Source organism: Amblyomma mixtum, chromosome 3 (assembly GCF_055824585.1).
Source record: "Amblyomma mixtum isolate Tamu chromosome 3, ASM5582458v1, whole genome shotgun sequence".
NCBI classification, from domain to species: Eukaryota; Metazoa; Arthropoda; class Arachnida; order Ixodida; family Ixodidae; genus Amblyomma; species Amblyomma mixtum.
This window is the reverse complement of record NC_143014.1, coordinates 9,733,495-9,787,569: the sequence shown is the minus strand read 5'-3', so window position 1 is coordinate 9,787,569 and position 54,075 is coordinate 9,733,495. Positions and strand designations below refer to the sequence as shown.

Genomic DNA, 54,075 nt, shown 5'->3' with positions numbered 1-54,075 from the left:
GATTGTACAAAAACGCAAAGCACGAATTTACGCCATGCGCGTGTGGTAAATACAAAAACTTCCTAAAACTGTATTGCTCAGACCTTTGTGACGCAAAAAGTAAATATTTTTTAAAAGACCTTCCTGCGCTATTTAAGAATAATCCAAGCAAGCTCTGGAAAACAATACGTCAAAATAGCGTCAGTAATGAAATTTCAATACATGACGTGAACAACCCCCCGTACTCCGACGATGATTGTCCTAGAGCATTTAACTCGATTTTTGCATGTTTTCACCGTAGAAGATCATTCTAACACCGCGTTTGTATCAGAGTTTGATTATCCCTACATTGTACCAGTTGCCGTTACACTTGATGGCATAGCACATTTGATAAATAATCTTAAAGTATCCTCTTCCTCCGGTGTTAATGATATCAACTCTAAAATACTAAAAAAATACCGTTTCTGTCTCCAGCATCATTTTACTTCATATCTTTAAGCAGTCAATATCTACAGGTGAGCTCCCCACCGATTGGAAAATAGGAAAGGTTCTACAGGTTTTCAAAAGTGGGGACAAACACTCGCACGAAAATTACCGCCCCATCGCACTTACATGGATCTGTTGCCAGATGCTTGAACACATTTTCGCATCGCACATCTGCAGTCACCTGGAATCTAATTTTTTTTCTCTAAGCAGCATGGTTTCAGAAAAGGCTTTTCCTTTGAGACGCAGTTATTTTAGTTTACTACCGACCTACATTTTAACATGAACATTAACTTAACTGAGTGCATCTTTTTGGACTTTGCTAAATAATTTGATCGGGTAGCACAATGCCGACTAATATCTAAGCTTTCTGCGCTCAAACTAGATTCTTTACCTTTGTCATGGGTTCGAAATTTTCTTTCTAGTCGCCAGCAGTTCACCGTTGTGAATAATTATTCCTATCCTCTCTCTGACGTTATATCGGGCGTGCCGCAAGGAAGCGTCCTCGGTCCATTACTCTTCTTAATTTACATCAATGGCCTGCCAGTAAAGTTCTCATCTTGTATACGCATATTTGCTGACCACTGCATTATTTATCGACCAATAAAAAGCACTAATGATCACCTGTTACTTCAAAGTGACCTCGATCGCATTAACGACTGGTGTAAAACGTGGCTAATGACTTTAAACATTTTCAAGTGTAAGGTATTCTCCCTTACCACATTAATAACGATACAATGGCTCGAACTACGCAGTATAAGTATCTAGGCACCCATCTTTCACCAAACCTTTCTTGGGCTGAGCATATAAACGCCATTTTCGCTAATGTGTCCCGGTCACTAGGTGTCCTTCGCCGCAACCTGCAAAGCACTACCCCTCACGTGCGTAAACAAGCTCACTTAACTTTTGTCAGACAGCAGCTTGAGTACGCTTCATCTATTTGGTCACCCCATCAGAAATATCTAATAGAGAAGTTAGAAGCTGTCCAAAATAGGGCTCGTCGTTTCATTTCGCAAAATTACAGTTATCACTCCAGAGTAAATCAACTAAAGATCGAACTTTCGCTCCATCCGTTGAATATTCCTCGCGACATTCCCCTTTTACCTATCTTTCATAAATACATCCATGTCACTGATTCACCGCCAGCACATGCACAACGTCCCTCCTACTTATTACAAAGATTACATAATAACTACTGCTAGGCCCGCATTTATGGCAGCACTCATGCTTTCAACTTCTCGTCAATCCCGCGCGCCATCCGCCTCTGGAACAATATTTCTTCCGGATTGCATCGCCCTGCTGCAGCGTAATCATGATACCTTTCGCAAACATCTACTCACACTTAGCTGATAACGCTTAGCACGTCATTTATATAATCATGATTCATATAGCTTTGTTTTCAGCTGCTTGAGACTTTTGCCTCATTGGATCTGTTCATGCGCTGCTACCCTCATGTATACCCGAAATGTTTTCTTTTGCTTTTGTGTAACTCTGTCTATTTCACCCATTTTTTGTTCCATGACGCATAGTAGCCTTGTACCTTCACCAATTTTTGTGAACTGCGACATGTTATCTGATCTCATTTGTTTTTGTCTGTTTTGCTGCACTTTTACTAGGCTTCTTGTGTCTAACCTCATTTACACAAACTTCTGTATTTGGTCCCCCTTACACAATGCCTCTCCGGAGGTCTGTAAGGTATTTGTAAATAAATAAATAAATACAGACTCTGTATAGACTGAAGTCTATAACTGTCTTAATTTACTTTCGTCTATAGACGGTCTATAGACTCCCTATAGACAGAAGTCTATAAATGCCTCAATCTCCTTTTGTTCACAGATTCTCTATAGACCAAAGTCTATAACTGCCTCTATTTCCTTTCGTCTATAAGCCGCCGTGGTGGCTCAGTGGTTATGGTGCTGGACTGCTGACCCGAAAGACGCGGGTTCGATCCCGGCCGCGGCGGTTGAATTTCTTTGGAGGAGGAATTCTAGAGGCCCGTGTACTGTGCGATGTCAGTGCGCGATAAAGAACCCCAGGTGGTCCAAATTTCCGGAGCCCTCCACTACGGCGTCTCTCATAGCCTTAGTCACTTTGGGACGTTAAACCCTATAAACTAAACCAAATCTTTCGTCTATAGACGGTCTATAGACTCTCTATAGACTAAAGTCTATAACGCCTCAATTTCCTTTCCTCTATAGACGATCTAGAGAGTTTGTATAGATTATAGTCTATAGATAGCCTACTGTCTATAGACCAGTCTATAACAATCTTAATTTTGTCTAACAGTCTTCTATACATTCACTTGCGACTAAGTCCAGAACAATGTCAATTTCTTTTGCACTGCATGCTGAGGGGAACTGCATCGGTTGACCGCATATGACTGCAGTCCTCCACCTCCTTCGCTATTAAGGGAATAAGAAGGTATTGCGTGAGGACATTAGAACACCATCCTGTATATTCTTTTCAGAAGCCTTGATAAGGTACTTTTCGTTATAGCGAGATGCATATTGGGAATACAAATCAATATTATTGATTTGGCAGCAGCAGCAAAGACTTGGCAGCAGCAGTTACGGCGATCGCACTGTTTTTCTAAGCGCCTACGTATACTTTCACAGGTTGCTGTCCGCACATATCAACGCAGCACATATCAACGAGTGGTGTGATCTTGGCATCCGCTGGAAACGACGACCATCACATGTAGCAGCGTGCTTCGCCAGCATTCGTCGGCAGCGAGCACTGCGCCTGCGTGGATTCCTGGCTGAAGAACTTAAAAGCCCACGGAGACCCCATCGCTGCCTGACTTGGCTGCAGCAGTCACGGCTATCGCACTGTTTTTCTAAGCGCCTACGTATACTTTCACAGGTTAGTGAAATGTTTCACTACTAGTGGCATTGATTTCACTTTCGCTATGACTGCTGCTGCTACACACTGTGATCTGTCGATTGCGCTTGTTTTCACTGGGCTGTTCTTGCTGTAGCGTGATTTCAAACTGCATGTTTTTTTTTCTTCCTCATAAGTGGCAATGTCGAAAGAACTTATTAAACTATTTGATGAGCTGAAACGAGAACTTTAACAAGAGTTCCGTGAACTACGCGAAAGTCTCGAACGGGACTTAAGAAAGGACATACGCGAGATAAAAGCTAGCCTAGCATTTATAAATGACAACTACGAAGAAATGAAAACGTCTGTGAACCGCGTTGAGACAGAGAATGAGGAACTGACGGCATCCGTAAACGAACTACAGGAGGAACGCGACGCTTTACGAGCGGAGCTGAAAGCGCATGAAGTAAGACTTTTACAAAACGAGCAACACACGCGATGTCACAACGTTGAATTGAAGGGTGTACCAATGATGCCGAATGAAGACATCGCAGAGATTGCCGATAGGACAGCTAGAGCGGTTGAGTTTCCACTTGAAAGTGGAGACATTGAAGTTTGCCACCGCGTTCGAACTGCGGGAAATGCAGATGTTCCAAACATAGTGGTGCAATTTGCCCGCAGATCCGTTCGTGATGCATTCCTTGAGAAAGCTCGAAAGCAGAGAATAACGTCAGAGGACAATGAACTTGAACCGAAGAAACAAATCTTCGTCAATGAGCACTTGAGCCCTTCAATGAAAAAACTGTTTGGTGCAGCAAATGCTAAAAAGAAAGAACTGAAGTGGAAGTATGCATGGACTCGGAATGGCAAATTATATGTGCGCAAAACTGACACGTCAAATGTCATTGCGATCACCCACTAGGATGATCTGCGAAAAATTGCGTAGTTGTACCTGCTGGCATCCAACCTAAGTACTAGTTCCATGACATGGGTTATGAGCCACATGAGGTTACACATTTGGTGAAACCTCAAACGACAGCTTGGTCTTTTTTCCACTTAAACATTAGATTCTTAACAAACAAAGAAGATGAATTCACTATTCTACTGGCTACTCTCGAAGTTCCACTCACAGCAATAATGTTGACTGAAACGTGGCACACTTCGGCATCGAATGTGTATCACCGTCCTGGATATCAGTGCTTTTATCAAAACCGAAACGATAAAATAGGAGGCGGCGTCGCGCTTCTACTTAAAGATACAATATCTTGTGAAATGGTCGAGGAGTACAAGGCAACAACTGCTGGTTACGAAGTGCTCACTCTGCGAAGTTCAAATCAACTTTTTTGTGTCATGTACAGGCCACCATCTGGCGGCATAAGTCATTTCTTAGTATTTCTCGGAAATATCTTTAGCTATGCATCATACGAATCTATAGATATGGTTTTAGGTGGTGACATCAACATAAATATGCTTTCAACTTCACAATCCCAAAAAGAACTCCATTCTTTAATTGCAGTGAATGATTTGTTTAGCCTAATAACAAAGCTCACACGAGTGACTTTAGAAAGTACGTCTTTATTAGATGTCTTCATTACAAATATTGACACTAATTTAATAACCGCAGACGTTGTTTACACAGATATTAGTGATCACCTTGGAAACTTTATGAACAAGCCCGTGCATGTTAACAAAAGGAAAAGGCGAATAATTTATACACAGTCTATAACTAACAAAAACCTTGATTCTTTTTGTCATGCTATTAGCTAACAGACTTGGAATAATGTTTTTGAGGCGGATAGTAGCGATACTGCTTACTACAATTTTATCACATCATTTAAAACTGTATATGACGCGCACTTTCCACTAAAAAAAGTGGACGCGCCATCTAGGGCTAGGAAACCTTGGGTAACGTCTGAGTTGCTCCAAATGATAAAACATTAAAATAGGTTGTACGCACAGTTTGTAAAAACTAAAGATGCTAATTTGTTTAGCCAATTCAAGAAGTACAGAAATAATCCTACATCAAAACTGAAGATCGCTCGAGAAGATTATTTTACAAATATATTTTGGAGCTCGACTGAACAAAGATCGGATCTCGGATCTTATCTGGAGGAAATTAAGTTCGTTATTACAGCCATCTAACCCTGATCTTCCTGATAACTTTGAGCATTAGGGAAAGCGTATTTGTGACACTGGCTTAGCTGATACATTTAACAACTTTTTTATCCAGCAAGCTTCTCAGTATCAAATGGGCAGCAGTCAAGATTACACTGCATTCTTGAAAAGAAGCAACAGTTCATCATCACTTTTCTTTGCTCCGACAAACTGCGCAGACGTTTTCTCGTGTATGAGCACAATTAAAAATAGCAAGTCAGTGGACACAAATGGCCTCCAAATAGCGCCCATTAAACATGTTCTTCACCTTATATGCCCGGCCATTGTGCACATTTACAATTTAATATTATCTACCGCTGTATTTCCGAAAGAACTCCAAACTCCTCGAGTGATACCGGTTTTGAAAAGTGGCGACAAAATTTGATCCAAAATTACCGCCCTATATCTATATTACCGGTATTCTCTAAAGGTATAGAGAAGTTACTACATGGTAGAGTCCTGTCATTTTTTAACAAGCATGATCTTCTCCTTGACTTTCAGCACGGTTTTCGAAAGAATCGATCCACAGAAACAGCGCTATATACTTACACAAAAAAAATAATAATAGATAAATTTCAAAATAAGGAGCTAGTTGCAGGTATCTACATAGATTTCACAAAAGCGTTTGATTTATTAAGTCACAAAATTCTCTTACATAAAATGGAAACCTACGGTATCCGTGGAAAAGCACTAGACTTATGGAATCATACCTCTCCCACAGAACACAGTATGTAGACTTTAAAAGCTCTTTGTCCTCAGTACAGAATATCTGCACAGGAGTTCCCCAGGGAAGCATATTGAGTCGGCTTTTATTTTTAGGTTTGGTTTATGGGGTTTAACGTCCCAAAGCGACTAAGGCTATGAGAGACGCCGTAGTGGAGGGCTCCGGAAATTTCGACCACCTGGGGTTCTTTAACGTGCACTGACATCGCACAGTACACGGGCCTCTAGAATTTCTCCTCCAAAGAAATTCTAGCCGCCGCGGCCGGGATCGAACCCGCGTCTTTTGGGTCAGCAGCCGAGCACCATAACCGCTGAGCCACCGCGGCGGCGCTTTTATTTTTAATTTATCTAAATGATATTGTGCACTGTGAACATTTGTATCTTACGCCGATGATACTTAAGTGTTCATTTCCGGGAAATCAGAAGATGATATTGAAGAAAAAGCAAATACAACAATTGATGAATTAAATACATGGGCAAAAGCAAATTTTTTGAAGATTAATGCTAAAAAGACTATAATAGTGTTGTACTTGCCGAAAGGGAAGGTATTGTTTAGGCCACTCAATGTGTGTTTAAACCATGATCCTGTGGAGATAGTGGATTCTGTCAAAATCCTTGGTGTCATGTTTTCAAAACACTTGACTTGGAATGATCATGTGGATTATATCAGATCCAAAATATCTGCAGCTGTCGGAGTTATGTCGCGCCTGCGCACCATTCTTCCTATCAAAATTAGGCTGTTGGTGTATAACTCCTTAGTTCTATCTCTCTTACAATACTGCATTATCGTTTGGGGTACCACTGGTATCACGAACATGACCAAGTTACATCTCCAAAAAAGAGCTGTGAGATGCATTGCTGGTGTTCCGTATTGTTTCCCTACTATTGACCTCTTTTTAAAATATAAAATCCTGCCAGTCTTAGCTTTACACGAACACAGACTTTTAATGAGTTTTAAAAGTGCTTCGCGGAGCAAGGAAAATTATGTTGGTAATTTAGCAGAACTTGTAAAAAACACACATATTCCACAAACCAGAAATAAAGAAATGTGGCTAGTTCCTACACCTAGAGCATATTACTCCGAACAATCTATCTCGTATACGCTGCCAGTGCTATTAAATAACTTAAACAAAGAAATGTTTGACCCTTTCCAGCATTAAAATACTGTTATTAAGAAATTTTTTCTGAACAAGTTTGTGTCATGACGCTGCATGTACCCAAGCAGCACATGACATCGGTCCAATGTAGGATCTGAGTTGGCAAACGACAGCCCTGTGAAGGCCCCGCGTTGCCTCTGTTCTCCCAGCCTTGGCTCAGCCATTTTTAGAAGTTGGCAGTATTGGACCACTTTCTCAGACGTTCTCCCAGCCTTGGCTCAGCCATTTTTAGAAGTTGGCAGTATTGGACCAGTTTCTCAGACGTTTTCCCCGCCTTGGCTCAGCCATTTTTAGAAGTTGGTAGTATTGGACCAATTTCTCGGACGTTTCACCCGCCTTGGCTCAGCCATTTTTAGAAGTTGGCAGTATTGGACCAATTTCTCGAATGTTTCCCCTGCATTGACTTTGCCATATTTAGAAGCTGGCCAATTCCTGCAATAGGCAACGCAACTTTGAAGTGCCGACTGCTATGGAGCATCATGCAGTTGCTATTGTGACTTCTTAGTTTTCTCAATTGCGGCGTTAGGCGCGATATATATATATATATATATATATATATATATATATATATATATATATATATATATATAGCTCGCACATTGTTAATTATTTATAAGCATATATAGTTCGGGGCGCAGATAATGATATCTTCGTAAAAACCCGCATAACCTCCTGTGAGATTTTTTAAATCTCAGTTTTTTAAACTAAAATATGCAAAGTTGCATGCATGCATGCGATTATTTCTCCCTTCAAGGTGTGGTCTTCGTTCTGTGTAAATGTAAAAAGTCCAGTCGTGCAATGAAAGAATGCGAGTCGGAGAAACATATATATGCAGCACCGATTTATCAGGCCTGAATTTCAAAAACTATAAATAGCATTTTATAAAAATAACTTCTCGATTCTAACGTTAAATCCGCTGTACCTTGATGTGCTTGGGCGTCGCAGTTAATGTGGTATACCTGCAGAACAGCACCAAAACATATATGCATGGCGCAACGTGTCGAGCACTCCATTAAAGCAGGAATGGGTAAACAGTAACGTGCGTTTGCTCCATGATAGGACAGCGCTGACCATGCGCTTATGTAAGAGATACATATAGCTTAAGAAAAAAAAACGTTACATCGTCTGCGGGAACTCGAATTGGAAGAATGCGAAGGCACTGCGCCTCCACGGCACTCGTTCTCTCCCTTTGCCTCGTATGCAGCCCATATGAGTTATATGTGTCAGTATATGTGCCTCATATGAACACATATAGGCTTCATACGAGTTCATATGTGCCTCGTTTGACTCATATGGGCACCATATGAGCCATATGTGTCGACAAATGCGCCTCGTATCAGCACATATACTTCATACGAGTTCATGTGTGTCACAAATTAATGTGTCTCGTATGAACGCGTATAGGCTGCGTACGAGCTCATACGCGTCACAAATGTCACAGATGAACACATCTGCTGCATATATAGTAGTTCACGCGCTACGGAAAGGTGACTTGTATGGACTTATTACATATGTGGCATACCTTAACTGACAGGCGACACTCGTGCGTACACAAGAGCTCCGATATGCACCGTATCAGCTTACATCAATCTCGTGCGAAACACATAGCCGCTGATGAGTGCCTCTTATAGAGTGGGCCTTGCTGTTTGAAACACGCGGAAAAGAAGGGATGAACAAGTGATTAACAAGTGCCCAACCAACGCATAAAAAAAACTCTTGGCCTGTTTCAAATATTTTTCTCCTTGATTCTCTGCTTGTGCCCTCCTGTTGTAAACCGCGCCTATCCAAACAGTATGACGTTAGGCGTTTCCAATGTGCTTGGACAAACGTTCAGCCAGAAGGCAAATGTTGCCTTCTGGGCTTAGTTGAGCTAATAACGCCAGGTATTTTCATGCAAGAGCTCCGACTGTAGTTAACAATATGTGCGCAATGAGAGTACTACGATCAATGGTGCAGGCGCTGTGAAAATTAAAATACATACAAATATCAGATCTTTCAGTGCTTATCACAGAGCACATCAAGATCCACAATATCAGTGGAAGTGAAATCGGCTGTAGTTCAGCTCCTTATACCTTAAAAATAAACATTTGTCCTCGCACCTAACCGTCGAATTCTATAGTAGTGGGAAGCATAGCATAAGTCTTGTCATCGAAATGTAAAGCAGTTTTTGCCATGCCAGCAGTGGTGTAGTGGGTAGTGTAGTGAGCTGAAGATCTCTAGGTCAGTGGTTCGAATCCGGAACGACGCGTAGTTTTTTTTTCGCATCCGAATTTTTTTTTACTTTCTTTAGTTTACTAACTTCAATGGAAGCTATTTTATTGCTAATTGCCTTATAATTCCACCCCAGCCCTTCCCTTTCCTTTCTCAATAATTGTAAACGTGTCATATGACACATATGTCATATGACACATACGAGATATTCCATAATCTCGTATGAATCAGACACATATATACGAGATTTTTCGATAGGGACGTATTAATCGCTATCGGTTAATCGTCTTCATATTGATTACGGTTATAGATTTCAATCACGCGTCTTCAGCGCGCACTTCGCTTCTGCGTCGCGTGGTTGCTTCGGACGGCAGCAAGAGTTGGGGGGTGCGTACGTCGACTGATGTTTCAGAGTGCGATCGTTTCCTGCCGCCTTGATCCAAGCTTGAAGACGTAGATGCGACCGGCCGTTGTGAAATACCGAGATCTTGCAAGATCTCACGGTATTCTTTTTCAACGATACGGTACTTGCGTTGCTTTGCATTCATGGCGAAATGCAGAAGCTTTGCGGTGAAAGACGAGGACCGCAACAGCCGCACAAAGGGACAGCAGACAGGCAGTACGACCAACACCTCCACACCACAAAAGAAAAACAAGCGCGAGCACTCGCGGTACAGTGAATTCCAGCCACTGTACTCGCGGCATGACTCGCGGGCAGGGTTGCCGTTGGGAACATTTTAAAAGGAGCCAAAACTTGAGCTGAAAGTAGTCAAAAGTAGCCATGCCATTCCATCTTTGTTTTGCTCATTAATAAATTGAAGTGTAAAAAAATTGATAAAAATTATTCTTGGCGGTGTTGTCAACACAAGCTTCAAAGAAATTTTCCGAAACTAAACGTGTATTTATCCACCGCTTTACGCATAAACGTAGGCATCCGCTCTCGTTCCCACGTGCGTTCCAAGCCAATCCCAATCCATAGCTGGTGGTCATTTAGGGTGCGTTCCAATACTCCCAAGTAGACGTCTACTTAGACGTCTTGCCGGACAGCGGCCATTTTGAGACTCGTTCCAATTTTCACGAAGCCGTCCAAGAAGACTGCTTCGCCGAAGTCCACATCGATGCAGGCTAACTTCCTGTCTAAAGATGGCGGAGCAGTTCGTGCAGTCAGAGCTGAGTGAGCCGTGCTCTTGTCGGGCACGGAGACGCACCATCTTTCAAGTGTCAGTCATTCCGTTAAGTTGATTTTTATAGGAACTGGTGGCAAATAAAGCAGTCTTTGTGGACCTACGATTATATTTGTGAATCGAGCGAGAGGAAATCGTGCGGGTGAGATCATCTGCTATGCAGGTGAGATCGTCTGCTGAAGCGGTAGCGATGAACGCACCATTATTGCAGAAAAAAAAATAAAATAAGAACTAGCAAACTGCTAACAGCGCGTTTTTAACTTGTTTTATTAAGAATTTTTAAGAACATAGGAGTGCAACTATTCCCAAATGTTAGTTCAGTTTATATGCCGCAAGGTGGCGCGTGAAGTAGACACGTTCCAATATGTAGACATGTAGACGGCTTCCTAGACGTCACACTAGACGTCTTGTCGGACGTCTAGAGAATTGGAACGCACCCTTCGTTTGGACGTTTGGCAGTGGCAGCGCGCGCTTGTGAATTTTTATTTCTTCAAGCTTTTTCAAGTTTGGTGGCGGCACGCGTGAGTCACCGAGGGGAACCAGAAGGCACTGCTTGCGTAAGTATACATTCTGTCCTTTTTTCCCTTTCATGTTAGTTGTCAGCTAATATTTACTTGTGAACTTGTCAAGAGTGAGGACAATGAGCACGCCTCGTGTGTTGCCCCTTTAGCTAACTTGTCTGTAGGCCTCTGTCAGCAGTTGTCTTTTGATTAACTCAGCGGCGCATTGCAAGGTGTAACTGCGTGTAAGGGTTGGGGTAATATGAAGTAACACACACGTACACGAAGGGAAGCGCTTCTGAATGTCGCGTGTGTTTGTGTGTTCCTTCATCAGGGTGAACGCACTATCCCGGCAAATCTTGTTGGCGCATTGCTTCTGAGAGGGTTTGTTTCTCACGGCACATCGTACATTTATGTACGTGTATAGATATTATGATCATGATCGCAATGACAGTCGTCACGTGGTTACGGCGCTCGGCTGCTGACTCGAAATACGCGGGTTCGATCCCGGCTGCGGCGGTCGAATTTCGATGGAAACGAAATTCTGGAGGCCCGTGTACTGTGCGCGATATCGGTGCACTCTAAAGAACCCCAGGTGGTCGAAATTTCCGGAGCCGTTCTCTGCGGCGCCCCCCATGACCAACCAGTTGCCACGTGCGATGCAGTTGAGTGTTTTTCATCGCCAATTTTTGCTTTTGTGAGGCTAATCGCTTGGTTCAGGCATGCATGTCAGACGTCATAGAGTCGCAGCCTGCATGCCTTGTGCTTGATTGACAAATGCTTCCATGGCAGTGTTGACATTGTTGCGTTGCGAGTCTCCGTGCGATGAGAGAAATGTGACAAGAACAGGATGAATGAACACAATTCTTCTGTACTGCCAGAAGTAATGCTGCTCCTGCCAGTGATCGGTTACAGAAAAAAAATTGAGAGTACTTTTTATTTATGTGTGTCCCTTCCTGCTACTCAGAGCCTTGTATTACAAAGTCTAAGATCAGTGTGACTCTACATATAGCGAGTGCTAGTTTCGAGCTCGCTAATTGAACGCGCTTGTTTTCTCTCTTCCTCATTTGGTCAATCTTGCGTTTTACTGGCTTCTTTTTTCATCACTATGCTCCTGGTAGACTGCACTCAGTTTGATGGTCAATGCAGTGAAGTTGCACGCCACTATTGCTGGATGTTATTTGGTTCACATGACAGCAGGCACAGAAATATTGTTTAAATAAGTCCCAAATTGCAGGCGCTCGTGACACTTGTAACTCTCAACTCATGAAAGTTCAGAAGTGCGTTGCGAAGTAGAACGAGATGGTTGTAAGAGTACCTGTCAGTTGTCATGGTAGTGTGAAGTTTTCGGCACCCAAACAGGCAAGTGCCAGTAGAGTATGGCACAGACAGTGTCTGGTAAAAATCCTTGTTTCCCCATTAATCTTTTGTCGCGTTTCCTCTGTGCAGCATGTCAAAACCATTCGCTGTGGTGAAGTTTCCTCTTGAGGATGACTGCCTTGCAGTCATTCCTGTCGGATGGCTCACAGAGACAAAATTAAGAGTGCTACTGGCCTGTGGCCAGGAGCTCGGAGGTGACGCGGCTCGCAAAAGCTGAGGCCAAGCCAGCTCTCGGAGGGGAGTGGATGCGTTGCCCAGTGGTCGTCGTTACCACTTGCCGTAAGTAGTCTTATTGCAGACATAATGATGGTAGCTTCATCAGCGATTGTAAAGGCCTCTTTGCTAGATTCTCTGAGTCTGCACCTCTGCATGGCTAAATTACAACTAAGAAGTCATGTTGATAGCCACCGCTTAGCCAGCTGTCAAAAAGAGGAGCAGAATGAACTGTTAGCTATTGCACTTGTAAGCTGATGAACTACTTCTGAAACTCATTAGTGCTTTGTTTTTGAAGACCTGTAGTTCCCAGAATTAGTGCTGAACTCAGTATGCTTAATAATATTTAGTACAGAAAGGTTTAGTATGGTAATTTTTTTTTTTTGCATTATGAAACATTGTTTTGGCACACAAAAAGCACAGACGAGGAAAGAGCACACAATACAAGTGCCAGACATCAATTGATGCTTTGCGTTGTGTGCTCTTTCCTCATCCATGTTTGTTTTGCACTGAGACAGTGTTTCATAATGCAAATTCAGAACCAATTCATCCAGCTGTTTACATTTAGTTCAGTTTGAATTGTAAGCCTGCCGCAGTGGCTGAGTGGTCCATGCTGCTGAGCCAAGGGCCCAGGTTACATCCTGTCTGTGGTGAAATGGAGCAGTGCAGAATGCGCTTGTGCTCTGTAATATCAGTGCATGTTAAACAACCCCATGTGGTCTAAATTAATCTGGAGTCTTCCGCTACGTCATCCTTCATAGCTTAAAGCTGTTAAATCCTAGAAATCAGAATCACACTTTTAATTGTAAATAAAACAATGCCTCTGCCACATGAGTGTTTCACAGGCTTTCAAACTGATGGTCTGTTGGCCTGAGTGCTGCTATACAGGCAGCTGAACGGGCATCAAGTCAGCAAAGCAGCCCAGAACAGCGTTTACATGCAGTAGTGCTGTGCACTCTCAAATGGCAGTGTTGTGGTTAGGTGCTGAGGAATGAAGCCACAGCAGTATTATTAGTGAAATTGGAAAAAAAATCCCGGTGCACTTGAAGGGGCTATGACAGGGTCATTCGACATATTGGTAAATTGGTTTTTGAGGAAAGGCAGTTTTGCGCTTCTGGGAATAATATGAAAGTCTGATTCCACTCCTGGAAGTATTAGTACGTGGGGCGCTTTATTTTAAAAAAAAATGCGATAGAAATCGTGATCGGGAAGCTGTTCCCACTGCGAGTGGCCACCATATTGAACTGCTCATGTGATGTCACAATAGATGGCAGAGCGTTATCTGCAATGCAGGCTACACTGTCAAAGGACATGTCTCCTTCCTTTTGTGCATAAATGAAGTAGTGGTCCTACCTCATGCGGGAGTGTCATGAACGTGTTACTCTGCTAAAATGATAAACTTAATGTATGTTTCTATTGGCATAGTTAAGGCATGGTTGCACTCGGTGGGCTGGGCGGTATAGGCCTTAGCTGATTGATGCACCAATCTTTCACATTATACCGGTGACGATACCAGCGCAACCAGTGATCGCCTAAAGCCTGCGACCGATGAAACCAACCGGCGGATGGTCACTCGATCTGTCTTCGGCAGACCAGAGGCTGAGTCGGCGCTGCTTGTGGGCAACAAATTTGGAGCCTTTATTTAATGCAAATGGTCACCAAGCATGCTTCTGGATTAAACAATTTAAAATTAAGTACTAGTCATATCGAATAAAGCATGTACATGTAATTAGCGGGAAGCGGAGATCCTCTAATATCCCAATGTTGGAAGTCACATCCTTGACGCTTCTTGCAGCACTGTTACAGTGTGTGAACAAATAAAGCTACGACTGGTGAGAAACAGAAGAGAACATTTTTGGTAATGTGAACTTACCTTGCGTCTCATCCTGTACAAATGAGCAATATACAGCCACTTGTACACTAGCTTTGTAAACAAACACGCTGGGGTGTACATACTTGCAATTTACGAATCGGTGCATTCCTGCAGGAATCTTGAAGCACTCATTAATTGTATACACGAGTGATTTGCTTAACAAGCACTGAGAAAAGCGAGTGGAACCTCGGGATCCTGTCACTGCCGCACAATCGGCTATGGGTGAAGTGAAATGGAGACAGCAGTGGCTGTTGGTCAGTGTGGGCAGTGAAGCTTTTGGATCACTTCGGGATCTACCGTGGTAGGACTGGGGTGGCAGCGCCGCGTGCTTTCGTGTGCCGGCCATCATTTCCCATGCTCTGGTAATGGTCACACTTACCATGGTTTTACAAAAGGGCTTTACCAGCCGAAAAAAATTAGTGTGTTTGACTAACATGTGCGCACACACATGCAGCTTCTCGAGCATCGGCACAGAAACAGCCTTATTTGGGATCGTAGGAGGTTTTGAGTTATTATTGCAGGTCAGTTGCCTTGTCTTGAAAGGCACTGCCGTTTTAGGTGATTTGCTGTCGCAGTTTGTAGTGCTCTGGGAATACTAATACAGCTGGTGTTTCAGTCTTCTGCAATGCCGAGTATGAAAGTAATGCACTTTAAACCAGACTGACACAATCTTTAAATCATTGTAGAAGCTAAAGTTTGGTACTTGCATTAAAATTTGGGAGGGTAATCTTTGTTCACGTTTTTCTACTGTGAACATATCATGCATGAGAGCATGCTTTGGTGCCGCTCGAAACAATGCTAACAACCTTGTACAATGCTCGAGGGCCCTTGAAATCTCGCTAAAGAGTTCCACACTGCTTTGACTCTATAGACTATATACTCAATGGCCATTAAAACTTCCGTTGTAGCAGCGCTCAGCGTGAGGTGATAGACTATCAGTTTGAGAGCCTTCGAAATGCCCGTCTGACAGGGATGTAAGATGCCTGTGTCATTGCCACACTGCACCTTGGCCTTATATATGCTGTTTGCTACCTGGAAATTACAAATGCCAGAAAGCAAGCATATTTAAACTACGTGCATAATGGCGTGACTTGCAGTGTGACCTGTTTGTCCTGAAATGTGCCAAATAATTGGTTGGAATATAAAACACAGTAAACTGCGATATAAAATGAGCTGGAGCATTTCCTTGTCTATTCGAACAATCAGGCTGCTCTAAGATGTTCATCCTGAAATACCAGCATGATACACTCACATTATTTTTTTGTGTGTGTGTAGTGTGGTGTCAATGGATCCCAGCAATGTGAGAAATGTTGCTTTATTTCATATGAAGTAGAATTTTCATGTAGATTGCTCAAGAGTTTGGTTTTTGATTTGTAATTTTTCATTTTCATTTATTGGTTTTGTTTGGCCAGTACAGAGACTGCAAACAAGGGAGAGCAAGCTAAAGGCGCCTAGTAGCGCCTGACAGAGGCCTGCCCTCCCCATGTAAAAAACAAAAAAACAAAGTGGCACTTGGCAATGGTACAAAGTTTCCATAAGTAACAGAAACAAGAAAAACAGCGGATATATTGACAACGAAACAGAGATCAGGCATGCATAGAGCTAAGCACAACAAAACTAAGATCAAAACATAACAGACAAAAACTGATTAGGTAAAAACACACCACAAATAGCTATAACAAAAATATTCATGAACAGTTTTCCTAAATCTGACCTCGGACATATTTTGTAGTGACAATTCTGTTAAATATGGATAGGCGTTTAATGTATGAGGAATTATGTGAGTTAGTTTTTGGAACCCATAGTTTGTACGGGATTTTGATGCTTGGTATTGAGGGTGCCTAAGACTGTATGCTGTTTGGGCAATTAAATATGTGCTCTCGAAAGTCTGCCAGTTTCCTTTCATAAGGTTTCTGATATAAACAGCAAGCTTCTTGTGGTAAGTGGCCGTGATGGTTAGCAGTCTATGGTTGAGGAAGGAAGGACCTGTGCTCTCACTGTAATGTAAGTTATCAATCGCTCGTACAGCTCTTTTTTGTAAAGTAAGTACTTTCACAAGATTGGTTGAGGTAGTCGTTCCCCAGATCAACAAACAATATTGTACATGCGAAAAGACTAGAGAGAAATAAATTTGTAGTTTGAATTTTCGAGGCAGTATTGTGCGAAATTTATTTAGGATACCAACAGAGCGAGCCATTTTAGTGCTAACGTAGTTTACGTGATCTGTCCAGAGTAAATGTTCTTCAAAAATGACTCCAAGGAACATTGTAGAGCTGACACGAGTTATAGGAGCTTGCTCGAAGTGAATTTGGAAGTTGTTCGGAACTTCCTTATTTTTGGCTCTAAACAGTATGTACTTTGTTTTCCTGACATTAAGTTCTAACCTATTTGATTTTAACCAAACAGACAATTGGGATAACCAACTATTGGAGGCTGCTTGCAAAATATTACTATCTTGCCCTGAAAAAAATACGTTAGTATCGTCTGCATAGATTATAATGTTGTCTGCTGGACGAAGGTTGACGATATCATTAATATATAATAAGAACAACGTTGGTCCTAGAACGGAGCCCTGTGGCACACCAGACACAATCTGACCGATCCCAGATGAAATACCGTTAATGATAGTTGTTTGAGATCGGTTGTCAAGGTAGCTAGCAAATAAGGTTAAAGGAACGCCGCGTATTCCATAACACCGCATTTTTTCAAGCAATATCTTATGGTTAACCGAGTCAAACGCTTTCCTCATATCAAGGAATATGCCAACTGTTAGCAGTTTATTTTCTATGTTTTCAATTAGCTTTCTTTGATTAAGGCGGCCTCAGTTGTTTTGTTTTTTTGAAATCCGTACTGTTGCTTGGAGATGACATGGTTTTTGTCGAGATATTGAGAATGTTTGCAGGATCCTACAAGAGCGCCGAAAAAAAGGTGCGGCGCTACGAGTTCACTTCAGCCCTAGAAAGCTCGGCAGTTTCTGGTAATTGAAATTCTCATATTTCTTTATTGATGAGAAATTATTTTGCATACTCAACAAGACGTTCATGTGCAATTATTTTTAGGAAATAAGGGCCACAACGATGTTGTACAGCTGCCGTCACCACGTACGACATGAATTCTCATTTGTTAAGCCGCCGCGGTGGCTCAGTGGTTACGGCGCTCGGCTGCTGACCCGAAAGACGCGGGTTCGATCCCGGCCAAGGCGGTCGAATTTTGATGGAGGCGAAATTCTAGAGGCCCGTGTACTGTGCGATGTCAGTGCACGTTGAAGAACCCCAGGTGGTCGAAATTTCCGGAGCCCTTCACTACGGCGTCCCTCATAGCCTGAGTCGTCTTTGGATGTTAACCGCCTTAAAACTAAAACACCATTTCTCATTTCTATTTAATGTAAGGTCGACATTGTGTTAGTTTTGATTGGGGATTTATGGTAGTATGCTTGCAAAATCTGGGAAAAAAAACTCCACCGTAGCTAATTGCACTTGCAGAGAAATAGAACGTGTTCAGACTTGGCATCAGCTTTTTACATTTGCCATGCTCTCAGATCAGCAGTGAATCTGCCAGTAACCATTTCGTGGCAAACTCTCTTACCCACGTTAACAGTACTGCGAACAGGTTTCTATTCACATGACATATATTCCGCTCTCTGTTTTTGGTTTCGCCATGACAGTTTCTTTTATGTCCTTAAATGTACCATATTTTCCGGTGTATAAGACGCACCCGCCATATATGCAGGCTGTAATTGAAAAAAGTTGCTATATAAGACGCACCCTTATATAAGACGCACCCCAGTTTACCCAGTTGGGCTAGTGAGGATCAATTAAACACGCTTGTGCGACCATCATAAAATTCACCGTACTTGTGAGAAATTCTTAAGCAACGCTAAGTGGTCGAAAAAGGCAACACTCACACCATTCCTGCCCACGTTTTAGAAAAAAGAAAGAAAAACGAAAAAACTCTCCCATATGTCCATAAGAACATTTTATTTCTACTTAAAACCTTGGAAGTCTTCACCTTCGGATGCGCTATCAAAAAGTTCGCCCATTTCTGGTGGCAACGCGACTGAAATATTCTGTTCGCACTACGTACATGGAGCAAACAAAATGGGAAAGGGTGGCTAAAATAAGAACGCCGGCTTGTCCTGGCTTGTCTTGACAATGGTGAGAAGCGTGATTGTTGTCATCTTTTGGCATTTCACATTACTTTTGCTTGGGGCCTCCGAAACGGTGGTGTGTTTGTGATCCCGGAAGTCGTCATCCCCGTCGTTTCATGATAAAGTTCACCTAAAAAAAGTTGCGCACGGTGGTCCCTGTATTGAAGTATTAACCGTGTTACAACCGCATCATTGGTAGTGATATTTTTTCGGTAAAGAAAGCTTGAAAATGAACCTGAGTAATTTCTGAACTCTAAAAAAAAACGAAAAATTCGCATATAAGACGCACCCTTGTATAGGACGCACCAGCAAGATTTTTGAAAAAAAGCCGCGTCTTATACACCGGAAAATACGGTACCAATGCACCATGCTGGTGCATGAGAAATGTAATTATTGAAGTACTATAGACACATATTTAAAAAATTGAAAACTGATTTTTCAGGAAAGAAAGTGGTGCAGTAATTCTCTCGCATTTCGGTGGACATTCATAAGGGAAGGGATAAAGGAGGGAGTGTGAGAAGAAAGGAAGAAAGAGGTGCCGCAGCGCCCTGGGGTAATTTCAGCCGACTGGGGATCTTTAACATGTACTGACATCGCACAGCACACGGGCGCCTTTTGCATTTCGCCTCCATCGAAACGCGCCGCCGCAGTCGGATCACAACGTTCTTTTATGTGTCATAGGTATCTGCATGATGTGACATTGTTTGTCACGTCAACTACTTGTCATGGAGGTGTCGGTTTTGGTGGGTTTTGAATTATGAAGTCTTTGTACAGCCTGTGATTGAAACCAAATTAAAATATCTTTTCGGCCAAAGGAAGTGTTACTATTGCCTGGGGGGCATCTCTATATAACCAGGAATTTGTTTCTGAACTTCGTAATTTTGTGTCTATTGTGTTTTAAGATCACCTGTATGCAAAACAGCCTGGCCATGCAACTGTTCTGTCCCTTCTCCAAAAATATCCTGAAGTAGCATTTCTGCATTCAATTAGGATAGAAATGTGACATTGTAGTTGTACACAGTAGTGTGTTCTGTACTTCCTGGATTGCCATCAATGACACATGTTCATCTTCAGCCCCACTGAATCACGCTGGGGAGAGCGTGAGCGAAAACAGTGCGCCACCCAGCGAGCTGGAGGAGTCGACAGCTGGGACTGTTGATGGTGAGATTTTCACTTTGTTTACTTTTGTGCAAAAAGAGAAATGCAAGCCAAACATGGGGACACAGTGAGAGGAGAGGACAAATGCTGCTTGTCCCATCTTTTCACTGTGTTCCTTTCTTTTAATTACACTCCTATTTTGTCTAGTATCAAGTCACACGACAAGATGTAGAAGCTAGATCTGCTTTGTCTTATAGAAAAACAGCAAATTTTAAATTTCTCATTGTACCTGCTGCTGCCGAGCAGCAGTCAACAGGCCCAGAAAGATCTAGAGAATATACTTATTCAGGAAGATATTTGCATGGAGTTCTCGTCAGTGGCTCTTGCAATGGTGCTAGGAGCACATTTCTAGTTTCAAACTATGTGCTTTGAAAGGGGTCACTCTGAAAATCATCACATGTATTTCTCAAAAACGATTGTATTGAACTGAAGTGGTACTGGAATTTACAACCTAGTACTTCCATTGCTTTCTCTTGTGATTCATAGTGGACTGGTTGTTGTGCGCCCTTCCCAAGAGCTGTATGTTGTGCTTTTGTTGGGTTCTTTTGGATCCTGGCATTTCTGTTGCCTCTCTCTGCCTACATCACCACCAGGAAGCCACTCCTACAAATTGCACTCTACACAGTAGTCCCATGTTCTGTGCATTTGTTTCCTTACCAGCATAATTTGGTCGCTTCCAGAGGCACACAGGTCAGCAAGGCCCATATTGTAATTTTTCATTGTCTTTCAAAGTATTTTAAAAGTTTATTGGTTGGAAGTGAGTGCAGTGCCTTGGATGCAGCGAAATGTGCTGAAAAAAATTAATTGCAATATCACAAAGCTCCCATAAAGGGTGCTGAAGGAGATAAGCAGCCAATAATAGTGGCATGCTCTGAAGGAGGACCTCTTGCTTAGGAAAGAACTGAACAGACTAACTGCCTTGTGGAGCACATCAGCTGGCTCCTAGTCTTCTCTTGCCTGCAGCAAAATGGATGCGTGGTAAGAGATAAATGTGACCTTGTTTTATTTCTCAACGGTTTGGCACCTCCTGTGCCTAGCAAGAAACGTTTGGTCCACCTCTTTGTTGCATTTCGCTTGTCAGCTAAGGGCTATAATTTCATAAGGGCTATCTTTGTTGCAGTTTTAATGCATTGATCCCTGCCAGCACTTGCAGTTAGAACAGATGTCTACCTCCAGCATTTTGGCCAATGTGGGTGTTGCCGTAAGCAATACTTTCCAAATGGTGCAATGCTATATTAAGGGCACAGGCCTGCTCTCCTTTCTGGCTTCTATTAGCACATGCTTCTCATGACACTGGAAGAATCCATTTGCGACTAACTGCTGCCATCTCTGCCATGGTGCAATAGCAGTGGAAATGCCCATGAACCAATGTAAAAATTGGCGAAGCTCATAGACTGAGAAGTCCTTTACACAACAAGGCTGCAGGTTCTGTGCTAGCTATCACACATAGAGCATCTCCATTTCACCTAGGTGTTTGTCAGTGCATGGTGACATTTATGGCATTTAAATTAGGCTAGCAAGGAATAGAACATGAATTAGAAGTGTCTTGGAGGATAAAATTGGTGGAAGTTTAGGAGCATAGTACAGAGTGTGTTGCTGCCTACTGTTAGCCTCATATTGTTCTTTATTGTACCTCAGTGCGCAAATGATATTATTGCGCCCAGGTTAACCCTGCTCTCACTGAAATTGTTGATTGCTTCAGTTTCAGCTACCCTGCTGAAGCTGATGCGCCTGGTGCTGGAGGTCCGACAGCAGCAGCGCGACTTAATGCAGCGGTTACAAAGGCTGGAGGATCACGTGCTGCTGCGGTCAGACCGGCAGCTGGAGCAGAGGACTCGGCCAGTGTCCCCCTCGCCACCGCCTCCCACCCTTGCACTGCCCGCATTCTCCCCCGAGCAGTTGGACACTGCGGAAGCTGCCGTCCAGGACGACAGCGTGGCTGCTGGACTGGTGATTTAATGTTTCTGATAATTTGTGTCTGGAAAAAATGAATGCCTACTAACGAATTGCATGCCTAATGTAATTCCGAGGTTTGTGAAGAAATGTTGAGCTCCAAGAGTATTTGCATGCCGTGCTCTGTGAATAACATGCTCTTCATAGATATAATTCCTACTGTTGTGCTGGAGTGTGCTGTCACAGTGTGTTTTGTTAATGTAAATGTCCTGTTCATGAAAGTTGCTTGCTGATATACACACTGGCTGTTTCAGTGAACATTTTCAGGAATTCCTAAGAATAGGGAGTTCAAAATAGAAGAAATATTTGCAGGTACACACGCACAGTTATGCAGTAAATTATGTCCACCACTGCTGAGAGATCGTTCCTCCAAAAAAAAAAATTGTTTTCCCATATCGAACTTGCGCTTCTTTAGGAATTTTTGAGAGTGTTCACTGGAACGCCCTGTCGATTCCTTGTGTGGTGAGATTTACTGTTGGAAGCAAAAGTGGTACGCAATGCCCAGCCGGTAGCAGAGCTTGCAAAAACTGCATCACGTGTCGGGACAGCTGTTAGGGGACTCTCTTTATCTGCTCTTTGGGTCCTATCAATTTGTTGGGCTCAGTAGCAGTGCTGAACATGTGGTGCTCGCAATATTGCTTACGGCAAGTGCCAGTTGTCACATCATGTTTCAGCCACGCAATGCAAAGAAAATGCCACCTGCGAGACTGCTGTCGCATCAGAGCGTTTAGGCGAGAAGGAGCGCTAAACAGCAAACAAAGCTACTGATGCTGGTTCTGTGCGAAGCATTGCACCTGTCACATCTTGTAGTAGCTTGGTATTTGGCGGTGCAGTCACAGGCTTTTTTGGGGCAGTTGCTCTCAGATGGTGTCACTCAATGTCATTCGATATAGTTTTCCAGAGCTCTGCCGGTGGCCGGTCGTTGCATAACAGACTTGGTTCCAACAAATTTTTTTTCTCAGTCAAATATTTCTGTGATTACATTATTGTTTTACATCGATCAACAGCAAAAAAAAATCCCCTATGCTTTTGTTGCCTGTGGCTGCCTTTCTTCGTATGTGTCTCATAACGAGCCCCTCATTTTCCTTACATTTGTCATTTATTGTTGTGCTGTTTTAATTTAGTTCAGCAGTGGACTTTGTAGCTAACATTAAGGATGTTGTAAGGTCTGTTTTACAGGAAGCTGAGCTTTCGGTTAATATACTGTTGCATGAACTGCTGTGAACACAGCTGGAAGTTGGTCCTCTCTCAGCGCGTCTTTAATTTCGGCTAGGTTTCCCAAATAATGGGGCAGCTTTAACCCACCTCTTCCCTGTCTTTTGCTCACATTATGCACATTTCATTACTTAATCTGCTGCCAAAAACAAGCAACATCGTTTAATTAAATGTGGTTGCTAAGCACGCAGCTTTACTCAGGTGCTTGGGGATTTAAATAAGCGCCCTTTGTATAGCATTAATTAGACTGCTCAATTTCAGGGTAGTGAGCCCCGCCATGGTGGCTCAGTGGTTAGGGCACTCGACTGCTGAACCCAAAGACTCAGGTTCAAACCCAGCCGTGATGGCCAGTTTTCCATGGAGGCGAAAAGCAAGGCGCCCGTGTGCAGTGTGATGTCAGTGGCGCATGTTAAAGACCCCACGTGGTCGAAACTTCCGGAGCCCTCCACTATGGTGTCCCTCATCATAGCCTGAGTCACTTTGGAACTTTAAGTTCTACAAACCAAATCAATTTTAGCGTAACGGCTGTGCAGAGAAAACACATCCAGCACATAGATATCTGCAAAAAGCATTATAGTTATAATATAATAATGTCCAAGATGCAAAGCATAATGGGTAGGAGTTGGCCACCTTTGCTTAATCGCTAAAGTTTCCCTGCTCTTAGTAAACTGGGAAAAAAAAGAATGTCCATATTGGTGGTGGTGCTTTCTGCTGGTAGCAACTAGTCAAGCTATTGTATCATACAGAAATTATGCATTATGATTGTAGGTACTCGCATGGGCTGTTGACAGGTAGTCACACAATTGCCTTAGCTATTCGATTCTGCTAAACTAAATGAAATTATAATTGATGTTTGTGCCTAATAGCTTGTGCACCTGTGGTGTTTCTTTTCAGCGAAAGCAGCTGGTCCACCTGGGGAGCAAGGGCCTGAGGGAGGTGGGCTCCAACATAATGACCGCCATCATGGGGTTGGCTGTACAGAGGATGTACAGCCTCCATGGCCGCAAGGGCAAGTGGTCATTTATTGCCCTGAAGTTATGCAAGGTGGCAACAAGTATGTTGTTGCAGTAGCTTTTAACTGAATTTTAAAAGATGAGTGGAAGAACATGCACCAGGTTCTGCTGCGCTTTGTTTTCTTTTCTTCTTTTCAGTTGATACTTTACCAGTTTTCTTTTTCATTACAGGTGAATATTTTGTTACTGTTTTTATGGGGGTAGTCATCTGCAGTTTTCTTCCATGTGCATCTGAAGATATATGAGTCAGCAGATGCCTTTCAAAGAAAGCCCTCCCATCAGTCACATCCATCTCTTGTCATGGATCGTAGTCGTGCCTTGTATCTGCCAGCCATTTGTGCTCCCATATGTTAGTAGTCCAAAGTGGTCGACCGTGATGTCGCAGCAGCTTTATACAGTTGGTTAGAAGAGCTTTCAGGTGGATTTTCCCCTCAAGTTGTATTTGGATACTGTAGTCCTTTCATTCTGGCACGCACTTTGAGTTAACATGTACTTGTGGCCTTTTCTGTTTTCTCTGTTGCTGAAATAATCTTGATTTCTGTGAACGAGCAAACTTTTTCTGCTGGCCTAAAATGAACGCTTATCTTATGCAGATGCCATCTGTGAGAAGACGGGGGCGGATGTGGTGGAAGCGCAGGGGTTTATTAGGAAGTGGTTGCCAGGTTCGGTGGACCGTGGCGGCGGACGCAAAAGGCGTTTTGCCGAAGCGTTTCTGCCAAGTACCGCTGCCGGCCTGGCAACCACTGCGAGCCCCTGTGCTTCAGCCCCCAGCACAGTGCCCTCCCTTCCCCAAGCGGCCCCCACCTCCCAGAAATCCTCCTCCTGTGCGGCCCTGGCTCCTTCCCAAGGTCCCGCCTCCTGCGCGGCCCTCGCTGCCTCGCAGGACTCGCGCAACCGCGCGTCCCCAGCCACGGTGCCTAATTATTTAATAAATTGTTTCTCAGTTGGATTCTTTCATTGCCTCATTTTGTTGTGCATGTGTATAGAAGAGATGATTGCAGCTTTGCAATGCCAAAACCCATGGCTTTCCCAATGCGAACATTAACTGGAATGTGAATATTCGCTGAACTGGAAATGCAATGGTGGCATAAACTTCGGGCAAGCGTTAGCAGAAAGGCTGAACAGTGGCCTAATTGTGGTATGTCAAGCCGGTGTTGGTAGAGCGGCTGAAAGTGGGTACAATAGCGGCATGAATGTCGGTTCAGTGTTGGTAGAGCGGCTGAACAGTGGTCTGATAGTGGCATGAATGTCGGTTCAGTGTTGGTAGAGCGGCTGAACAGTGGTCTGAGAGTGGCATGAATGTCGGTTCAGTGTTGGTAGAGCGGCTGAACAGTGGTCTGAGAGTGGCATGAATGTCGGTTCAGTGTTGGTAGAGCGGCTGAACAGTGGTCTGATAGTGGCATGAATGTCGGTTCAGTGTTGGTCCGAACATCAGGCCAAGGTTGGAAAAAGTAACTTTTTGCCCCAATGCCGACGTCGGTACGACTTTCGAGCCGATTTTGACCAGCATTATGCCAGCGTCGGTCCATTGTTGGTGTGCTGCTTGGGTATATTTGTGTTGGTACTTTTTGCTTTTTTTTCCAAGGTGTGCTATTTTCTTTTGTGCTATAATGTATACCGCAGAATTTATTGCCGCTTGTCTGTTGCAATGCCAGCGTGAAAAAAGGGGCAGGACCTCTGTCAAGCTTCTGAGCTTTTAGTCCTGTCTCCTTCTCTAATATAGAGAAAATAAAAGGCTGATTGATTGATTGATTGATTGATTTATTGATTGATTGATTGATTATTTAATGCTTACCAGTAAGCCAAGGAAAGAAGCCATTCTTTAAGTAAGGGTGCCCGCAAACTGTACTACATCGAACGAATACGCTCTCCTTTAATGAAATCTCTCAAGACAATTCCATTCCATCTTTCGATCGTTACTGTCCAACTCGCTGAAATCAGAAACATTTCATCTGCGATTCTCATTTCTCTTTAAAACTTCCTGAAAATAAAGGGGGAAAGACGGTGTGTGAGTGAGACGGGTGTGAGAATTCAAAGATGTGCACATCTCTTAGAAACACCGTTAGAAGAGTCTCAAAAAGCATGGTCCTATGCGCGACTAACATCTGTCATTTATACCTTTGCAGTTTGTATTACGTTAAAAGTGCAGCGACGTCACAATCGCGAAGTCGGTATTTTTTCGTTCGTCCCCTTGCACCTGTTGCTTCGGAACTGATGAAACGCTGATGTCGCGCATATCAGTTTTCTAAAGACGAACACACGCAAAAAAGACGTTATGGTATGCAATTTAATTATTCGAAAAAAGTGCCACATATTCGATTGGAGATGCGGCGCGTATGGATAAGCAATTAGATTTCGGTTTTGTTTTTGCGATAACGATAAGGGTTTTTGAGGGCAAGAGAAGAATTTAAGTTTACGAACCAATTGCCCTCTGCGGTCATGGATACCAGATCAAGCTGCACACGGCAAGTATGCGAGCGGTAAAGATACGACCGTCAAACGGGTTTCTGTTTCACGTTTTACCCATTTTACGCGAGACGGCGGGAAATCATTCGGGCTGCAAACGACCGCGTGCGTGGATGTGTCGGTGGCGCCGGCGTGTTGTCTCGCGGATTACTTTTGCATCGAAATTCAACTTAATCGTCCGCTTACGGTAAGTCTTCACAATTATATTTGATTGATTTGGTCTCTCAAACCACTCTAGGCAGAGCTGTGTGTGCAGGACAGATTATGTGCGCAGCAACAGACTTCCTATCCTCGTTTGTAAGCGGCGTTATAAGCAGCGGAAGCCATCTAATTCTCGACAAATTTTTCTTTATTCAGAGGTTACCCCACAGCGCCCGAAGGCGTTACAGCAGGGCAGTTACAGCATTGAAAAAAAATACATCCTCGTGAGTACAGCCCACCTGCATTTCACTCAGTCGATTCCATTCGCCATTCCATTCCATTCGTTTTGCGTGTGTTCGTGCTTGCACCGCATTTCAGGTGAAACAGACTTCACCACGGATGGAAGATCAAAGATATTAAATGGAAAACTAACACTCATCAAAATGCATTTTTTTCCTACCATTCGTGACTGGAATCGCCTGCCCCATGAAATTGTTGAGTGCCGTTCTGAATCTATGTTCCGCGCGTTCCTATCGGATGTATGAGTGCGCAGTCGGCTTCTTTTTTTTGTACTTTCTTGTCATGCCTTTTTGTTTCTTCATATTAATTCATTTTGTACTTGCTGTGTCATGCTTTGTTGTATTGCTTTTCTTCCTTTTTTTCTTTTTTCTGGCCTATTCTTCTGTTATGTATCCTCACCCCCCTGCAACAATGCGTACGGGCGCTACAGGTATTTCCAATAAATAAATAAATTGTTTTAACAAAAAAAGTTTGCGTAATCGCCAGTCCTTGAGTGATACTCCCGAATTTTGAGACTATGGTCTATGCGCCTGAAAACATAGTGAGGTATTTTGAGATATGTTTCTATATTAATACCGGTTTTATTGAGAAATATTGTGTATAAGAGCTTAAGTCAGTTTTCTTTGGCGGGAGGCAAGTAGTTGCCAGTTGAGCTGATTCTTTATGGCACTTACGCTATCCCGCCTTCGGAATCGTCCTAAGACAAACCCGGCTGCACGGTTTTGAATTCTTTCAATGTGCTCAGTGACCGCCTTATTCGAAGGGTCCCAAACGGCACAGCCATACTCCAAAATAGGTCTGACGCAACTCAGATAAGCCGTGTTTTTTATATTGACATGCGAACATCGCAAATTGCGTTCAATAAAATTGAGTACTCTACTTGCCCTGCACACCAAGTCATCAATCTGCGCGTTCCAGGAACAATAAGATGACAGCGTTATGCCTAAATACTTATTTGCTGCCACTTTACGTATTACTTCATCGTTAATCATGTATCGAGAATCAGTTGGTTTTTCCTTTTTAGTAAAACAAGCATGAATGCTCTTGTTGACATTTAACTTCATTTTCCAAGTGGAACACAACGATTAAATTCTTGTTAGTTCTGTTTGTAAGCATGAAATATCGTTGTCCGTAACGATTTTTCTGTACACTTCGCAGTCATTGGCAAATAACTGCATAGAAGATGAAATTACATCAGAAATGTCGTTTACATAAACCAAGAACGAGAGTGGTCCCAAAACCGAGCCTACCGGAACGCCCGATGCAACATTTACGTAGCCTGCACATTTCCTTTATTATTATTTTATTTATTATTCCTCAAAAGTCCCTTTTGGGACATTACATGAGGGGTGGGGATAACACGGCAAAAAAATATTATACATTAATAAGAAAATGGACTAAAATTACGCTGATGAATAGGCTTCCTCGATAGTGGTCTTGAAGAGTCGATGATTCATGATGGTGGCCACTCCAGCAGAGAGGTCATTCAAGTCATGGGCACTCTTTAAAGGGGTCGTGAAATGTTTTCCGAAAATTTTGAACGACGTGTGCATTTGGAATTCTGACCCTTCATTCTATAGTATACCTTGGTTCGTTTCATCCTCTGAGTTGATTGAATAGCGAAAAAAAACTACATTTCGGTTTCCCAGCGCGCGTCCCCCTCAACTCACAGCAAACGTCATTTTAAGAAACCAATCAGAGGCTTCTGTCGTCAAGACAACATGGCGGCTTAGCGAGGCCTGTTTAGCCATAGTTGACCGAGGTTACAGCACGCATATTGACTCGAATGTGGCACCGTCGTCTGCTCAGAATGGAGTCTGCTAGCTCTCAAGCTGACACATGTGCGAAAACTTGGCCGGTGCGCCGCACCAGTCGCCGCTTGCGAACTTCCAAGGTAGATGTACTATGGTAGCGTAGGATGCATAGAAGCCCATACGTTCAAAACATGGCGGCTTGTGGTGCGCAGCCAGCGCCGTCTTCGAAATGCGTGGACAACTAAAAAGTGGCGTCATAATTAAAACAAAAGCGCGACGTCGAAGTCACGTGTTTTAGTGACGTGTATTCGTGACGTCAGCGTCACGTGCTGCTTGGCGGGAAAAATAAACTGCTGAACGCCGCGACGCTTCAGCGCGACACCCGACACGAGAACGAAGAAAGAATACCCGACGAGTGCCGACCACCAACGCTATTTTTAGGCAGTCAGTTCTCGTTGTGCCTTTTTCCTTCGTCCTCGCCTCAGGTGTCGCGCTGAATGTCGCAGGTGTAGCGCTGAAGCGATGAAATGTGACGCCGCCAGACAGGTTATCGTTCGCACATCGTGCAACAGCACACCTCTTTTTTGCGTACGGGGGCCACATGGTCACAGACGATGCCCTTTTGGGGCAAAAGCGACAGAACCGCACCCAACCGAACGAAACTACACAGTAGCTATGGCAAAAGGGAAAAGTGGACGTAGTCGAGTAGTGCGTGTGCCAGCCGACGGCGGCGCATGGTCGTTTCATGAGCACAAAAAGGCAGCGATTTCGAGCGGGCTTTATTAAATGCAGACTCATTACTGAGCCGAAATATTTCGGAATTAGCATGTCTAATGTTTATGGAAGCAGTAAAAATTAAAACCGGGCAGCTTCATTTTCTTTTCACAACCACTTTAAGAAAAATGATTGCTGGAATGTGGTGGTATGTGCACGTTCAGGGTAAACAGCGTTCGGGTGGTTATGACGGGAAATGCGATGCACACTTGGAATTACTTGGTTGGCTTCCGGAAAGTTGTGGAAGAACTTGTGAAATAAGCAGAGACGTGCTGCGTTCCGACGGGTAACTAGCGTAGGCAATTGCAATCGTGATTTCAGACCTGAGATGCTGGTATGATAGGAGTAGCCAGATGAGATGAACCTCGCGGCACGATTCTGAACTGACTCAATGTTATTAATTAGGTTAGTCCGATGGGGATCCCAGACAGAATTAGCATATTCAAGTTTAGTTCTGACGAAAGTCTTGTAAGCGAGCGATTTGAGAGAACTTGGTGCTAGAGCAAGGTTGCGCCGAAGATACCCAAGGCCACTGTTTGCGGAGTTAGTTATGTTGGTGACATGGAGAGTCCAAGTTAGATCACGAGAGTAATGGACGCCTAAGTATTTGTAATGATTGACCGAAGAAATTGGGCAGTTATTAATAGTGTACACTGGCGCGATGAAGTTGGGGCGACGGTGAAAAGAAATCAGTGAGGTCTTTGAAACATTAAGAGACATGAGCCACGTGTTACACCAATGTTGCACTTGTGAAAGGTCTTCTTGAAGAGCGACGATATCTGAAGAATTTGTTATGGGGCGACATATGACACAATCATCAGCAAACAGTCGGACGTTGGAAGAAAGACTAAGTGGAAGATCATTAATATATATTAGGAAAAGAAGGGGACCTAGTACACTTCCCTCTGGGACGCCAGACTTCACAGGTGAAAGAGATGATGAGTGACGGCATAGACGAACTGATGACGGTCAGTTAAAAAGGCACGAATGCAATTAAAGATGAAGGGGTGCAGATTCAGACGGGAGAGTTTGTGTATTAAGCGCCCATGAGGAACACAGCGTCACAATGAATATTACAGTCTAAGTACGAGTGTAAATTGTGTAGGAAAAGGGCAAGCTGTGTCTCACATGAGCGGCCTTTAGGGAAACCATGTTGATTAGGATGGAAGAAATTTACAGAAGTTAAAAAGGCAGTAACATGTGAGTACAAAATATGCTCCATGATTTTGCAGCAAACGCAGGTGAGTGAACTCGGGCGATAGTTTAACGGGGATGAACGGTTACCTTTTCTGAACACTGGAATGATTTTGCCGATCCGCCAGTCACGTGGTAAAGATCCTCATGATAGTGATTGCTGAAAAATGAGCGACAAGATCACACTGCTAATATCTTTAGTATTCTTGAGAGCTTTTGAATTTATGCCGTCGATACCAGAGGACGAAGTATTGGTTAGCGAGTCAATAATTTTTGCAATGCCTTGAGGTTCAAGAGGTTTTCCATGAGTGGATGATCCAAAAATGGGATATCGGGAATGTTATCTGCAGGTTCATTAGTGAACACAGAAGAAAACGCAGAGTTAAGGACACTCGCCACATCAGGTCCATTAATCGGAAATCCGGAATTATCACAGAGAGTAATGACAGAAGGTTCATGAGGCATAATGGTTTTCCAGAATCGCTTGGGGTTATTTTGTAGTATTGATGGTAAAGTGTTGGAGAAGAAGGTACGTTTTGCTTGCGCTGTTTGCGTGTTGTAGTGTTTTTTGGCGCTTTAATACTTCGTCCTTGCTAGGGGAGAGTTAGTGAGCTTAGCCTTTCGAAATAAGCGTTTTTTCTTGTTATTTAGTCGTTTTAGCGATACGTTAAACCATGGGTAACCAGCCCGCTCGGTTATTTCTATGGTTGGTATATGTAGCTTTAAGAAACGCTGAAATTCCGATTTGAAAAGTATCCAGTTTGATTCGATGGAGCGAGAAGGAAACCCAGGTGTAAACTTACCTAAGAAGGTTTTTAAGTCGCGATTTATGCGTACGTAATTGCCTTTATCATAAAGTGTAATTGTCTTTTTAATTCTTTTGTGATTAATTATGCTGCAAGAGAAGGTATTGTGAACTGCCAAATGATCACTCAGGCCATGCATACAAGTTATAGAGGAAAAATTCTCTGGATGAGTCGTAAGAACAAGGTCCAAAATGTTCAAACAACAAATTGTCGCTGCTGAAACAAACAATTTGGAATTCATTTAAGTACATGAGCTTGGCGCATGATGGCCTTAGCTGCCTATGTGCCATAAAACCCAACACAACACAACACATTTAAGTACAGAAGAGTGAATATTTAATAATAGAAGCTTGTTAACAGGGAGTGAGTGTGACACACAGACAAAAGCACAGACAATATGCCTCCCCCCCCTGTCAACACCTGATGTTAAGTCATGATAAAATTCGATCAACTGGGTTTTGCAAGACAATCCCTTTCGAAACCCAAGCTGTTCTTCAATTAACAATTTGTTTTGAGCTATATCTCTCATTATCTCTGTATATAGGATATGTGCAAGGATCTTAAATGCTATTGATGTTATTGATATGGGTTTATAATTACTGACATCTTTTTTGAGACCACTCTTATGAACAGGAAACACGTGAGCAATTTTCTAGCCATCTGGTAAATTGCCTGCTGCCAACGATTTGTTGTAAATCAAATAGAGAACGTGAAATCGATACCCACCATCTTTTAAGAATACGTGGTGAAATACCATGAGGCCCAATAGCTTTACCTTCGTAAACATTTTCTAACAGCCTCCAAATACCACCTACACTAATTTCTACTGACCGCATTGGAGGGATATCGCTCACAAGCGGTACAGTGTTTAAGTCATGTTTCGGTAAATATACAGATTCAAAGTAGTCATTAAGACACGTTGCCTTGTCCTCGGCGTCAGAGAAGACCTTACCATCAGAAACTAATTCACTGATTCCTAGTGATTCAGACCCACATCCCATAATGTACTTCCAAAATAATTCGGGGTTTTCTTTCTTGTTTCGCTGATTCTGGAAAAGTAATCATCCTTCGCCTGTCTTATACTCACTTTGTATTCACTCGTTAGTTCAGAAAGTTTGCCGCCGCGGTGGCTCAGTGGCTATGGTGCTCGGCTGCTGACCCGAAAGACGCGGGTTCGATCCCGGCCGCGGCGGTCGAATTTCTTTGGAGGAGAAATTCTAGAGGCCTGTGTACTGTGCGATGTCAGTGCAAGTTAAAGACCCCCAGGTGGTAGAAATTTCCGGAGCCCTTCACTACGGCGTTTCTCATAGCCTGAGTCGCTTTGGGACGTTAAACCCCATGAAACCAAACCAAACCAATCCAGTTCAGAGAGTTTTCTAAAGTGAAGAACTCATTTAGTTTTTTTTGAATGGGCGAAGTGCACGCTTTCTCTTCCTAATAAGCAACATGAATCCCCCTCTCACCCATTGTTTCCTTCTTTTCTTAAACCTTGATGATTTGGTGTTTGGTACAAACATGTCTGTGAGCTCGAGTAATATATTTTTAAACATTAATCACAACTCGTGTACATCACATTCTTCCGCCAAGCACATAAATACAGGCAAGCGATCAAGAAGCTTTGCAGACATTCTCAGATAGTCACATTTTTTTTTAAATATACTGTGTTTTCAGCACATGTTTTCCGGCGGTACACTTCGGAGTTTACATTCGCCACGACAGCAAGGTAGTCACTTATACCCGGAATGACGTTCAGGGAAGTCACAATATTAGGTGAATTGCAAAACAAGATATCTAAAGCATGCTCATCGCGAGTTGGCCTATCTACATTTTGTAGCAGCCCAAACGTATCAGATATATTTTTCATTTCGAAGTGAATACGACCGCGAGTTCCGCTTGCGCATGAGCCATCGTGCCGAAGCAAACCGGGAAGATTGATGTCTTCCCTGAGCAGCAAAGCGGAAGCCTCGGAAATTGTGTCACGCAAGTGCTGTAATGACCAAATATTTAGGGGAATCCCCCAAGGTGGAGTGGATTTGTAATAGGGGAGTGATTACTCATTGACGTCCACCCAAGCGCAGCCATACGACCACAAAGGAAAGCTATACAGCTTTCACAGAAACTTCGTAGTTAAAGAAAAATTCGTCCTGGTCCGGGGTTCGAACCCGGGACCACCGCTACACCGGAGCAGTCGCTCTACCAATTGAGCTAACCGGGACGGCAAGCTTATGGTAGGGCGAGAGCGAATTGATCAATAACTGATCAATTGATCAATACAAATCCACTCCACCTTGGGGGATTCCCCTAAATATTTGGTCAACACTGTCCCACTTCGAGTTATTGATCAATTCGCTCTCGCCCTACCATAAGCTTGCCGTCCCGGTTAGCTCAATTGGTAGAGCGACTGCTCCGGTGTAGCGGTGGTCCCGGGTTCGAACCCCGGACCAGGACGAATTTTTCTTTAACTACGAAGTTTCTGTGAAAGCTGTATAGCTTTCCTTTGTGGTCGTATGGCTGCGCTTGGGTGGACGTCAATGAGTAATCACTCCCCTATTATAAGTGCTGTAATGCTTTTAAGTCAGAATTTGGTGGGCCACTCCGACAGTAGAATCAGGCATGGCTATCCGGATACCAAACAGATTCGATGTCGTCATGGCCAAGATTTAACGCTGATGGCGACAAATCTGTGCGAACAAGCAAGAAAACTCCATCTTGAAAATGTAGCAGCACGAAAAAACGGGGACAAAGACACAAGTACGACAGGACGTATGCTGCCCTTCCAATTGAATTTTATTGAGGCGACCAAAGCTTAAGTACAGCGCTACTATCGTCTCGTGGCAATCAACCGCAGTGGTCCAAAAGCGCCAGTTCATTATCAAGAAGAGACAAGGAAACCGTGCTAACAAACTTACAACCTCCTTTTCTAATGTGATATGCCTCAACAATCTCTCTTTCCATCCGATCCTTTCCATGGCCAAGAAACTTAGTTTTCCGAAAAATGGGTTTACACTTATAGTCCCGGCAGTGGATAGCAAGATGACCGCTCTTCCCTTCTTTCATCAGATTGTATTCCTTCCTAGCTCTCTCATTAAAACAGCGTTCAGTCTCACCTATGTACACTCTGTTGCAAGTGAGCGGAACACTGTACACTACCTTAGTGGTGCAACGGGTGAAGCCTAGTTGGTGGTTGATAGTACAAATCGGCTTTTTCTTATTAACCATTATAAGACAAACTTTTGATAGCTTGCTTGGGGCGGAGAAGAGCACGTTTACATCGTATTTTCTTGCAATTTTTTTAAGATTATGAGACACTCTGTGAATTTACGGAATTACTTGAGTTGCCATCCTGTCATCATGCTTATCTGTCTTTTTGGTGCGCTTTTTCTTTTGTAGCAACGTCTCTGCAACAGCTGACAATGAATCTGGAGGAAAGCCTGACATGCGCAATCGGTCAGTTTGCAATTGAACACTTTCAAACATTTTATGCGGGTATTACTTTTCCAAAGCGGAATTGAGGCAGTTCATGGCTATTGCTCATTTGATTATCTTCGAATGAGCACTACAGTAAGGAAGGAGTGCCTTTTGTGATTTAAGACTGTACATCCAGCATATATGACCATCTATAAAATAAATTCTTAGGTCAAGAAACTGTATACAGTTTTCACTAGGGAGTTCAAGGGTAAAATTTAAGCCTGTTGCTACCGTTTTGAACGATACGAGAACATCAGCAATAGCTTCTTTAATAGGTAAAACAAGCGGTTTGTCCATTATCACCAAATAATCGTCAACATAACTAAAAATGCGAAGAATTAGGGAGTAAGCTGATCAAGCTTTTGTCAATGCAGGAAAGGAAAATGTCAGAAAGAACAGGTGCCACACATGACCCAATACAGATTCCTACTTTTTGTGGGTAAAACCGGTGGTTAAAATTAATGGCAGTTGACTCTAGATAAAACTCTAAAAGGGCTAAAAAACGGTCACTGTTCACACCCGCGCAATTCTGAACGGCACTACTCCAGAATCCTCAATTACTGATCTAACCGCCTTAAGCAGTTCATTGTGGGGTATGGAGTAGTACAGATCCTCTATGTCAATGGAGAACCCGATGATGGCTGGTGGAGTCATCTTGAGCCCTTTCTTCGATTTTTCTGCTTTCTTGTGAGGGCTTCTAACAAGAAAGGAATCTTAAATTGTCAAAACGTAAAAAAATCGCACAAGCCTAATTTCCCGTTCAGAGCTATAGTGTCTGAAAAGGGTAGCTGGCAGTCAGCTATAGGAAAGTACCTCCAGAAGCAGCTAACCATTTTGACGATTGAAGATTGAAATAGGTCAGTCTGCACGCTCTTTTAATGAGAGAGCTAGGAAGCATCACAATCTGATGAAAGAAGGTAAGAGCGGTCATCTTGCTATCCACTGCCGGGCCTGTAATTGTTAACCCATTTTTCGTTTCTTGGGCATGGAGAGGATCTGATGGAAAGAAAGATTATTGAGGCATATCACATTAGAAAAGGAGGTTGTCAAGTGTGTTAGCACGGCTTCCTTGTCTCTTCTGAACTGGCGTTTTTGGACCACTGCGGTTGATTGCCACGAGACGATAGTAGCGCTGTACTTAAGCTTTGGTCTCCGCAATAAAATTCAGTTGGAAGTGCAGCATACGTCCTGTCGTACTTGTGTCTTTTTGTCCCCGTTTTTTCGTGCTGCTACGTTTTCAAGATGGATCAATACCAACTGGCCCAAACTTCGTTGCTTAAGCAAGAAAGCGCCTCCGCCAAAACTTTGCCTATCTTTGCGATAAACGCCAAAATTCTTTGGGAATACCTCACTGTCAGCAATATCTGGCTTCAGCCAAGATTCTGCTCCAAAAATAATGCGGAGTCGATGAGTTCAGCCAATTCGTCTGCCTTGTTCACTACGCTGCGGCAGTGAACAATTAGCGCTACAAGACCCCGGCGTACACATCTGTGGTTTTCGTTACGGTGTCATTTTCTTTCGACCGGCACAGCGTCTTCCTTTCCTGCATCCCATACAAATACCCTGTCATAAATGATAAGCTTGTCATGGTTGAGCTTGACCTTGCTATTTTTGTCAGTCGCTTTTTCTTTACCATATTCCCATAGTCGCTTTCGCACTTTGCGGGTTTCCGGTGAATAGTCCTGGCTTATGCTATACTGACTATTTTTGAACTTCTTAGCATTTATCACGATGTTCTGCTGCTCTTTCTGCGAAGCAAATTTGGCAACAAGTTTTCCCATTTCATTGTAATGGCCGACACGATGTGCTCTTTCGATATATTTTAGTTCGATCTGTAGCTTAGTCTTACAAAGGTCTTTTATGAGGTTCTCTGATTCCTCCCACGTCTCAGAGGGGTTATTATCATCTATACCGCAGAAGACTAGGTTATGCCTACGGCTTAGATCTTCTAGGTTGACTGTCTTACTTTGCGAGGCTTTCACTTGTTGAGTGAGGTGTTTAATTGTATCCGCCTGGTGAGTTACTACTTTGCTAATATCCTCAATCCGTTGCTGAGCTAAGCTAAGCTTGTCATTTACTACTTTGATCACAGCCTCTTGTGTGAAAAGCCTGGTTTCAATAGCGTCCAATTTATTTATCGATGTTTCCTGACCTTTGTGCAGTTCTTTCAGCAATTCAATTTCAGGGTTTATAGGAGGACCAGGGTTGACCTCCACATCACCTGCAAGTAACAACAATAAAACTAAGTGCAGCACACAATTCGCAAAAAAATGAAAACATTTCTGTCGCGATCTGGCCCATGTTACTCTGTGATAGTAAGCAGAAGTACACCCCATATTGAGAGGAGCTGGCAACGCACATATCGGTTTGGAAGCATGCAAGGGCATGGAAGCACTAAACTGCAGAAATAAAAGCGTTGTAAGCTTCATGTCGGCGAGTGTGGCGGCTCCAAATCCCACGAAATCATTGTGCTTCTCGCTTATGTACGCTTTTCGGGTGTCACATGGTTCTTCTTCGTCGATGCGGATTGGTTGGCCGCTGAGACTGTCATCTTCGGTTAGCTTGACAATAATGATGTTCCGTGATCCGTGATTAGTCGTGATAGCGGTCAATTTCTACGGAGTTGCCGTTGTTGACGATAGCCCCGGCGAATATGTCACCGCCGCCCCCTGAGCTGCTGCAGTAACAAAAGCGTTGTAAGCCTGATGTCGGCGAGTGTGCCGGCTCCGCTTATGTCTGTGCCGCTGCCTTTCCTAACGCGCGCAAAGGCGTTCGGTGCAAAACCCTGGATGGCAAGCAGCTCCTCGCGAGCTGTGTACTAGATTTTTTGTATTTCAAGGTACGAGGTCTGTTAGAAAAGTATCCGACCTTTGGCCGAAGAAAAAAAACTGGCCCAACTGGAGCGTTGGAAACCTAATAACCTTCAAAGTAGTCTCCTTGGGACTCCACACACTTCTCCCATTCGTGCTGCCATTGTTGGAAGTATTCCGAAAAGGCCTCTTTCGGAATGGAGTTTAGCTCAGCGGTCGTTGCAGCCATAATGTCCTCTCTTGTTTGAAATCGCGCTCCTTTCAATGCCCTCTTGATTTTGGGAAACAGCCAGAATTCGCAGGGGGCATATCAGGGGAGTAAGTAGTCTGTTGAACTACAGGAATCTGGTTTTTCGCCTAAAGCTTCTGAATCAAGTGCGAGGAATGTGCAGGAGCATTGTCGTGATGGATGCGCCAATTTCCTGTTGACCTCAACTCCGGTCTCTTCCGCCGCACAGCACCACGTAGGCGAAGGAGGACGTCCCTATAGTACTCTTTGGTCATTGTTTGAACCTTTAGGGTGCGTACTCGTGGTGTGCCACACAGAGGGAGTCAAAGAAAGCTGTCAGCATCACTTTGACATTGCTTCGCACTTGGCGGGCCTTCTTTGGTCTCGGTGACATGAAATGCTTCCACTGTGACGACTGGGATTTGGTTTCCGGGTCGTACCCGTACACCCAAGACTCGTCACCAGTGATTATGGTGTTTATGAAGTCGGGGTCACTGTTTGTTGAATCTAGCATGTCCTGCGAGACTTCAACACGAAGCTGCTTTTGCTCCGCCGTGAGCAGCTTCGGCACGAATTTCGCCGCAACTCTCTCCATGGCCAAATCTTCGGGGATAATGGAATGTGCAGAAAAATTGCTGATGTCCACCTCTTGCACAATTTCTCCGATAGTCACACGATGGTCCCGCATCACCACAGCATTCACTTCGGCAATGACCTAGTCATTTCGGCATGGGCATGGCCGACCGGAGCGTGGCTCGCTCTCCATCGATGTGCGGCCGTCTTTAAACCAATTGTACCACTTTTTAATTTGTGTGCTGCTCATAGCATCTTCACCGACAGCCGCACTGAATATTCCGAACAGTTTCCACTTGGTTGTCATCCCGTTTCTCGCAAAATTTATTGTAGTAGCGCTGCTCCTGTCGCTCCGCCATTTCCCTTGTAACAAACAACCGACGAGAGCACTGCGCACAGCCTCACTCAAACGCTGCGTCTCAGCGACTGACGCTATCGACAGGGCCGAAAATATTCGTACATGCACACGAAGGTTCAAGGTCGACTCAAGCGCGCTTGTTTCATATCCATCAGGTGTTCGCAAAAAAAAATAAAGTCGGTTTCTTTTCTAACAGACCTCGTATATGCGCGGCCAGAAGCACCACTTAGCTTGTGAATGACGGCCGAAACGGCACTGTGGGATAGTTAAAGCCGTGTGAGCTCAATTTACTTGGCACCTCCGAACACATGCACTCGCGTTCTGAGGTGGAATACATCCTTCTGTTATCGCCTCTCCGAACCATGGAGTGCTGTTCATTGTGAGGTGCGCGTTGCTTGTTACGTGTGGACGTTCGCTCGGTGCACGTCGTGGACGCCGACGTTTCAGCAAAGGTGTTTTGTAACGCTATAGACTGGAGCACGGGACGTTTGAAAAAGTTGTAGTGAAGCGGCGCTAGAGGAATGCTTATAGTGTGATGGCTGAATACAATTCGTTGCCGGCGCGAATAGCCAGCCGTGCACAAACACCGCGAAGAACCTACGAGCGGCATCCCGTCTCCCCTTTCGTTGCACACGTATGGATTCTTCCATGCCTGTCTTCAGAGCCGTTGGCCGCCGCCGCCGCTTGCCTGCGGGCACTTCGTTTTAAAAGCTGAGTAAAGGCTGTCTCCACAAGAGATGGCTTACATTTCGTTCCGAGAGGCTCGTTCATTAACCCCACTCACGCGTGCACAGTTTTCTCGAATAGCATTTGCGCAAGAGGCGAAGTATGTATTTCTGATTTCAGACTGCTACATTACGAAAGCGCCTACCTGCCCGCCGCTTATTTTCGCCACAAAGGCAATTCAGCTCATGCTGTGTTATTATAGCTGCGCCTGTTGATGATGACGTTCATTGTTTCATTGAAATACTTCTTACTTTGAGCGCGTTCATTGATTTCACCCATTTTTCTAGCAGCGTTAGGTTAGGTTACCTGCATGCAAAAACCACCTCGTTACTGCGCTGTTGGGGCTGCACTTGAAGGAAAACCTGATGGAATTTCAGATGGTATTTTATCATGACAGTAATGTGTATGTTGTCTCAAGCACGCGACTGCTTTTGAAACGGTGCTGCAGCTGCAGCCACTATGTGCTCTTTGAATTTTTCCAAGTAATGAGCGTGGCATGGAAGCGCTGCAACCCGCTTGTTTCTAAGATCGCGCGTTGATGTATCTGTATGCTGTACCGTCTTTTGGCTTCAAGTTATAGTTATCAAAACTTTGGTGAACTGGTTCGCAGTCTGCCTGGTAGCTTTTGCATAGCTTGTGCCCGTTTGAGTGTCGGCTTACGTACCATGCTTCACGCAGGCTATATTGAAGCGCTTGTTCAATAGCGGGTATAAGAATAAATGCTACATTATTTTCGTTTTTGGACCCCTGTGTAAGGCCCATTTAATGTGTATTTTATGGGTGTGGCATTCTCAACAGCTTGCAGCGAGTCAATGCGGATATGTAGCAGAATTCTTCGAAGTCTTCTGTTTCAAATAATGTGAAAGGAATGCCACACAGAGATCAGTATCAGCTGTATCAGTATTGCCATACTGAAATCAGTGTCAGTGCTGGATTCAGAGTTGAGTGCTCCAGGGATTATGGGTCTTAGTTACAATGTTTTATGAAGACACTTCCCTGCTGAAAAAAGATGTATGATGCAATAAACTCATACAGTTTATCATAAAAATATACAAATCTTATCATACAAATCATGGAAAATTATCTTACAAATGTCATACATTTCTGTAAAATCATACAGTCATCATAGAGATGGCATAGAATACCATACAAATTGTATGGTAGGTTTTGGTTTTATGGGGTTTAACGTCCCAAAGCGACTAAGGCTATGAGAGACGCCGTAGTGGAGGGCTCCGGAAATTTCGACCACCTGGGGTTCTTTAACGTGCACTGACATCGCACAGTACACGGGCCTCTAGAATTTCTCCTCCAAAGAAATTCTAGCCGCCGCGGCCGGGATCGAACCCGCGTCTTTCGGGTCAGCAGCCGAGCACCATAACCGCTGAGCCACCGCGGCGGCGTACAAATTGTATGATATATCATTCAAATTGTATGATAGTCTATGATGAAGCCTCTATGAGGTTATTGCATCATAGAACTTTTTTTCAGCAGGGTTAGACTTTGTCATGCGTATTTACTGAAATGTTGAAGCCGGCGGGAAAGCTCAGTGGTTATCGTATTCGTCTGGTGACCTGAAAGATGCAGGTTCTATCCCGGCCTAGGCGGTCGCATTTTAACACAGGCAAAATGCGAGATGCCTATATACTCTGCGCAGGTGGCCGAAATTCTTCCGCAGCCTTTCTCTACAGCGTCTCTCATAGCCTGTGTCACCTTGGGACTTTGAACCGCATACAACCAAACCAAAATATCAATACTGCCATTCTAGAATGCATAGCCAGGATATGCCTTGCGTATAAAGCTCATGTGTAGAGATTAAATGGGATTTTTTTTTCCTTTGCGCTGTACAGATGAGCACGCCCGGATGACTGACTACAGACAACAGGTCCCAAGAATGCTTCTGAGGAAACTGGCCGGTCCATTATTTTCAACACTTATTTTATTGGGATGCATTCTTATGGTCCCCGCAGGGAGGCGTCTGCGCCATGCAGACGTTGGTGAGTGGCGACACCACGGGGTTAACCCGAGCATCCGGAGGGACATCCCCGCAGGGGGATGATGGTGAACAATGCGTCACCACGGACCCGAGCATCCGCGCTTAGCCGTGCGTGGCATCGCCGTGTCCGGGGAAAAGGGGATCCTGGTGGTTGAGCCGATGCCGAGCGTTTGGACCCTTAAGGCCCCTCGGCGGTGGCAACACACCACTTTGGCCCCAGCTTCCTGTAGACGGCACCTCCGGCCTGACCCGACCGGGGGAAATCGGCAGTCGCCTTTTCCTGTTCTCCTCTCCATCTTTCACTGTCCTATCTCCTTTCTTATAACTTTCCTGTATCCTTTTCCCTTTTTGGTTTTTTCCTTTTTCCTGGCGGCGAGGGTTAACCTTGTGTGGCGAGTTACGTCATATTTGGTTATAGTTGAGGTGTACAGCTGGCGTGGGCAGGACTTGCCTTCAAGTTCCTGTCGCGTCCCCTTGTTGGACTCCATGGTGGGTGGCTGCCACCATGACCGAAAAACCAAATTTTTTTATGGCTCCCCCCCTTTCAAAACTAGATCGCTCTCTGAAAAGAGGGCGGAACGAAGCAGCAGACTTCTTTGCGAAAAAGAAGCCAACTTTCACAAAGTTTCACGTAATACACAGCAACTGTGAAGAAAAACAAGCACGAATCATATCCCCATTTCTTGTCACTAAATGCTCAACAGATACCTTCGGGCCTGGCTACAAGGTATCCAAAATGTCAAGCGGCGACCTACTCCTCGAACTCCGTGAGAGCATTCAATGCTCGAAACTCTCAAACATTGCTTCCATAGGGGACATCTCTGTCTCCGTGACTCCCCACCGATCTCTTAATACAGTTAAAGGCGTTATCTCAGAGGCTGACTTCATCCATCTAACAGGAACCGAAATGCTTCAAGGACTCTCTGATCAAAATGTAATTGACGTGCACAGGATCAAAATCCGCAAGGACAACAAAGAAATAGACACAAAACACATGGTCCTCACATTTAACACCAGCAGTTTGCCCGAAACGATCGATGTTGGATACCTGAAAATCACCGTCAGTCACTACATACCGAATCCCCGCCGCTGTTTCAACTGTCAGAAGTTTGGCCACGGCTCACAGAGTTGCCGCGGCCGCAAAACCTGCGCGAAATGTGCTTCGAAGGACCACCCTTCTGAGGAATGCGACGCAGCCCTACGCTGCGCGAATTGTGAAGGAGATCACGCTGCATACTCCAGGGCGTGTCCGTCCTGGAAAAAGGAGAAAGAAATCATCACCATTAAGACTACAGAAAACATTTCATTCAAAGAAGCGAGGAGGCGTTTTGCGCTTACCAATTCATTCTCCTTCACAGCAAAATCGAACTTCGCTGATGTGGTGCGCGGGGGCGTAGCACCACACAGCGCTCCGGCACCTGCCGCGGCCACTTCCACCGCGCCTGTGGCAGTGCCATCCACGCCCCAGGCCGAGACAGCGAAAGCTGCTCTGCCAACTACAAGCCAGGGAGTGCCGGCCCACAGGTCAGCATCCCGCAGGACTTCCCCCCGTCGGGGGAGGCCTCACACCCACACACCCGCGGCTTCTTCGCGGTCGTCCAGCACCTCTTCCGAGGTGATGGACCAAACTCCCAGCCCGCCTGCTTTACAGCGGCGGAACAGCTCTCTTGAGCGGAAAAAAGGCAGGGCCACCATAACGGCCCCAGAACATAAGTAAACCTCTCGTTGCTCCTACCCCAAAACATAAACATGGCTTTTCTAGTTCAGTGGAACTGTAGAGGAATATTGAGAAATTAGGATGACATAAAAAACATTTTAGGGTCAATGTCACCCGTAGCCTTATGTCTCCAGGAAACCAATCTAGGTCCACAACATATGAACATCCTGAAGCATTATAAAACTTTTAGACGCGATCGTGAGCAGGCAAATAGACTCTCGGGAGGCGTCGCGATTGTCGTACAAAGCGGCGTCCCTGCTCAAGAGATCAGACTCAAAACAAAACTTGAGGCAGTTGCAGTCAGCATTGTCAGCTACAAAACAATCACAATCTGCTCTGTATATATTCCTCCACATCTCACACTAACAGTCCACAATTTACAAGAACTTATCAATCAACTTCCAAAACCGTATCTAGTAGTTGGGGACTTCAACGCTCACTCCCCTTTTTGGGGAAGCGAGCGCTGTGACTCTAGGGGCCAAACCCTACTGAAAAATCCGGTATGAATTTTAAACCGGAACCGCATACCGGGTTATTGTACAGGATTTGCGATACCGGATTACTGGAATATCCTGTATAAAACAGGACAGTCCTGTATAATACAGGACTCTCCTGTTTTGTACAGGATACTCCGGTATCGCAAATCCTGTACCGGATTACTGGAATATCCTGTATAAAACAGGACAGTCCTGTATAATACAGGACTCTCCTGTTTTGTACAGGATACTCCGGTATCGCAAATCCTGTAAAATAACCCGGTATGCGGTTCCGGTTTAAAATTCATACCGGAATACAGGACAGTCCTGTATTAAACAGGCTAGGCCCGTATTATACAGGAGGGCCCTGTATCACAGGACAAAGGCAGAATAAAATGCTTCAAATATATCCCACTTGGACTAAATCTGCCCAAAAACTGGGGCCATAAGTGTACATGCCAAATGCTGAAATATACAGAGCCTCAGAAACTGGTAATCTGCGATTATTAGCAACTCGCATTGCAATCGATGTGCCATTGTGTTATTTCCTCCCACCTTTTACCAAAGTATTGGTAGCGTGGTGAGTATTATAATGCATCAAAAACTCCAAAAGATGTTTATTTTTTCCGCATGTCTTGAACCAGCTCACTAAGGTAATAATTTAACTCTTTGCGACGATCTACCGGCGCTGGGGTCTCTACAGGGTGCTGGCCAATGAAGTAGTCAAAAGCACCTGCAGAAAAGAAAATATGATTGGTAGTACATAATGCCCCCAGCTTATCATTTAATTGCGCACTGACACACAACATAATGCATTGAGCACTGTGACATGCAACTTACGGCCAATGGCTTGTAGCTTTTCAGGGGTCATTGGCTTTCTGCCCACTGTGGAGGCTTCTGACTTCAGGTTCCGATGGCAAGCTTGCCCTGTAACGCCCCTTTCCAGGAGTTGTGGAGTCGTCCAAAGGCTGCGTCTTTACAGAAACGCGAATCTTTGGGTGCCACCATAACTGCTGCGCACGTTGCCGAAGGAATAAAAATTCCATTCCCGAGGTGGACCTGTACGCAATAACAAATGCATACCCCAGTAGCACAAACGGGGCTCTGAATTGCGGTCCCCCGTGGGCCCAGACAAGCCACAGACAAGCCAGGCGTCTCAAGACGCCAGGCCCTGAGCATTGGCAATGCTCAGTATCGTGAATGCACCTACCGCCTTCCATATTTGAATCAATAATGTATTGAAAATCTGCGTCGTAACATTGTTGGTGTGTAAACAGGTTGCTCGGACGATTCCGATGCTTGCGTGATCATCCTCCATTATTTACGGCACATACCGCAGCATTGATGCGATGCGTTATGTTTGTTCAAGGTCTTGAGCCGCTCCCCCTCAGGACGCTTATCAATGATTGCTCTCGCACGTATACACCATGTGCCTCTGTAAAGAAATAATACAAACTATAAAACTAATTTTAGTCGTGCTATCATGAAGGACAAGCAATTTCGGTATGTAACTGAAAGAAAATTTTGCGCTATTTCGTCCCTCTACGCTGTGCAGTCTACAAAGTTTTAGTTAAAAAGACACTGAACAGTTAGAACGTTTCTGTTGACGCCGAGCATATAACCGAGACGGAGGCAGTACTTAAAGAACAGAGTGATTTAAAATGCGTACTTACGTCCTAGCAGCACGACGTCGCCGTCATAAAATCCGCCTTCCACCGGTCAAATGTTCACCACCGGCCTCCACCGGTCAAATGTTCACCACTCACGTCTTTCGGAGCGAAGTCATTCATCACTGAGACAAGGATGATAGGGTTCCACCATATTTGCACTGGACGTACGCATGAAAGGCGATGTCATCTTTGATCATGGATTGATCAAGGCAACACGAAGAAAGTCGCAAAAAATTGTATAACACAAATTCAACGCCAACGAGCGAGTGCCAGCGTGTTTTCCCAGCTACCTTCATCGCTTGACACTCAACCCAGCCGCAGGAGAGAAGTAAAAACCTGTTCCAAACAAACGCAGGAAAGGCGGGGGGGGGGGGGGGGGGGCACTTTTGCAAAAAGTCACCGCGAAGCGGCCGGGGGCAGTGAACAAGTAGAATCGGAACCTCCTCGCCACTTCATGGAAGTCGCGGGAAGCGTGGTCGGGAGGGCGGCTTAAAATGTTCGGTCGTGGGTTGACAGACACAGAGGAGCCCAAGGGGAAGGAACAAAGCCCGATAGAAAGACCAGGAATGCGCCGGTTTTTTTGTTGTGACGGACCCAGGAAAAGCAGAGAAGGCGGTGATGAGAGAAAAAAAAAAGCTTTAAAAAATTTGCGTAAAGACGGGTTACTCGTGTAAGGTTTCTACAGGTGGTTTTTGTTTTTATTTTGTTCTCTCGAGCGCTATATCTTCTAGCTAGCACGAAGCGTCGCCCTTAAGGGAACACCGCAAGCTGCCGGCTCCGTTGATATCTTGTTCGTCGATAGAAATGTTCTGGGCGATTTGTGATTAGTATGCCTTCCTGATAAAGTGAAGGGTGGGGCCGCTCGGGATGGCACTTGGACAAGTTGCGTTATCAATGGGCAATCACTTGACGAAGAAGAAGTGCAAAGATTTCCTGCACGAAAACCAAGAATTTTCTTTCTTCATCGATGCGTCGCTACAGACTGCCGCTAGCGAACAGCTGCTGCAATGAACGCGACAGTAACAAACCTTTTGGAGCCTCTGGCGCGGTCACCGGAGGCTCGCCATGTTTATCAGCCAGTCGTGAAGTTCTGCACTGTGAAATCCAGAGTAATCTGCGCAGGACTTACGAAGGCTGCTGGCGGATATATACTAGCCGTGTGCCCGCACACAGCCGCCTTGACTTTGTCAGGGTGCTGCACGGGAAGCCAATATGGCGGTTGCCCTCAAATCACCAAATCATGCACAAACTGCATGTTTTGCCACTGCGAAGCTCACGCTTAGCCCTTTTCTTTTCCTAGCCCTTTCAACAAAACCGTGTATGTGTTGATTATCGCACTTATGCGCGCGCTGCCCCCACCTTTCCCCTAAAAAATATCTGCTGGCGTACAACAGTCAATCTGCAGACCAAGCACCAAAACCGCGGCACATATCGCTCTGAATACAGGCTGGTATGTCCGGTTTGAGCTCCGTACCGGACTAGTCTGTCCGGTATGAGCTCCGTACCGGACTGGTCTGTCCAGTTTGAGCTTCGAACCGGGAATGGACTGTCCGGTATGAGCTCCGTACCGGAGCGGTCTGTCCGGTTTGGGATCGATACCGGACCGGTATGAACCGGTATAGCCATCAAACCGGACGGGTCTCGCCGGTATGAGAGTGATACCGGACCGGTATGAAACCGATATGTTCCGGTAAAATCCGGTTTGCCGCGATACCGTATTTTTCAATAGGGAATAATCGAAGATTTTATCCTCACAAACAATGTGTGTCTTTTAAATACAGGAAAAGCCACCTACTGCTCCCCTACCTCGGGGAAAATGACCTTTTTAGATTTGTCATTTAGCTCACCTTCTGTTTTTAATGATTTTAAATGGGATGTCATTGACGACCCATATGGCAGTGACCACCTCCCTATACTAATCACTTTAACTTCCTCACCAGAAATAATCCCAACAAAGCCGCGACGCTGGAAGCTGCATTTAGCAGACTGGGAACTTTTTAAAGCAAAAGCCACCTTAGAAAATATACTTTTAGATAATTTAAGCATTGACCAGATAAACGAAATGTTCACAAATTGTATCGTAACTGCCGCACAGTTAGCTATTCCGCAGTCTTCAGGAGTGGTGTCACAAAACCGCAAAGTGTGGTGGACAAAAGACTGCAAGGAAGCAAAAAAACAACAAAATAGAGCTTGGGGTAAGTTTCGAAGGTATCCGACACATCAGAACCTCTTAAACTTTAAAAAGGCGAGAGCTAAAGCTCGGTACATTCGCCGCAGTGCTGAGAAAGCCTCATGGCAGAGATATGTTTCATCCATCAACAGTTCAACTACATCAAAAAGATGTGGGAACAGGTGCGTAAATTAGACGGCAAATTCTCTCCCTTTACAGTGCCCTTTCTAACAGCCCCTGGAACACAAACAAGTATAGATGAACAGGCTGACATACTAGGACAACATTTCTCTGACGTTTCAAGCTCTTCACACTACACACAGTCATTCTTAAAACACAAACACACAACTGAAAAGCAGAAACTTCCAATGACAGGCAGTACAAACGAAACATATAATACAATATTTACAATTCAGGAGATACAAAACGTACTGTCGTCCGGTAAACAGACAGCACCTGGCCCGGATGATGTTCATTATCAAATGCTTGCCCACCTGTCTGAAGCTGCTGTAGCAGCACTTCTGCAATTTTTCAATAAGATATGGGTGTCCGGAAAGATGCCGGAGGCTTGGAAAAAAGCAGTTATCGTACCGTTCTTAAAACCTGGAAAGCCGCCCACCTCTCCTAATAGTTATAGGCCCATAGCTCTCACAAGTTCTATAGCAAAATCATTTGAAAGTGTGCTCAACGTTAGGCTCATGTTCATTCTTGAATCACGCGAACTCCTTGACATCCACCAGTGCGGATTTAAAAAAGGATGTTCGACAACTGACCATCTCGTCCGCTTAGAAAACACAGTCCGAGAGGCATTCATACATCAACAACCCTGTCTGGCAGTCTTCTTTGACATGGAGAAGGCGTATGATACCACATGGAGATATGGCATTCTACGCGACTTGGCAGATCTTGGCATCCGGGGTAGGATGTTGAACTGCCTGAAGGATTTCCTGTCAGACCGGTCTTTCCAGGTGCGCCTGGATGCAACCCTTTCGCAGAGTTTTGTCCAGGAGAATGGGGTACCGCAGGGCTGTATCCTAAGTACCACTCTTTTTGTAGTGAAAATGAATTTTATAGCGAAAATAATTCCCAACTCCATTATGTATTCTGTGTATGTCGACGACCTTCAGATTGCTTGCACGTCCTCCAGCCTGTCAACGTGTGAGAGGCAGGTACAACTCACATTAAAAAAGCTAGCAATCTGGGCAGACAAAAATAGGTTCAAGTTCTCTCCACAGAAAACAGTGGCTGTTGTTTTCTCGCTTAAAAGAGGCTTGCAGATCGATCCGAGCTTAAACCTAAATGGAGCCACACTACCGGTAAAACAAAAACATAAATTTTTAGGAATAACATTTGATAAAAAACTTACATTTTTGCCGCACATAAACAACTTGAAAGTAAAGGCCTCCCGTGCAATGAATATTCTTAAAGTACTCTCAAGGAAACGCTGGGGATCTGACAGAGCATGCCTCCTTCACATCTACCGTTCTCTAGTGCGCTCATGTCTAGATTATGGGTGTATAGTGTACGGCTCGGCAAGGCCTTCATATCTCAAAAAATTAGATCCAGTTCATAATCTAGGTATCCGCCTTTCTTGTGGAGCATACAGAACGTCTCCGGTAATGAGCCTTCTTGTTGAAGCAAATGAGCCATCACTGGAAGATAGAAGAAAAGCCCTTACATGTGCATACATTCTTAGAATTAGGTCTCGAACAAAACACGTGTGCTATAAAATTGTCACAACATGCCCGTGTCAAATAATATTTACAAATAAGCCCCAAGCAACCAGGCCTTTGCTAATGCGGTTTGAGGAGATCTGCCGAGAACTTGACTTATCAGAAACACTACTAAATGTTGCAGAAAGTTGTGACGCATTCGCCCCTTGGTACAGTTTTCCGTCGGTCTGTGATATAAGTCTTACACAGTTCAACAAAAGACAAACTCCGCCAGAACACATCATACAAGAGTTCCTCACACTAAAGGAAAAATATTATAGCTACACCGAGTTCTACACTGACGGATCGAAAACTACAGGTTATGTTGGAAGTGCAGTAGTGGAAGGGAACTGAGAAAAAAGAGTAAGGCTTCCTCAGTGTGCATCAATTTTTACAGCCGAGTGTTATGCTGTGTTTCTTGATAGAGAAAATAATAAGCAAGAACATCGAAAACAGTATTATCTACATAGACTCCCTCAGTGTACTGAAAGCACTACAGTCCAGAAATGCAGTCATGCCATCACTAGGTACCGTCATACATAACATAACAAGGATCATAACACAAGGGCATAACATAAAATTATGTTGGGTTCCTAGCCATGTTGGAATTGATGGTAACGAGAAAGCGGACGCATGCGCTGCTCAAGCCCACAACAAGGAAATAAAGAAAATAAGCATGCCACATAATGATTGCATGAAGCTAGTTCAGAGCAGACTAAGGAACAAATGGCAGAGCACATGGAATAGTCAGATAAATAACAAGCTACACTTAATAAAACCAATAATAGAAGAATGGAAATCATGCACTCATCAGGAACGCTTTTTTGAAGTTATTTTATGTCGTTTACGTATTGGACACACACACCTTACCCACAACTTTCTACTAACAGAACAAGACAAACCTACCTGTGAAAAATGCGGAGATGAACTCACAGTAATTCACATCTTAATCTCATGCATAGAACTTGAAACACTCAGAAACAAGTTTTTTACCCCGTTTTACAACCAACACATCCCTTTTCATCCGTCATTGATTTCAGGTGAAGAAGCTCTTATTGATAAGTCAAGCGTTTTTAAGTTTTTAAAAGAAGCCAATGTACTAGAAAAACTCTAAATTTTTACCCCGTGCTTTACAATTTATTGACACACCTCATCCACCTTCTCCGTCGTGAGAGGACGGCTGAGGTCACTATTCCATCGGTTGGGGACCTCGAGATCCTTGCACAGCCAAGGATGGCTGCCGAGGTTGCCGACCCTGTTTAAAGCTTTTACCATAAGTCACTTTTAAAATTTTGTCTTATATTTTTACTAGGTTGCATGAATTAACTTTTTAGGCCCTTAACACCGCCGTTCGTTTAGACTTTTGAATAACATGTAAATAAAGCAGTTTTCATACCCTGAGTTTGGCGCATGATAGCCTCAGTCGCTTATGCGCCATAAAACTCAACTCAACTCAACGCATTCTTATGGTGCATATATTGCATATTCCCAGCCTGGATAGCATGAAAATGAACTAAATTTTTTTGGTTTGGTTTATGGGGTTTAACGTCCCAAAGCGACTCAGGCTATGAGGGACGCCGTAGTGAAGGGCTCCGGAAATTAAACAAAATTTGTAAGTATATTCATCGTGACATTTGTGAGCTCTGTCTGGTGACCTTCTTAAATGGTTGTAGACTGTCTGTCTCTAGGCAGTCTATAGACAAACTGTTGTAGACTGTCTTTCCATAGGCAGTCTATACACAAACGGTTGTAGTCTGTCTGTAAGCAGTCTATAGATAATGCTCTACTAAATGTTTAGTAGACAGAGGTCTATAGGCAAAGGTCTATAGCACTGCCAGGCCATGCACGTATGGAATGTCTATAGACTTATGTCTATTGGACCAGTACACTTTCGTTTAGAGACTCTCTATAGACAGAAACCTACAGGAAGTGTATGGCCATAAGTCTTTAGACCATCTATAGTCTGTCTATAGACCAGTGGCTATTAGTCTTTCAGTAGACATTTGTCTATAGACGTTCTATAGACAACTCTATAGGAAATGTAGGGCCATTAGTCTATAGACTGTCTGTAAACCTGTGTCTGTAGACTTCCTATTACCTTAGACTTTCAGTAGACATTTGTCTATAGGGAAAAGTATACTAAAAGTGTATGGCCATAAATCTATAGATTGTCTACAAAGTAGTCTATAGGATTTGTCTGTAGACGGTCTATAGCCTTCATAGACTAAAGTCTATGACAGTCTATGGACTGTCCAAAGAGATTTTTGTAAAGGAAAGGAGTGCCGACGGGGCATCCGCTGGAGTGAAGCGGGGGAGTTCAAGGTTGCCCACCATTCAACGCGACTACCACGCTTAGATAGCGCACTGCACCTCAACCCCAAAAGTTGCAATGCGCGAGTATGAAAAAGTTGCTGAGAAGGGTTCGCCAACTTTTGCGCGAGATTTTTTGCTCCGTGTAGAAGTGTTTTATTTTGCTCATGTGTTGATGACAACACACTGTAGTCACTGAGCTAGTTTATGCACTCTCCTCAGGAAGTGTTTCAGGGTCACTTAAGGAGTACGTAATGCCATAGGATTAGAGATCCCTCCAGCGCAAGTACTACCTCTCTGTCGCCTAGGTTCTGCCCATATATACGGAATTGGCCCTTCTCTACATTCTTAGATCACGGTAAGTCCTCGTACGACTACTAGTGCAGCGCCATTGCCATTGCAGGTAGTTGTTTCAAACAAAGCCGCCGGTGAGGCTTGTGAGACTCAGGTTTCTCTTCCCGAGCAACCTCTCATTAATTTAACTGCCACCTACCACAATCCGGTGCGCAGGTTTCCACCTACCACGGTGCGCATGATGTGATGAAGTCACAAGGTCATGTGACCTAAAAGGTAGGTGGGCCACCTTCTTTCATTGGGAAGCACGTGGAAGCAGTCAATGAAAGAACAAGTATAGCCTTCAAAGCGCGGCCAATCACTGTTATTTCATTACCAAATCTGCGCACCAGTCGAACCGGTAGAACGCAGCCGAAGCTGTTTCCGGTCTGCTGCGGTCGGCGTGGGCAGCGTTCCAGTTGCGGTGCCGTCTCCAGGGCGAGGTTTAACCTATCGAAAATAAGCCACAGTCGCCTTTCTAGTTTCACTGTACATGCGTATACACTCCTGCAGGGCTCAGTATGGCGCGAACAAGTGCTCCTGAGAGCCAGAAGCAAAATTTCGGGCTGTACAAGGGGAGGAGTCGCATCACTCCCCCTTCGGGGCGGCCGCTTCTTTCCCACGGAGAATGTGCTGCAGTGCATGTCTAGCGATCACGATGTGTCAGAGAACAGCTGCTACGTGGCGGGTGCTTTCTTCCCGCCGGCAAATTCAAAAGCTCCCACGCATCGTGGAAGGAGTGATCGCGTCACTAAAATATTTATCGCGCCTGGATTCCGAGGCGCACGTCCACAAAGGACACCGCCCCCAGTGCACGTAGCCTAATGAAGCCAAATGGGAGGGCAACAGCCAAACTTGCGGAGGGCCTAATCAAAAGTTGGGCTTCTTGGAACGCGCCAAACCCCAGGCCGCCGATTTGCCTGGGTCCCGACTAATGAGCGGCGGCGATTTCGCGGGAGGAAACGTGACACCCTGGCCCAATTATCGCCGCTGAACAACGGCCCCGACGAGCCCGCCGGGAACGCGGTGCGCTCTTGCTTGGCCAGCCTTCGCCCATCCGGCAGCGTTGCTCGAGTTCGGGATCCGAAACGTGCTCTGCGGCAATCATGGTTGCACCCGGTACGCCTTTGCAGGCACAACGTGCGGCACCTGGTCGAGCCGAGTACTTGCTAGAATAAAGTTTAAAATTTAGTGTTCTGTATTAGGGTTATGTACAGGGCCAATATAACGGGCCTGTCAGCTAAAATTAGCCAAGGTTTGAAAAAAAAACACTTTTCTTCCAGAGTGAAACCAACTGCTTGTTATTGGGCATCACGTGGCTTGGTCTGCTGTATTTCCTGCGCAATCAAAATTTAATAAGTATATAAAGGCCAATTGGCAAAAGTGATAGGTATGGATTTCGGAAATAGTGTGAATTCAAAAGCCGTAGACTTTCTTGCAAATCAACTCGAAGAAATATTTGCATCAAGGAAGCATTTCAGCTGCTGTTTTTCCTCACCTGTGCCCAACTACGTCCGCCGCAGCCTCCGTCGTGTAACACCTGTAATCTCCACTGCCCACCTGACTCTGTCATTTTGGTTGGTTGGTAAACATTTATTAAAACAGTCAAGGGGCCGAAGGCCCAGATCTAGGGGTCGGCCAATACTCCTTGGAATCTGGCAGCCTCTAGAGCGAGACCGATGAGCGCTCGTTGGTCGTCCAGGGTAGAGCTGCGTAGACGAGCCTACCAGGTATGTTGTGTGGGTGTTGGCATGTGTTGTCGTGGACAAGTCCAAACCATATGAAGGAGGTCTGCTGGGATATTGCAGTGTTTACACATCGGAATATACCGTTCAGGGAATATATTATGGAATCTTGAAATTGGGGAAAGTGTCTGTCTGGAGTTGGCGCCATATGACGGCCTCTGTCTTTGTAAGTTCTTGGTGCGGACCT

The 54,075-nt window shown here is 44.4% G+C and overlaps 1 protein-coding gene and 1 long non-coding RNA gene across 2 annotated transcripts; one reads left to right on the top strand and one right to left on the bottom strand.

Moving 5' to 3' along the window:
* The first annotated feature begins 11,149 nt into the window (after positions 1–11,149).
* Positions 11,150–32,242, top strand: LOC149349197 (uncharacterized). The gene is made up of 9 exons (XM_089575420.1): positions 11,150–11,268; positions 12,661–12,870; positions 17,580–17,654; positions 19,899–19,985; positions 21,685–21,932; positions 24,045–24,204; positions 24,757–24,825; positions 30,831–30,839; positions 32,232–32,242. Exons 2-9 carry the CDS (start codon positions 12,837–12,839, stop codon positions 32,240–32,242), a joined length of 693 nt encoding a protein of 230 aa, XP_089431546.1. The 5' UTR covers positions 11,150–11,268; positions 12,661–12,836.
* Positions 32,243–44,548: 12,306 nt separating this feature from the next.
* LOC149349196 (uncharacterized) lies at positions 44,549–45,002 on the bottom strand. Its single transcript, XR_016289393.1, has 2 exons — positions 44,789–45,002; positions 44,549–44,681 (listed from the first exon to the last, which is right to left on the bottom strand). It is a non-coding gene; the product is annotated as an uncharacterized LOC149349196 (long non-coding RNA).
* Between the last annotated feature and the right edge of the window lie 9,073 nt (positions 45,003–54,075).

What these genes read in the sequence shown, in the direction of transcription:
- LOC149349197 (XM_089575420.1), top strand. Translation starts at nt 12,837, where the DNA reads ATGCGTTGCCCAGTGGTCGTCGTTACCACTTGCC. An exon ending in GACAGCTGGGACTGTTGATG is followed by an intron (nt 19,986 to 21,684) that starts GTGAGATTTTCA and finishes TGATTGCTTCAG; the next exon opens with TTTCAGCTACCCTGCTGAAG. An exon ending in GTTATGCAAGGTGGCAACAA is followed by an intron (nt 24,205 to 24,756) that starts GTATGTTGTTGC and finishes TATCTTATGCAG; the next exon opens with ATGCCATCTGTGAGAAGACG.